Raw genomic sequence first — 69214 nt, 5'->3', positions numbered from 1 at the left:
CTTCCGTGGTGTTCGCATTATTTTATAAATAAATATGTTGAGCACGAAACCCGCTGCGCATTGGTCCCTTTCTCTCTACGACGACAAGCGTGACAGAACTACCCACCACAACAGGACCAAGCAGCGGAGGAAATCTGGCGAGGACCGGGGAACACGGCTGGTAAAGGAGCCCGAGAGGCAGCCCCAATAATTTTTTTGGGGGGGCACAAGGGCAGTTTGGCGGGGCGAGGATGGAGCCCCAGGCCAGCTCCCCGTACCCTTATTAGGCAGAGACGAACTGGACAGGTCCCGTGCTTTGGGGTGATGGGTACGGTGGCGAGGCCGAGCATTTTCAGGCCAGTACGCGCAGTACCAGCGCCTCGCATGTGCCAGGGGAAAGTGGGCATCCAGCCAGTAGGGGTGATGCCAGTCCTGCGCTCAAGACCGCCAGCGCGCCTCTACGGTCCAGTGTTTCCCGCTACACGCACGAGCCTTGAGGTGCGTGTCTCCAGGCTGGCACGTCCAGTACCAGCCCCACGCATCAGGCTTCTAGTGCGTCAGCCCAGCCTCGCCAGTCAGGAGCCGCCAGAGCCGCCCGCCAGTCAGGAGCCGCCAGAGCGGCCCGCCGTGCCGGATCTGCCATCGCCGCCCGCCAGCCGGGCGCAGCCATCGCCGCTCGCCAGCCGGGCGCAGCCATCGCCGCCCGCCAGCCGGGCGCAGCAAGGGTCGCCCGCCAGCCGGGCGCAGCCAGAGACACCCGCCAGCCGGTCACGGTAAGAATCGCCCGCCAGTCGGGCGAGGTCAGGGGCGCCACTTAAGTGGACTACGTCAGGGATGGAGCGGAGTCCACGTCCTGCACCTGAGCCGCCTCCCATATAGGTGGGTTGGGGAGGGGGGGTGTAGCACTGTGCCGTCGTTGACGGCAGCCACCCTCCCTTCCCTCCCTTTCCTCCCTTTTTGTTTAGGGGATTTTTCTGGTTGTTTTGGGGGTTTTCTGTGTTTTGTGTAGGTGCATTCCGGGGTCTGCACCCTTGGGGGGGGGGGGGGGGGGGGGGGGTACTGTCACGTCCTGACCAGTATAGAGTATATTTGGTTATTGTAGTTTGGTCAGGACGTGGCAGAGGGTAGATATGAATAATATGTTGAGCATGAAACCCGCTGCGCATTGGTCCCTTTCTCTCTACGACGACAAGCGTGACAATCTGTGGTATGACTTAAAGATTGCTGTACACAAGCGGAACCCATCCAACTTGAAGGAGCAGTTTTGCCTTGAAGAATGGGCAAAAATCCCAATGGCTAGATGTGCTAAACTTATAGAGACTTGCAGCTGTAATTGCTGCAAAAGGTGGCTCTGCAAAAGTATTGACTTTGGGGGGGTGAATAATTATGGAATAACTAATAAAAAATGTTTTGCATCTTCAAAGTGGTAGGCATGTTGTGTGAATCAAATGATACACACCCCCCAAAAATAAATTTTAATTTCAGGTTGTAAGGCAACAAAATAGGAAAAATGCCAAATGCAAGCCACTGTACTTGAAAATCTATGGCAAGACCTGAAAATGGTTGTCTAGCAATGATCAACAACCAATTGTGCTGGCTGTAACACCCTCTGGGCCATGTTCACTAACTACTGCAACACCCTCTGGGCCATGTTCACTAACTACTGCAACACCCTCTGGGCCATGTTCACTAACTACTGTAACACCCTCTGGGCCATGTTCACTAACTACTGTAACACCCTCTGGGCCATGTTCACTAACTACTGCAACACCCTCTGGGCCATGTTCACTAACTACTGCAACACCCTCTGGGCCATGTTCACTAACTACTGCAACACCCTCTGGGCCATGTTCACTAACTACTGTAACACCCTCTGGGCCATGTTCACTAACTACTGTAACACCCTCTGGGCCATGTTCACTAACTACTGTAACATCCTCTGGGCCATGTTCACTAACTACTGTAACATCCTCTGGGTAGCAGGGAGGTAACTTACTAGACTAGATCATAGTTGTCTCATATTCCTGCAGGACAGAAAGATGATTGACTGTAATGTGTGGGTGGTGTCAAATGTACAGTGTCGACCGCACTGAAGTCTTCAATAATTTAAAACACATAGGCTTGACCACATTGAAGCTGTCACAACATGTACAGTACCAGTCAAAAGTTTGGCCACACCTACTCATTCAAGGGTTTTTCTTTTTTTACTATTTTCTACATTGTAGAATAATAGTGAAGACATCAACTATGAAATAACACATATGGAATCATGTACAATAATCATGCAGCGGAAGGAGTGGTAGTAGGCTGTGTAACGTGAGTTTCTGAAACCAAGAGTGTGCAAAGCTGTCATCAAGGCAAAAGGTGGCTACTTTGAAGAATCTCAAATATAAAATATATTTGGATTTGTTAAATACTTTGGTTACTACATGATTCCACCCCCGTCTATCGGTCATCCCGCCTTCCGCTAGCACAGCAGGCTGGAGGCTAGGGCGACACTGGGTACTGGCTAGCTTAATAGTTAATGGCATTGTGTGCTTGCTAATTAGCTAGCTATCCCCTGGCGTCGCCTCCCATCTGCTGTGTAACGGAGTCTTTCGGACTAGCTGGCTCCCTGACAAAAAAAGGTTGTAGTCTTGAAACTGCAGTAAAAGTGCAATAACTGCAATCGACTGGGGTATTTTGGACGCAGTAATTGCAGAATAACTGCAATGTACTGCAGCTATACTGCACTGTAACTGCAGTTACACTGCATAATTACTGCAGTACAAAAAAAGGTCTTATTTTGGATGCAGTATTTGCAGCATTCTGCAGTTAACCTCTATGGGCTAGGTGTAACTCAACAGCCAGTGTAATCCCGTGGCGCGATATTCAAATACCTTAGAAATGCTATTACTTCAATTTCTCAAACATATGACTATTTTACACCATTTTAAAGACAAGACTCTCGTTAATCTAACCACACTGTCCAATTTCAAAAAGGCTTTACAAACGAAAGCAAAACATTAGATTATGTCAGCAGAGTACCCAGCCAGAAATAATCAGACACCCATTTTTCAAGCTGGCATATAATGTCACAAAAACCAAAACCACAGCTAAATGCAGCACTAACCTTTGATGATCTTCATCAGATGACACTCCTAGGACATTATGTTATACTATACATGCATGTTTTGTTCAATCAAGTTCATATTTATATCAAAAAACAGCTTTTTACATTAGCATGTGACTAGCATTCCCACCGAACACTTCCGGTGAATTTACTAAATTACTCACGATAAACGTTCACAAAAAACATAACAATTATTTTAAGAATTATAGATACAGAACTCCTTTATGCACTCGCTATGTCCGATTTTAAAATAGCTTTTCGGTGAAAGCACATTTTGCTATATTCTGAGTAGATAGCCCGGCCATCACAGGCTAGCTATTTTGACACCCACCAAGTGTGGTACTCACCAAACTAAGAATTACTATTAGAAAAATTGGATTACCTTTGCTGTTCTTCGTCAGAATGCACTCCCAGGACTTCTACTTTAATAACAAATGTTGGTTTGGTTCCAAATAATCCATAGTTATATCCAAATAGCGGCGTTTTGTTCGTGCGTTCAAGACACTATCCGAAGGGTAAAGAAGGGTGACGCGCCCGACGCGTTTGTGACAAAAAAAATCAAAATATTCCATTACTGTACTTCGAAGCATGTCAAATGCTGTTTAAAATCAATTTTTATGCGATTTTTCTCGTAAAAAAGCGATAATATTCCGACCGGGAGTCGTTGTTTTCGTTCAAAGAGAGAGAAAGTAAACATGGTGTCGGCTCGTGCACGCGCCTCCAGTCTCATTGTCCTCAGATCGACCACTATCCAAATGCGCTACTGTTTTTCAGCCATGGCCTGCAAAGTCACCATTCATCGTTCTGGCGCCTTCTGAGAGCCTATGGGAGCGTTAGAAAATGTCACGTTATGCCAGAGATCCCCTGTTTTGGTTAGAGATGATCAAGAAGGCCAAGAAATAGTCAGAGAGAGCGCTTCCTGTTTGGAATCTTCTCAGGTTTTTGCCTGCCAAATGAGTTCTGTTATACTCACAGACACCATTCAAACAGTTTTAGAAACTTTAGGGTGTTTTCTATCCAAATCAAACTAAATTATATGCATATTCTAGTTACTGGGCAGGAGTAGTAACCAGATTAAATCGGGTACGTTTTTTATCCGGCCATGCAAATACTGCCCCCTATCCCCAACAGGATTTATACTGCACTATGACTGCAATCTTTTTAAGGGCAAAGTTAGCACACAGTGTCCTTCGCTCCCGCCTGCCGAACACCTGCCTTCACCGTTAACAGAACTGCGGGAAAACAGTGCTTGGCAGGCGGGTGCGAAGGACACTGTCTACCGGTGTACAGCTAGCTAGCTACCATTGTTGCCCCCGCCCCTTCTTCTGTGGGGTTTATAGGCTGTTGGCATCCAACATTATTTTGCATTAACAGCACCTTCTGTACTGGAGCACCCCCGCCTCCCGCCTGTCCTAACTTAAAAATTGACCAATAGACGTATAAAGAGGGGTTCCTGCAGATGCCGGAATGCCCACATGCGGGCTGCAATTTCACCCTTCTCACTTGTTGTGGGATAGGAGGAGGATGCAGCGGAAAGGAGTGATGGTAGGCTTTGTAATGTTTCTGAAACATGGAGTCGTTCTTTGCCTATGTGAAGAATAAACTGAATGACAGAAAGTACAGTGAGGAAACTGACGGGCAAATCGTATATATGAGTCTCCCCTGTGAGCAGAATTACCAAAACATTTGACATCCATCGGTGTCAGGTGGTGCTCACAGGGTCATTTATACACATTGGATACTGAGGGGAAAAAGGTTGGTGCTGCTTTTGGCTCGTATTTTCAAGACCTGAGCTATTAATGACTTGAGTCAAGTGTGATTTTTGTCAGCATAAAGCTGAGTGACTCACTCATACACTAGTTTTGTGGCTTTCGTCCAAAATAAATACGCTATACAATAATGTAGAGTTACTGACACATTCTTTGTGATCATCTTTAATAAATAAAATTGTTGACCAATTTTAAACTGCCCGTGTGTGTGTGAGAGAGGTAGATTGATAGCCAATCTAGGCTACAGAAAATATTGTATCCTAATGTTGAAAGGCTGCCAATGTATTGACTGTAAGTCATGGTGGATAGGTATAAGAAATGTCAGGACAACTTCTCTCTTCAATTACGAATCTTTATTAAGTAACTCTCCAAACGGTAGGCTACATTTTCTCTAGTATTCAGACCTGACATCAGACCGAGCACTGTGCGCAGTGGCATGGATTACTTTTATCAAACCAATCCAAACCAATTTCAGGCTGTGTAGACTAATACTGTAAAGTATATCTACATTTTACTTTAGAACAAAAATATAGGCTATTATAATGACTTATACCTGAGTTAAGCCTATAGAAATAACATACCAAAATCTATTTATATCCGCCTATAACACTCATTGCTGGCCATTGCTGACTGTATTTAGCGTCCTAAAATCACCACATAAAAGTTCTCCAATCTCAAAGATTTTATCAACAGAAGCACAATTAGGCAGATAATATTTTGACGTTTTCAGAGATCTGTTAACTATAGTGTTGTCATAGCAGCAGTGGTGTAAAGTACTTAAGTCAATATACTTTAATGTACTACTTAAGTAGTTTTTTTTGGTATCTGTACTTTACTTTAATATTTATATTTTTGACAACTTTAACTATTACTTCACTACATTCCTAAAGAAAATATTTTACTCCATACATTTTCCCTGACAACCAAAAGTAATCTACATTTTTAATGCTAAGCAGGACAGGAAAATTGTCAAATTCATAAGTTTAACAAGAGAACACATGGTCATCCCTACTGCCTCTGGTCTGGCTGACACACTAAACACAAATGCATCTTTTGTAAATAATGTCAGTGTTGGAGTGTGCCCCTGGAAATTAAAAATTAAATTAAAAGGAAATTGTGCCATCTGCTTTGCATAATTGTTAATTTTCTCCATTGTTTCCTAAATGTGACAGCATGGATAGGCATGAACTTATGCAGTTGTGGGAAAAGTACCCAATTGTCACAGTTGAGTAAAAGTATAGATACCTTAATAATAACTTTTGGTTGTCAGGGAAAATGTATGGAGTAAAATATTTTCTTTAGGAATGAAGTGAAGTAAAAGTTAGTTATAAGGAATTTAATTGATATAAAATGTTACTTTTGATACTTAAGTATATTTCAGCAATTACATTTCCTTTTGATACTTGAGTATATCTAAAACCAAATACTTTTACTCCAGTAGTATTTTACTGGCTGACTTTCACTTGAGTAACTTAATATTAAGGTATCTATAATTTTACTCAAGTGTGACAATTGGGTACTTTTTCCACAACTGCATAGCGGGAATATTAATGTAGACCTACAAATCCTAATTGTTGGAAATGACACAAATGATGGGAGACTCATGATCCGAATACCAGGCAGGCAACCATTGCGAGTGTAGTTTACCAGTCAGATTGCCAGGGTTAGATGTTCCAAATTCGTTCAATATGTTATATTTCTATAGTACATCCACCAGAGTGGCAGTAGCTTAGCTTTGGTCAGTCACACACGCATACATTGCTAACACCAAAGAAGAGATTTACATTTCCGGCTATGTAGCTTTGTCACCAAATAAGTTACGGTGTTACTTTCCCCACTTGTTCAACCTGGTGAATTTTATTTTTCTTTAAGAGTTTTATCATATTTGATTTACACAGCTAGCTAGTCTATTTGGATGAACTATCACTAGCTAGCTAGTTATCCCAACATTGATCACACTTGTGCGCGTATGTACGAAAAAGTGAACTTGTGTTTTAATATGCACGTATTTTGCTAATCGAATTATGGTAGCTAGTTAACGTTACATAGCTGGTAGTTCAAGTTCATGCCTATCCATGCTGTCACATTTTAGGAAACAATGGAAAGACATTAATATTGTCTTTCTGTTACAGATAGAGAAAACAGGTTATTCTGTAGCCACCATGCTGGGGACTTCAACATCCACCAAACGGGGCAAATGAGAATCCCATAGTGCTTGAGATATGTCGAATATCCCCTCTTAGATTTGAAGACACTCCTGAATTAATCTCATCAGTGGCACCTGATACAGTCGAGAAATCCATAAAAGCCAAGAAGAAAAAGACTAAAGCACTATCTGAACAGGGACCAGAAGAACCGGCAATTGTGCATAATCAAAAGGATGGTCACCAGTTGACAGTCGAGAAAAGAGGTCAAGAACCTGAACATAAAGCGCGAACAGTGACTGAGCTGGAAGTGGTGGAGGAAGAGAGGAAGAAACTTAAAAAAGGAAATGAAGAGAAGCAGCAAAATGTTATTCAAGATGAAATGAAGGTACCAGATCCTGAGGCACAAACTGGAGGGAAAACAAAGAAAAAGTCAAAGATTCTTCAAACGCATCAGGGGCGAGCGGATTTAGTGATTGCTGATGAGAATAATATGAATAGCCGGAAGAAAAAGAGAGAACATAATGACATTGAGCCAGAATGTGTGATAGACAGTGTCCTCTCAAAGGCTGCAGTCGATGTTTCAGCTGTAACTGCGCCAGATGAGGCCAGAAAGAGTAAGAAGAACCACAAGAACAGACAAACAGAACTTGAGGAGGGAGCGGAAAGCTGTCGGACAGTTACAAGAACAGCAGATGATCCAGAAAACATAGAACTGCACCCTGAAATGGTCAAGAGGTACAAATCTGGAGAAGGTAAAAAAAAAAAGGAAACGAAAGAAGAAAAAACACAGAGTGAACTGAACGATTGTCCAGATAAAGCAGACCTTCCAGGTATAGAAGAACAAACTGAAAGAAAATTGAAGTCAAAGAGACCAAAAACGGATGGAGAGTCTGCAGCAGTGGAGGGCAGTGGGAGAAAGAAAAACCACAGCAGAGAGTCAGACAAGGGAATGGACAGTGTCCACTCTGCAGCAGATGTTTTGGATTTAACTGTTCCAAATGACAACAGGACTCGTGATGCTGGAACAAACGGTGAGACAGAGGGTGCCCATTCAACCATGGTTGAGACAGGGACCCAACACAACAAACCCTGCCTAAATGAAGAAACTCTGAGGTGAGTAGGAGACCTGGTTCACTTGTATTGAAGTGTGAATCTAGCATGTTTTGAAAGAGATTTCCCAAATGAACACAACCATTGACAGTAGGGCTAATCCACAATAATTATTATGTATGCCCAACAAAAACCAATGGTTGCAAAGTTAAACAATCCATACAACTCTAGGCACAACAATGACTTTTAACCATTTCCACTGAATATTTTATAAACACACATTTAAGCTACTTGTAGAACAGTGCAGATGCAAATATTGGTTACAGAATGAGTGCACCAGCTGCACAAACCCTCATTCTGTTACCAAACTTTGAATCGGCACTGTTTTTCAAGTAAATGTATGTTTGTAACATTTTCTGTGGAACTTGTTAACTTGTTTGACATGCATTTTAAAGTGAAAATTGAGTCCCCACATCACTCTGTTACTGTGGAGTCGCCCAGTAGCATTTGCTGGTGAAAACCAGACATTTTGTGAATGCTGTGTACCAGAATTTCATCTGGAACCTCTTCCTGTGGAGAGAGGAAGGCATGTCTCTCCTGCTCTGTCGACTCAGCGGTGTGTTTAGACATCACGTTAAGGATTTTCTCCCCTCACTATGCTACAGTGTGGACGACTGGCAGGCTCTGAAGGATCTCAGAGTTCATTCCCAATGTTGAGTCAAAGTCGGTTGACCAGATCCATAAGATGATAAAGTATGATCTTGATCGATTCAAGGAATTCCGAAGACAAGGTAAGCTTATTCTTCAGTCACTCATGGTTCAATATTTTTGAGTTTATCGCAGCATTATGTAACATTGTAGCAATGATATGTAAGCTGTTACTGTGTTTAGAGATGTGACTGATTGTATTATCATATATTTTATCATTTAGACCCAATCAGTTAAGCCCATGTGGAATCTTCTGTTGTTCCCAGGACTTTCCCTTAGAAGTGGAAGATTCAATGCGCAGGAGAACGAACGACTCATGAGTAACGTCAACGACTTCCTGGCTGTCACTGGGATTCAGAGTGCCTTTAAGCTCTTCCAAGAAGTTGAAGTGTCAGCACAGATTCCATGAAAGAATAGGTGTGTCATCTTGTAGCCAGGTTCCTTCGATTAGAAAACTTTATGACACAAGTTTTATCCCCATAACATCCCTGTTCTTCAGCATTGTCTACAGTGGCCAAAAAAGTATGCTATGGAATTTCTCAGAAAACTGATCTCACGTCTTCCTAACCTGTTCCAGCTGAAGGAATACCCAGGTCTTGGCATCAAATCTATATACGTGGGAGGAAAATGTTTGATGGCAGCAACTACAAGGGCAGGTAAGACGGGGCTAGTTACTATAAGGAAATGACCCTCACGGTCATAAACAGCTATGACGGCTTACGTTATGTTGCCTCTAAATACAGTGTACGAAAGTATAGTAATATTGAATTTACATTTTCTTCAATTAGTGTTCACAACTGTGCTGTTCTGATATGAACCACTTTATGGTTTGCTAATATTTGCAGACATTGAGGCACTTTGAATGCTTATTTCCTTGATTTCCTTACCGAAGGTTCACCGAAGAAGAACTTCACACTTTGAAAAAACTGCAGACGTTGCACGGCAACAAGTGGGCGACGATCTCAGCGTTGACTGGCCGAAGCGAATCGGCCCTAGAGAAACGTTTTGCTCAAATGTGTAAGTCATTGGGAACTTGAATCCGCATAAGGTGACTGACTCATCGCCACTGTTCGCCCCCAGCGCCTTAGTTATTGTTTTTGTCTTGTTGATGAAACGGAAGAGAGGAATGTCCAGCATCATGGTAAAAAATATAATCACAGTACATATTCTGCAGTTCTACCACGCGTGCAATGATGGCCGAAGGAAAATAACTGATGTTTGAGGTAACAACTTTGTTGTAATATCCCAAACAAATGTGGCAGTTTCACCAAGTACAGATTACAGCTTTAATATATTGACTCTGACATCCTTGCTGGACATCCTGCTCCACTCATCTTTTGGGGAAATGGTTGTTTGTGTTTGATGTGGGGCAATGTTCCCGCTTTGTTTGGTGTGTATTTCTCAGCCACAAACAAAGGTGCGTGGACCGAGGAAGAACTGAGAAGACTAATGGAAGCTGTGCGGAAGCACCTGGTGGGACAGGCAGAGCCTGGCAGTGGACCGGCCACCATCAGGAAAGACAAACTGTACAACAACATTCCCTGGACAGATGTGTGCCAGACGGTTGAAAAGCGCCACTGGTCCCAGTGTCGAATAAAATGGTGGGCAAGGAGTTTCAGGGGTAGCTGTTACAAAATGAAACCGTTCTCATTGAACCGTTCTCATTGATTCAGAACTTTTGTCTTTTAAGGCTGTATCTTTGATACAACTTTTCCAGGTTGGGTGTTTTGAAGCACAAAATGGCATATGGACAACCAGTATTCAGTGGAGGCACGAAATCATTACAGGGCAAAGTGGATTTGATCAAAGTGTAAGTGTGTTGATTTCCATTCAGTCTGTGTGATGGTGAATCTGTTTTTTTGATTCTTTGTTTAAGATGTATTAGCACGGTCTAGTGATGTTACCCTGGACCTTTCTGCACTGTCCTGATACACAGGACAAAAGGTAGACTTTGGTCCTGATATCTGCATGTGAAACTGTTGCATGGTAAATGTAGGTAGACTTTTGGTCCTGATATCTGCATGTGAAACTGTTGCATGGTAAATGTAGGTAGACTTTTGGTCCTGATATCTGCATGTGAAACTGTTGCATGGTGAATCTTGATTCATGTCATTTTTGACCTTTTCAGCTTGAATGCAATGCAGGTGGAAGATTTTGCAGATATCGACTGGGAAGAAATTGCTCACACAATTGGGTAAGAGGTTGTTGTTATTAAACATGATTTTTTTAGACAATGTGTCATGGACTGAGGGAGGTTTGCATTGTGTCAGTATTAACTTTTTGCATTTTCAAGTCTCTCAATACAACGCTGAGATGTCATTGAATTAGATCAATGCATGACAAAGCCTTTACAAATGTGTTCCATCTTCTAGGAGTGTGGAATGCAACCGTGCATGTCAGTGTGATGTAATGCTAACATTTGTGTAATTTTTAAGGGATGTTACGCCGCGCTATGTACAGGCACACTACTACAGGCTAAAGGTAGCCAACGTTCCGTTGTGGCAGAGCATGTCCTGCTGTGGTAGGTGTAAGCTACTCTCATACAAACACTATCCTCTTACTTTAACCTCTTATGGCTAGGGGGCAGTATTTTCACGGCTGGATAAAAAACGTACCCGATTTAATCTGATTATTAGTCCTGCTCAGAAACTAGAATATGCATATAATTATTAGCTTTGGATAGAAAACACTCCAAAGTTTCTAAAACTGTTTGAATGGTGTCTGTGAGTATAACAGAACTCATTTGGCAGGCCAAAACGTGAGAAGATTCTGTACAGGAAGTACCCTGTCTGGCCATTTCTTCCCCTTCTTTGTCATCTCTATCTATTACAAAGGATCTCTGCTGTTACGTGACACTTCCTACGGCTCCAATGGGCTCTCAGAGCCCGGGAAAAACCTGAATGACGTAATTCAAAGACCTGGCTGAAACACACGAGCGCTTTTGCTAAGTGGTGTATCAGAGGACAAAGGGCTTAGGCGTGGGCACTGGTCGGCCCCGCCTTTCTGTTTTTCCCTCTGTTTACAGACACGCAGATTCCCGGTCGGAATATTAACGCTTTTCTACGAGATAAATTGCATAAAAATTGATTTTAAACAGCGGTTGACATGCTTCGAAGTACGGTAATGGAATATTTAGACATTTTTTGTCACGTTCTGCGCCATGCGCACGACCGTGATTTACCATTCTGATAGTGTCTAGAACTCACGAACAAAACGTCGCTGATGGAACATAATGATGGATTATTTGGGACCAAACCTACATTTGTTATTGAAGTAGAATTCCTGGGAGTGCATTCTGACGAAGAACAGGAAAGGTAAGACCATTTTTCTTATAGTAAATCTGATTTTGGTGAAGGCTAAACTTGCCGGGTGTCTAAATAGCTAGCCCGTGATGGCTGGGCTATGTACTTAGAATATTGCAAAATGTGCTTCATCCGAAAAGCTATTTTAAAATCGGACATATCGAGTGCATAGAGGAGTTCTGTATCTATAATTCTTAAAATAATTGTTATGCTTTTTGTGAACATTTATCGTGAGTAATTTAGCAAATTGTTAGTAAATTCCCCGGAAGTTTGCGGGGGGTATGCTAGTTCTGAACGTCACATGCTAATGTAAAAAGCTGTTTTTTGATATAAATATGAACTTGATTGAACAGACATGCATGTATTGTATAACATAATGTCCTAGGTGTGTCATCTGATGAAGATCATCAAAGGTTAGTGCTGCATTTAGCTGTCTTCTGAGTTTTTGTGACATTATATGCTAGCTTGAAAAATGGGTGTCTGATTATTTCTGGCTGGGTACTCTGTTGACATAATCTAATGTTTTTCTTTCGCTGTAAAGCCTTTTTGAAATCGGACAGTGTGGTTAGATTAACGAGAGTCTTGTCTTTAAATAGCTGTAAAATAGTCATATGTTTGAAAAATGTTTTCGGATTTTAGAGGAATTTGTATTTCGCGCCACGCCCATCATTGGATATTGGAGCAGACGTTCCGCTAGCGGAACATCTAGATGTAAGAGGTTAACGAGTTGGGCAGTCCCACTCCTTTTGTATTTCTTGTTTATTGGATAGAAATAGAGAGAGCGCTAGAGGACTGGGTCAGATTCAAACCCATGCTCACAGCGGTAGTACACAGTGCCTGTGAGCCTGAGGCAGCGGCTTAGACCACTGTACAACCCCAGGCGACTACCCAATATTGTCAGTCGCTAGGTTTTTAGCATTTCATTAGAATAGTTGTGAATCAATAGGATCAGTGACGACATAAAGGGAGAAGAAATGTCACTAGGTCCCCCTTGACCGTACTATTTAAATAGAACGGTGCTTTGGGGAAGAGAGCTTTGATCTAGTCCCAAATCACACCTATTCCCTATAAAGTGCACTCCTTTTGACCATGGGCCCCGGTCAAAAATAGCACACTATATAGGGACTAGGGAACCGTTTACAGATTTTATTTCTATGCATTTTCTTTTCAGAGATTATTGACTTCCTCAACAGTAGAGTTCTCCCCAATTTTGAAGAGCGCCTCAAAGTTCTGATCAAATCAGGAGAGGTGGTGTCCAGAAATGATCCTCAAGAGCTCTTCCTGCTCTTTGATAATGAGGACGGTGACTACTACAGCGAGGTTCAGAACAGCTGATGAAAACAAAGCACGTGGACCTGGCTTAAGGCCCCACTGGGGGTAGCTGTGTGCCCCTCTGTCTCACAATTAAGGTTTCAGCTCGTTCATGGAGGTGGTTAATGATCAACTTATTTGAAGTTAAATGTTCATTTAGTTTTCTGTAAGACGTTAGTGTCATCACCCCTATAATGATTTAATGCATCTGGTGAATACTCAGATGAGTTGTATTATGTTTGTAAAATCTGACAGGTGACATTTTTATAGAATCCCATTTTATTTTTGAGAATAAATGTCTCCTGACTTCAAGTTGCTCGGCCTTGATTGGCCGGTCTTCATCCATTGCGAGCATGTTTTCATGAAAATCACTAAACCAAAGCCTCTTAGCTATTGACTACAATTAACAGAGCTGATAACTGTGTCGGGCATCATACATTGTATTTAGTTATGTGAATGTATTTGACTGCTTCCAGTTGTGCTTTGTTGAAGCTTTTCCGTCCACCGTCAGCATGTTTGATAGACATGGAAACCCAGTCTGCACAAGATTCTCAAACAGGAATATCTGAACTCTGCATGGTACAGAAGCAAGAAAACTTGTCCCATTTATTGCAAATGTAGTAATATACTGCTAAAAAACATGGGCTAACAGTGTTAGTGTAAGAAAAGGAAATTACATGAAGATTCTCACTTGAAGAAAACCGTAAGATCAAATCAGCAATAGTGTAGAGAGTATATTATCCATTACAAATTGGTATCCAGGGGCAGTCTAACAGTTGAAAGGGGATACCTAGTTAGTTGCACAAATGAGTCAAGTAGAGGCTTTGGGTGAAGTTGCCCCTAGGGAAAACCTCACCCTGGAGTGGTTCAGACACGGAGCCCAACCATGGCCCGTTCCATGGGATTACTGCTCCAGTACTCATGATCCCAGCCCAAGAACCAGCCAGTGAACGTGGGAGGCTCATGACCTTGCTGTAACTTCACTATGGGCGTACTGCTGTCCCGCTTGGTAGGGTCTGTCTCTATGTAACGAATGGCTGACCACAGAACAGGAAATAGGCAGGAGCAGTGAGGAAAGAAAGAACAATTAATTTAATGAAACGGCACATTTAAGTTCCCATCAGCACTTTTATCAGGTAATTATGTGATCTTGTTTTGAAACCACCATTGCTTACCTGAGGCTATACCCTCTGCCTTCTCCTCCGCATGAGCTTCACCTCCGATCCAAACAAATATCTGAAGGGTACATGGAAAGTGTTAAGCGAATCAATAGGTGTGCATTATTAGCAAAAAACCTGAGGCACGTTCAGCAGGGTGGAACGTTCAGATCGAAATATGCTATGTAGAACATACATGCCCCTCTGACATGTGGAATAAGGAATTGCGTTTTTTCTATTCATGGCATTTCTACAACGTTCGGCTGCTGAACTTGGCCCTGGTTGCACCTTGACAATCCCTCTACTAGTCACCTGTTCCCAGGTGTCCAAGAGCATGACATCATCTGGGGCCAGGTCTTCTTGTGTCATCTCCCCAGGCACCTCTTCAATCTGTGGAAATAGTATTGTGGCATTTTGACAACGGGCCAGGTCAGTGCACATTCAGGAGGACATGGAAATGGTTTCCCACACTTATGTATAAAATGTGGATCAAAGGCTATTTCATTAGCAGAAGAAACTGAATTTGTCCAAATGGATATTCAAATCATGTCAAACATGTAAACAGGAATGCAGCAAAGTAAGTTGGAAAGTGCTATACTACAGTTATAACAGGGCAGACTCACAACGAACTGGCCAGTTTTGTTGGAGCAGGCAAACAGGCGTGGTGGATGAACGTCCATTTTGTTTTTCAGTCTGGCTGAGGTACGGTAGTCCGCTTTACCTCCCAGAGCATCCCAAAAGTCATCTTGACACACAAACACATACATACAATTGTGGATCTGGAAGAAGGCGGAGCGGTTGGAAAAGCTTTGTCTTGTATCCTCATAAGTAACATTCTGTGGCTATTGGCTAAACATTTCCTAGTGAATTTGACTGCTGACAGGAAAACGCACCTGCTTCTTCACCCTCGGCCAGCTCTGAGGCCGAGACCCCTAGAAGGTCACTTAGCTTTTGAGCTCCATGCTTCTCACTGTCACTTGTCCCCTTTCCCACCCATATGAAGGAGGATGCCGGGGTCACCAGCACAAAGACATCGTTGGAGTTCAGATTTGAGGCAGCAACATCAACCTTGAGTGGAAAGAGGAAGAAAGGAGGCAGTTAAAATACTGTCCACTGGAAGTACTAACTACAGTTCTGCAGTAGCAAATGGACTGTAGTCAGCGTCACCAACAAACCAACCATACATCACAATGGCTGGCTACTCCACTATCTACTGGGGTGTATTAGTGTACACTATAGCAAAGACAATTTGTGATGCCTTTCTTATTGGACATGTTCAGATAACCCTTCCCCATTTCGGCTTGTTTGTGTCCGTTTGGATTGTAGTGAATACACCCAAAAAATAACCAAATAGATATACATACAAAACATCCTTTATTGAGCTTTTCCCACCTCACCTTCCATCTCCTGTTACTCACCTCTACGGCACGTGTGCAGCCAGCAGGGTTGGACCTCACCTGGAACAGCTGTGTGTCTGCAGCCTGGGCCTGGCCACCCTCTCTGGAGGTACCACCCTGGTGCACTACCATTGGCTGCCCCCCGAAAAGACTCATGAGGTGGGCGGGCTCCTTACCCTGAATCACCCGCACCTTCATTACGGTATAAACAGACAAATCAGAGTGAGTCAGATACCTGGCTTTAAACCTAACCTTCCCTCATTTCCATTTCATTTTACAGACCAATACTCTGACCCTGTTGATATCCATGACCATGGAAACGTATTCATATAGATCCAGCGTCTACTGACTAATATTGTTCAATTCTGTAATCCAGTGCATCTTGATTAAAAATGACCTGGACTGTATTATCCGGGGCAGACTGTGATAAATCAAAACGATCCAGTCACCTGTACTGCCCCTCCTCCCAACTCGTCATCCAGCTGAGCAGCCAAGATGGCCGAGGCGCCTATTTCATCCTGGCTAGAATCCACTCCTTGCCTGTGAAAAAGGAGTACTTTTCAAGTGCTATTAACATACATTTATGCTTAGGTTATATCATACAGTATATAGTTGTTTTAGATGTGTCTAATACAGTATGTAACAAAAGCCCTGGTGCTCATAAATGATGAAGCCTACTGTAACGATAGAAGGACGCTAGCAGTTTTTGCTGTAAGACTATGTAATAACACACAAAGCTTCCTGCTGTCGCTTCCAGAAGGATATTCTCCATTGTCTTTACCACATGTAGATGACCTGTCCGTTACGCCCTCCATGCTGGTAGTTGTAGAGGATGATGTAGCTGTCTCCCCCATAGAATCGTCCATAAGTGGAGGGCTCCACAGGCACCTTGTCAGCTCCCTCAATACGCCAGATCTACGGAGGTTAACAGGTAAACGCAGCTCTTACTAGTAGTTGTCCATGAATGGGAAAAAAGCTAACACCCCTTGCAGCTCTTTTCTCAAAAGCTTATTTGTGAGATTGTGACACCTTTTTGGTGGGTGTGCAGGCCCACAGTCGTAACCCTTAGGGGCTGTATCCCTTTACTAAGGACACATGACTACCCTAAACCTTGAAACACAACATTTAAGGGTAACTACCATCATACTATATGGTGTTTACTGAGAAAACCCCAGAATCCCTGCCAAAAAACCTGCTTCTCTCCATTCCCCTCGTCCACCATCCCATGCTGAGCCGCCATGGCGCCCGAGTGATGGAGAGTGGAGGCATCGAAGGGAACCTTCTTGATCTTGGCGATTTTGTTGGACACGTAGGCGGTTCCCAACCCCACTGTATGGTCCGCGTCACGCCAGATTTTGAAGAACTGCTTGAACAGAGGGGTCTCCCCATTCTCAGGTAGGATCTGGACCTGGGTGTGTTTCGGGTAGCCCATCTTTGTGATAAACTGTTCGGCAGCACTCATCACCGCACTTCTCTCCTCTTTGTTAGCATCCTTTCCTGTTTTTATTCCAAATAAACTCATGATTAAACTGCAAAGGCAGAAGAACTAAGTGACTTCCAGGCATAACAGTATTCAAAAATAGTGTCTAATCTAAGGGAAGATTAAAGCTTGGGGTTTTACAGTCAAAAGAAGTCAGAGACCAGCTGCTGAGAAGAAACCAATACCTTTCCAGACAAAGATCATGCCATTGGGGCCATTGTCCAAGATAAAGCAGTCACTTGACTCCAGGGCATTCTGTGAAAACGGGTTCTCCGATGCTACCATATCAATGCCCATATCCCCACTGGCATTAGACACCTTTTGGAAAAACATTTCAATTTAATATTAGTATTTGAAGGTATGCTCAAAAACTGCTTATTACATATTTAACGATTCAATTGTTTAATTCGAAAATGGATCTGACCTTGTATAATTTTGCCAGCTTCCTATTGGACACATCTGTATTTGTGTCATCTGCATTTGCCTCAGGCAACTCGGGTTTGGGTCCAAGAATCTGGAACGAGACCACGAGTCAGGCATCTCACAGCAAATGATCACCATTATGTTAAAAGGTAACTAACTATAGATGCTTATTGGGAGCATATAAACAATTGCATGATTTGAAGTGTATAGGAATGAACTATTTTTTCCGTCCCTTTCTCCTCATTGAAAGACTCACCTCCAGCATCTTCTTACATTCTGCCCCCTCGTCACATACGTACAACTCAGCCCGCCCACATCGTTCATTGTCACGGATATCCTTTGACACCTGAGTGGCCTTCAGCTTCTCAAAGTTATTGGCCTTGGAACCACACCATTGATAAATCTCCTGTAATACAGATGAGTGAAGATTATCAGTACAGTGGACCAAGTGTACTACTGTGGCTCTAACTCCTCTGCCTGTTGACGATGTTAAAGCATACAAATTACCAAGTATACAAATGATCTTTTACATTATTCATGACCAAAACAGTATTGGTTTCAAAGATTACTTACAGTAACAGCTTACTAACATGAGCAATGACTATACAGTTTTAGCCTGCATTGTACAAAGACAATTCCACTAAAATTTGCAAATAATTTCACTAAATTAAATCAGTATATGTTTCCTTGATTTGTACATACTGTAGATAGGTTGCTGTAGAAACTCTTATAGATTTCAGTGAACTCACGTTGCCCAGGTCGAGGATAAAAATGTCTCCCTGGTTGAAGCTGTCCCAACTGACTGCTACCTCTGTGGCTCGAACCACACGCCGACCCCTGACCTGGAGCACACGCTGCACCTTAACCTCATTGGACACCACGTGCTTGAACCCTGAAGCCACACCCCCTTTCTAAGGTAAAGATTGGGAAGATAATCAATAAGATAAGTGGAGGAGTTCTTGAGATAAGCAAATACATTTAACAAACTTATTGAATGTCTTTCAACATCACCCCAAAATGATGGTGGAGGTGCTGATTAACGGAATAGTAAACTGTGTAAAAATAAATACATTATCGCATACTCTATACATACAGTATGCTCCCAACAATTTAACAGGTAAACCAACGTTTTGGTCCACAGTACCTTCTACCCAGTACACAGTTCCTTTTTGCGTAGAAGGTACTGTGAACACTGAAGAGACTGTGTGCCAAAAATGTTGATTTACCCATTAAATTGTTGGGAGCAGACTGTGTGACTTCCTTTGTTTCTTTTAACTTGTTTTTAAACATTACCATGTACTTCAGTCCCGTTTTGAAGTAGCCTGAAAATGTTCTTGACTCGTAACCCTGCACCTCACGGTACTGAATAGGTTTGCCACCCAGGTAGTCATCCATTTGGATGGTAAAAATGGCTGCTGCTCCACTCTCATCTTGTGTACAGTCATCTCCTGCAGGACCAGAGAAATAATGATGGGTCACATTTCAAACATTATTTTCACAAATAATGGAATGAATTTCAATTTTAAAAGTGCATAAGCACATATCAGTGGGCTGAAATGTACAAACACTGTACAGCATTTCAAGAAATACAGTCTATTCGACCAGATCAGGTTTTACCTTGCCAGAAGTGAAGGTCATACTGTAGATGCCCAGAACGTTGCTTGATGGTATTAAGAACAAGGTATGCGTCCCCTGAGTAGAACCCGCCGTGCAGACTCTCTGGCACGGCCACCAGGTCCAGACTCTCAACTCTCCACACCTGGAGGCCAGACTTCTTCCCGGCCCTCTTAAACTCAGGGTGGTACGCCATGCTATAAAGATATGGGGCAGGAAAAACTTGCCAATAAACTTTGATACCTGTCCCTAGGATAGACTGGAATCCAGACGTGTTTTGTGCTAACATTCCACTCCGGACTGATAGAGTTAGGGATCATGAGTCAGTTAATAGTTCAAATAAGGTCTGTGGAAAGACACAGCAGTTAAACCAGAGATGTTCTCTAATGTTGATACCGGTTTTGATTTCACCACTCGCTCACAAATGTTAATATTATTTATTTAACCTTTATTTGCAAATAACTTGTCTGAGCAGAGAAAGAGATGAGGGAGTGCTCTCATATCTCCAGCCAATCAGTAGCATTAGCCTCATCTTGCCCAAGGGCTTTCTCCATTATCCTCCCCCACACGATACACTCGGCTAGTCCCCTCCCAAAAACAAAGAGGGGTGAGTGAGTTCGTTTTGCATGGCCCGGTGCCCCAGGTGGGTGGAGTTTAAACATTTTAGACCATTCCATTGGTCCTTAAGTGAAATCTCCACCCAACCGGGGCACCCTGCCATGCAAAACACTGGCCCATTGTTTCAGCTGGCAAACATTTTTTTCTTGCCTGGCTACCAATCTGCCTCGCTCCAGCCAAATGCCTCACCCACTAACATTTCTTCTCCATGATGACCAATAGAGCAGTCAAATTAAATTCAGTATGAGTCATCAGGCAATATTTTCCCCCTCCTACAATAAAACAACCTTCTGCATGGATGATGTTGTCATGTCAGCTGATAAAACATTATTTTGCCCTGGTTTAATTAACAGATACTAGTTATAGCCTTTGTGGGTTAACCTACTTTACTTTTACACTTTTCAAAAAACTAATGGACACAGATTAAGCCTAGTCCTGGACTGAAAAACACTTTAAAATGGAGAATCTCCATTGAAGACCCTTCTTAGTCCAGGACTAAACTTCATCTTTGTCCAGGAAACTGGCCCTATATCATGACTAAGGCTTATCTTGCAGTTTATAAACTGCCCAAGAAACCTCTCATGATTATTGTGCAAGGGAGTCATTAATCATGAGAGAAGGTAATACCTGAGGGAGTGACTACCCAACATCGCATAAATTAACATTTGAGAAGGAATTCAATTAAGAAATATTTTCTAATGTAGAGAACAACTGTATACAATTTAAATTAACATTTATTCAACATCCTATTAGAACATCTTAATTTTGTTTTAACAAAAACAAAAATCCACAACGACATATCATTGTTGTTTTTGACTTTCAATGAGGAAGGCAATCAAGAGAATTGGAGAACATAAGCGATTCTAAAGTTGTAAACGTTTAATGTCAACGCAAATCTTAATTAAAAACAAAGTAGCCTACCTGGTGTGCAATAATAAATAAACGATTATGCTTGTCGTTAGCCGCTGGTATCAAGAGGTTGCTCTGCGATAAAGTGACACCGCGCTTCCGTAGATGTGCTGGATAAAATGACTGTATGGGCGACTCCCTTCTACACCAGGTACAGGTAACTGCCAAAATAAAGGAAACGCCAACATAAATCGTCTTAATAGGTCATTGGGCCACCATGGCTGCGTTTAGACAGCCCAGTTCTGATATTTTCCCCACTAATCGGTATTTAAAACCAATCACAAAATATGTTTTTCAGAGTTGATCTGATTGGTCAAAATTTGTGAATAAAGATCAGATTTGTGCTTCAGGTGTAAATGCAGCCGATGACCCGATAGCTTCAATGCACTTGGCATACATTCTACAAGTGTCTGGACCTCTATTGGAGGGATGTTACACCATTCTTCCACAATTTGGTGTTTTGTTGATGGTGGAGGAAAACGCTGCTCCAGAATCTCCCATAAGTGTTTAATTGGGTTGAGATCTGGTGACTGAGACCGCTATCCCTAGTAAAAAATAAAATAATCCTATAGTATTCCAATAAAACAATTATATTAGAATCCAAAAGAAAGATCTATCAGATCAGATTGTATCTTATTGGAGTCCAATAGGACTGGTTCCAAAATCTGATAGGATTTCAATTTAAAAAATCCTGAATCCAAAAGTAAATCCTATAGTGGAGCACCCCGTATTATCGGCTATTCAGCAGCGTTTCAGAAATATATTACCTTCAACAGTGTTATCTTGTGATCAAGCCATCAATGTTTTGAGATTATTGGGGTCGTAAAAATGTTTGCTAACGGGTTAGCAATTAGCATGTTTGACATTTCAGTGGAAATACTACTAGGCCTACAATCAACTTTTTGATAAACCGTTTAGCAAAACAATAGGTCCCGTATTATCGGCATACGGAAGCCAGTTATTTTCCACCTTACTATTTTGTTAAATTACAATATATCAGTTTAATTTTGATCTAAAAAAATAGACACCAACCTCGTATCCGATGTGTGTACTAGATAGTTGGCTAGCCTTCCAGTAAAAAAAAATCTTAATTGTAGGTCAACGTTTCATTGCGTAGGCAGGTGTTGTGCAGAAAATCTCCCCCCTGCCAGCAATCTGCAACCCTTCGCGTGAACGCGCACACACTAAATTCTTCATTGCTGAGACTTGCTTGCTAGTTGAGATTTCACTAGTAATTTCTGCAGTTTTCGGTTTGGCTATTTGTTTCAAGTGTATTAGTCTATAAATAAATCTCTGCCAAAATTCGCAATCTCTCCCATGTCTTATTCGACTAGTAGTTGTTCTGAAATGTTTACTGCTTGCCTACATGTACAGAAGTCAGAAGTTTACATACACTTAGGTTGGAGTCATTAAACATCGTTTTTCAACCACTCCACAAATTACTTGATAACAAACTATAGCTTTGGCAAGTCGGTTAGGACATCTACTTTGTGCATGACACAAGTCATTTTTCCAACAATTGTTTACAGACAGATTATTTCACTTATAATTCACTGTATCACAATTCCAGTGGGTCAGAAGTTTACATACACTAAATTGACTGTGCATTTAAACAGCTTGGACAATTCCAGATAATGATGTCATGGCTTTAGAAGCTTCTGATAGGCTAATTGAAATAATTGTAGTCAATTGGAGGTGTACCTACATTTACGTTTACGTCATTTAGCAGACGCTCTTATGGATGTATTTCAAGGCCTACCTTCCAACCCAGTGCCTCTTTGCTTAACATCATGGGACAATCATAAGAAATCAGCCAAGAGGGAGGCTTGCAAGCCGAAGAACACCATCCCAACCGTGAAGCACAGGGGTGGCAGAATCATGTTGTGGGGTTGCTTTGCTGCAGGAGGGACTGGTGTACTTCACAAAATAGATGGCTTCATGAGGTAGGAAAACTATGTGGATATATTGAAGCAACATCTCAAGACATCAGTCAGGAAGTTAAAGCCCCTGTGGCAACAATTTTGGACCCCCTTGTGGCCCCCTTAAATGTGGAGTATGAAATCATTTTTACATAACTATTTTTTGCTATCGTTTTATTTTTTACATCCATTATTAGACAGTAGCAACGCGGAACACTAATGATTATGAACATGGTCTTTTGCCTGCAATTGCCTGCAATGCAGTGAAGAAAACGATATGACAACAATAACGTCTAATGTAACTGGCCCCTCTAACAGTACAACTGGCCCCAGCTTGGCCCCCCCCCAGTTGAAATGGTCTAAAACTGCCACTGATCCTAACTGACCTAAGACAGGGAATTTTTACTAAGATTAAATATCAGGAATTGTGAAAAACAAATGTATTTGGCTAAGGTGTATGTAAACTTCCGACTTCAACTGTATGTTTAGTATAACACATACATTAATTATTAATTTCGGTTGCCTATCCTGACGTGAATTTTGTTCTATAGAAAGTATTTGGCTCTAGTGACAAAATTAAGGAAATTAGAAGAATTTCAGTAGAAATCCTCCCCACTTCTATCTTGGGACTGCAAGGCCTTGCACTTTTCAGAATCATTTGGTGACCTATCATGTCCTCTGATGTGTGCCACGGGAAGTATAAGACTCTAGTCACAAAAGGAAGTGGTTATTTCAGCAATAATAGTTTTCAGAGCCCTGTACTGTTCTCTCTACCCATCCCTCAATCCTCCATCCCATCATGCTTTTCCTTCTTATGGCTTTTCCTACATTTTTTTTAAACACCTTTTCTGTTTTAGTTTTGAAGAATGTAGGTACAGTAGTAATAATAATAATAATAATAATAAATAAAAAAGTTGTACTCCGGGCAAAAAAGAAAGTTCAAATATAAACTCAGCAAAAAAAGAAACGTCCCTTTTTCAGGACCCTGTCTTTCAAAGATAATTCGTAAAAATCCAAATAACTTCACAGATCTTGATTGTAAAGGCTTTAAACTCTGTTTCCAATACTTGTTCAGTGAACCATAAACAATTAATGAACATGCACCTGTGGAACGGTCGTTAAGACACTAACAGCTTACAGACGGTAGGCAATTAAGGTCACAGTTATGAAAACTTAGGACACTAAAGAGGCCTTTCTACTGACTCTGAAAAACACCAAAAGAAAGATGCCCAGGGTCCCTGCTCATCTGCGTGAACGTGCCTTAGGCATGCTGCAAGGAGGCATGAGGACTGCAGATGTGGGCAAGGCAATAAATTGCAATGTCCGTACTGTGAGACGCCTAAGACAGCGCTACAGGGAGACAGGACGGACAGCTGATCGTCCTCGCAGTGGCAGACCACGTGTAACAACACCTGCACAGGATCGGAACATCACACCTGCGGGACAGGTACAGGATGGCAACAACAACTGCCCGTGTTACACCAGGAATGCACAATCCCTCCATCAGTGCTCAGACTGTCCGAAGACATCCTCCTCCCTCATGTGGTACCCTTCCTGCAGGCTCATCCTGACATGACCCTCCAGCATGACAATGCCACCAGCCATACTGCTCGTTCTGTGCAGGATTTCCTGTAAGACAGAAATGTCAGTGTTCTGCCATGGCCAGTGAAGAGCCCGGATCTCAATCCCATTCATCACGTCTGGGACCTGTTGAATCGGACGGCGAGGGCTAGGACCATTCCCCTCAGAAATGTCCGGGAACTTGCAGGTGCCTTGGTGGAAGAGTGGGGTAACATCTCACAGCAAGAACTGGTAAATCTGGTGCAGTCCATGAGGAGGAGATGCACTGCAGTACTTAATGCAGCTGGTGGCCACACCAGATACTGACTGTTACTTTTGATTTTGACCCCCCTTTGTTCAGGGACACATTATTCCATTTCTGTTAGTCACATGTCTGTGGAACTTGTTCAGTTTATGTCTCAGTTGTTGAATCTCATGTTCATACAAATATTTACACATGTTAAGTTTGCTGAAAATAAATGCAGTTTTTTTTTGCTGAGTTTATGTCAACATGAGTACATATCCATAATCAGTTAACTGTTATTTTTTTCTCTATTATAAGAAAAAAATGTAATAATATGATAAACAAAACTATGACTGAATGTGCCTCCATGAAGAATCCCCTCCCCAATAGGTCCCTTCGCCCTCAATAGGACAGCCCCAGCACCTCCACCATCTCCATCAACCTCCCCCCACCCCTCAACCACAAAACACAATAATGATAATAATAGAAATTAAAATATATACCAAGATATACACACATGTACATATACATAAACTTATTCACAGGACACTCAACTTATCTATTTTCCTACATCATATATGGAGGTGACATTTCCACCTGGATGACAGCACATAATCAGCAAGACAGCGATGCTCTTCATCCGAGGGAATGCCTGCCCATTCTCAGATGTTAGATCATCCGAGATGATCACGTCATTTACATTCCAGCCCTAACCTGTACGTTCGGCTTCTTCCGCTACACCATCCAGCGATGCCCCCAAGATGCTAAGTCAGAGCCTTGTCAGCTCCAGATTTGACTACTTCAACTCACACCCTGCTGGACTGCCTTCTTTCTCAGATTCCCCTCCACTGATTTGCACCCAGGTCGGGCTCCCTATTGCAGCTCACATTATGTTCAGGATTCTAATTCTAGTCTACAAGGCCAGAAAATGACCAGCTCCTTAATACCTCTCGGCCTGGATAGTGCTGTACTGTTGTTCTTTCTCTGTGATCTACAATTGCGGCATTCTTGAAGTTGTCTTCTCTTTAAGGGTTGAGTGGACAATCACCAAGACTTCGCTGTGTACTGTTACCTAATTGGTTGAATGAGTTGAGCTGCAGGCATCATAACTGCAAAGTCCCTTGCTGTTTGTAAATGCTGATTCAATAGCCACTTATTCAAAAAGCCCTTTGATACTGATTTACTTTTGTACTAGGAATACACTTCTTCTACCTGTTGCTCTGTTTATAATAAAAACATATGTTTGTTGTGCTTTGACTCTAGCAGTGAACAGGTTAGGTAGCAGTTTTCTACTTGTCATATGGCATATAATATACTGTATATGTTACATTTTAGAATATGGTAGATTCCATCATGAAATACAACATTTACCATAACATTATTTTATGGTTTCAGCACATATTGTACAAATTGATAACTTAAAAATAAATTTGATTTGCTAAAGTTACATTGATTCTCCCCTGATCCTATTTATTCTCCCCTGTCCTTATTTCTAAATGTAGTTAACCTCAAATGATACAACAGGTTTGGTTTGTCTTTTTAAACATAAGATATGGTATTGTCTTGCCTCACAGATATCATGATATACAATAAAGACAGAATGAACTGATGTATTTTCCATCACTTTGGCTTGTCCAAAATCCAACGCATACCACATACACTTATTCTTCTTCTGACTATAAGGTGATATGGCTACACTGCTATGAAAAACATGCTGTATATTATCAGCATCACAGTTGTGGATTATAAAGATTGTATTTACATGTTTTTGTGTGCTAATATTTGCGTATTATCTTTATTTTCTTAAACATTACAAAATGCTTCTAAAATAAATGTTTATTTATACTTGAATTTGGTTTTCTGTGGCACACACTACCGGTCAACATGAGCTACCAAAATGATTATGAAGTGTGCCAGGCCTTGCAGTCCCAAGACAGAAAGGGGGAGGGGAATTTTGGGCGAAATCCCCCCCCCCTTCTAATTTCCTTAATTTTGTCACGACAGTCAAATACTTTCTGTGGCACACATCAGTCACATACTTTCTATAGAACAAGCTTCACGTCAGGATAGGCAACCAAAATGAATAATTAATGTATGTGTGTTATACTAAACAGAGGGAGTAAAATGTAGGCAAGCAATAAACATTTCAGAACAACTACTAGTCGAATAAGACATGGGAGAGATGACTAATTTTGGCAAAGAGATTTATTTATAGACTAATACACTTGAAACAAATAGTCAAACCGAAAACTGCAGACATTACTAGTGAAATCTCAACTAGCAAGGAAGTCTCAGCAATGAAGAATTGTACAATCTGGCCCAGTTGATATTATGATTTTAATTTGGTAACATCACACAGTGTGACATGTAATAATCGTAATAGACTGAATCCGACGTACAGTGTGGGAAGGCCTTTAACCGGAGCACAATCTCCATATCTTTACCTACGCACACCTCTCAACCTATTCAACACACCACCACAATATGGGAGGGATTCAAGGATGCAAGTTCATTTGCAGTATGACCAATAGAAAAATCCTCTCAGATTTTGGAACTAGTCCTATTGGACTCCTATGGGATTATATCCTATAGGATTTCATCTACAAGAAACCAACAGAACAATCCTATCAGATTTTGGTACCAGTCCTATTGGACTCTTTACCATTCTATCCTATAGGATTTTATCCTATACGATTCCAATACAAGATACCAATATACAAATCCTGTCAGATTTTGGAACCAGTCTTATTGGACTCCTATAGGATTTGATCATTTTATCATCCATCACATAAATGGTCACATAAACTCAATCACATCGGATCATTGTTTTTGCCACCACTGTTAGAAGCAGGTGTGCAAGCCGGCTGTGTAACGTGAGCCTCTGCTGGCTGGACTAAAACATTTTCATCCTGAAGTTGTCTGACCACCCACTGCCCGCCCGCAGCATGAACCATTCCGACCGTATTGATCTATTTGATACCATTCCACTAATTCCGCTTCAGCCACCACCACGATCCTGTCCTCCCCTATTAAGGTGACACCAAACTCCTGTGACACACACACACACACACACACAATTCTACACAAGCATAGACACACACACACAAATCAAAATCAAATCAAATTTATTTATATAGCCCTTCGTACATCAGCTGAAATCTCAAAGTGCTGTACAGAAACCCAGCCTAAAACCCCAAACAGCAAGCAATGCATGTGAAAGAAGCACGGTGGCTGGGAAAAACTCCCTAGGAAAAACTTCTGAGAAAGGCCAAAAACCTAGGAAGAAACCTAGAGAGGAACCAGGCTATGAGGGGTGGCCAGTCCTCTTCTGGCTGTGCCGGGTGGATATTATAACAGAACATGGTCAAGATGTTAAAATGTTCGTAAATGACCAGCATGGTCAAATAATAATAATCATAGTAATTGTCGAGGGTGCAACAAGCACGTCCGGTGAACAGGTCAGGGTTCCGTAGCCGCAGGCAGAACAGTTGAAACTGGAGCAGCAGCATGGCCAGGTGGACTGGGGACAGGAAGGAGTCATCATGCCAGGTAGTCCTGAGGCATGGTCCTAGGGCTCAGGTCCTCCGAGAGAAAGAAAGAAAGAGAGAAAGAGAGAATTAGAGAGAGCATATTTACATTCACACAGGACACCGGATAAGACAAGAGAATACTCCAGATGTAGCCCCCCGACACATAAACTACTGCAGCATAAATACTGGAGGCTGAGACAGGAGGGATCAGAAGACACTGTGGCCCCATCCGATGATACCCCCGGACAGGGCCAAACAGGCAGGATATAACCCCACCCACTTTGCCAAAGCACAGCCCCCACACCACTAGAGGGATATCTACAACCACCAACTTACCGTCCGAAGACAAGGCCGAGTATAGCCCACAAAGATCTCCGCCACGGCACAACCCAAGGGGGGGGCGCCAACCCAGACAGGAAGACCACGTCAGTGGCTCAACCTACTCAAGTGACGCACCCCTCCCATGGACGGCAAGGAAGAACACCAGTAAGTCAGTGACTCAGCCCCTGTAAAAGGGTTAGAGGCAGAGAATCCCAGTGGGAAGAGGGGAACCGACAAGGCAGAGACAGCAAGGGCGGTTCGTTGCTCCAGCCTTTCCGTTCACCTTCACACTCCTGGGCCAGACTATACTTAATCATAGGACCTACTGAAGAGATAAGTCTTCAGTAAAGACTTAAAGGTTGAGACTGAGTCTGCATCTCTCACATGGGTAGGCAGACCATTCCATAAAAATGGAGCTCTATAGGAGAAAGCCCTACCTCCAGCCGTTTGCTTAGAAATTCTAGGGACAATTAGGAGGCCTGCGTCTTGTGACCGTAGCGTACGTGTAGGTATGTACGGCAGGACCAAATCGGAAAGATAGGTAGGAGCAAGCCCATGTAATGCTTTGTAGGTTAGCAGTAAAACCTTGAAATCAGCCCTTGCCTTAACAGGAAGCCAGTGTAGGGAGGCTAGCACTGGAGTAATATGATCAAATTTTTTGGTTCTAGTCAGGATTCTAGCAGCCGTATTTAGCACTAACTGAAGTTTGTTTAGTGCTTTATCCGGGTAGCCGGAAAGTAGAGCATTGCAGTAGTCGAGCCTAGAAGTAACAAAAGCATGGATTAATTTTTCTGCGTAATTTTTGGACAGAAAGTTTCTGATTTTTGCAATGTTACGTAGATGGAAAAAAGCTGTCCTTGAAGCAGTCTTGATATGTTCTTCAAAAGAGAGATCAGGGTCCAGAGTAACGCCGAGGTCCTTCACAGTTTTATTTGAGACGACTGTACAACCATCCAGATTAATTGTCAGATTCAACAGAAGATCTCTTTGTTTCTTGGGACCTAGGACAAGCATCTCTGTTTTGTCCGAGTTTAAAAGTAGAACATTTGCAGCCATCCACTTCCTTATGTCTGAAACACAGGCTTCTAGCGAGGGCAATTTTGGGGCTTCACCATGTTTCATTGAAATGTACAGCTGTGTGTCGTCCGCATAGCAGTGAAATTTAACATTATGTTTTCGAATGACATCCCCAAGAGGTAAAATATATAGTGAAAACAATAGTGGTCCTAGAACGGAACCTTGAGGAACACCGAAATTTACAATTGATTTGTCAGAGGACGAACCATTCACAGAGACAAACTGATATCTTTCCGACAGATAAGATCTAAACCAGGCCAGAACTTGTCCATGTAGACCAATTTGGGTTTCCAATCTCTCCAAAAGAATGTGGTGATCGATGGTATCAAAAGCGGCACTAAGATCTAGGAGCATGAGGACAGATGCAGAGCCTCGGTCTGACGTCATTAAAAGGTCATTTACCACCTTCACAAGTGCAGTCTCAGTGCTATGATGGGGTCTAAAACCAGACTGAAGCGTTTCGTATACATTGTTTGTCTTCAGGAAGGCAGTGAGTTGCTGCGCAACAACTTTTTCTAAAATTTTTGAGAGGAATGGAAGATTCGATATAGGCCGATAGTTTTTTATAATTTCTGGGTCAAGATTCGGCTTTTTCAAGAGAGGCTTTATTACTGCCACTTTTAGTGAGCTTGGTACACATCCGGTGGATAGAGAGCCGTTTATTATGTTCAACATAGGAGGGCCAAGCACAGGAAGCAGCTCTTTCAGTAGTTTAGTTGGAATAGGGTCCAGTATGCAGCTTGAGGGTTTGGAGGCCATGATTATTTTCATCATTATGTCAAGAGATATAGTACTAAAACACTTTAGTATCTCCCTTGATCCTAGGTCCTGGCAGAGTTGTGCAGACTCAGGACAATGGAGCCCTGGAGGAATACCCAGATTTAAAGAGGAGTCCGTAATTTGCTTTCTAATGATCATGATCTTTTCCTCAAAGAAGTTCATAAATTTATTACTGCTGAAGTGAAAGCCATCCTCCATTTGCGAATGCTGCTTTTTAGTTAACTTTGCGACAGTGTCAAAAAGAAATTTCGGATTGTTCTTATTTTCCTCAATTAAGTTGGAAAAATAGGATGATCGTGCAGCAGTGAGGGCTCTTCGATACTGCACGGTACTGTCTTTCCAAGCTAGTCGGAAGACTTCCAGTTTAGTGTGGCGCCATTTCCGTTCCAATTTTCTGGAAGCTTGCTTCAGAGCTCGTGTATTTTCTGTATACCAGGGAGTTAGTTTCTTATGACAGATGTTTTTAATTTTTAGGGGTGCAACTGCATCTAGGGTATTGCGCAAGGTTAAATTGAGTTCCTCGGTTAGGTGGTTAACTGATTCTTGTCCTCTGACGTCCTTGGGTAGGCAGAGGGAGTCTGGAAGGGCATCAAGGAATCTTTGGGTTGTCTGAGAATTTATAGCACGACTTTTAATCTTCCTTGGTTGGGGTCTGAGCAGATTATTTGTTGCAATTGTAAACGCAATAAAATGGTGGTCCGATAATCCAGGATTATGAGGAAAAACATTAAGATCCACAACATTTATTCCATGGGACAAAACTAGGTCCAGAGCATGACTGTGGCAGTGAGTAGGTCCAGAGACATGTTGGACAAAACCCACTGAGTCGATGATGGCTCCGAAAGCCTTTTGGAGTGGGTCTGTGGACTTTTCCAAGTGAATGTTAAAGTCACCAAAAATTAGAATATTATCTGCTATGACTACAAGATCCGATAGGAATTCAGGGAACTCAGTAAGGAACACTGCATATGGCCCAGGAGGCCTGTAAACAGTAGCTATAAAAAGTGATTGAGTAGGCTGCATAGATTTCATGACTAGAAGCTCAAAAGACGAAAAGGTCATAGTTTTTTTTTTTGTAAATTGAAATTTGCTATCGTAAATGTTAGCAACACCTCCGCCTTTGCCGGATGCACGGGGGGTATGGTCACTAGTGTAACCAGGGGGTGAGGCCTCATTTAACACAGTAAATTCATCAGGCTTAAGCCATGTTTCAGTCAGGCCAATCACATCAAGATTATGATCAGTGATTAGTTCATTGACTATAACTGCCTTGGAAGTGAGGGATCTAACATTAAGTAACCCAATTTTGAGATATGAAGTATCACAATCTCTTTCAATAATGGCAGGAATGGAGGTCTTTATACTAGTAAGATTACTGAAGCGAACACCGCCATTTTTAATTTTGCCCAACCTAGATCGAGGCACAGACACGGTCTCAATGGGGAAGGCTGAGCTGACTACGCTAACTGGGCTAGTGGCAGACTCCACTAAGCTGGCAGGCTGGCTAACAGCCTGTTGCCTGGCCTGCACCCTATTTCATTGTGGAGCTAGAGGAGTTAGAGCCCTGTCTATGTTCGTAGATAAGATGAGAGCACCCCTCCAGCTAGGATGGAGTCCGTCACTCCTCAGCAGGCCAGGCTTGGTCCTGTTTGTGGGTGAATCCCAGAAAGAGGGCCAGTTATCTACAAATTCTATCTTTTGGGAGGGACAGAAAACAGTTTTCATCCAGCGATTGAGTTGTGAGACTCTGCTGTAGAGCTCATCACTCCCCCTAACTGGGAGTGACACACACACACACACACACACACACACACACACACACACACACACACACACACACACACACACACACACACACACACACACACATACATACATACATACATAAACATACAGACCTTTGAACTTATGACCCCAACTCTACATTACATGGTAAGGTCCAAACTGGCTTAGTCCTACTTCACAGCATCCGTAACATGTTGCTCAATTAATGCTTTCACTCACATCGTTTACTTGTGCTTACAATGGTTGATTACATCACCCATTTGACTAGAAATACTATAAGTATTTCCTTCTGAGATAAAAGATCAATGATGTTGCACACCAGGATGAAGAGCTTAACCATCTTACAAAACATTTAAACAATATTTAGATGCAACCCTACAGAAAACTAAAAAGGTTCGATTCATTTGACAACATGAAGTCAAATAATTTAGTTTCTGTACAAAATAGGGGCCATTTCACACCATGTAAACATGCAACAATTATATTTAAATTTATATGGAAAAAAGAAAAACAGCTGATTGGTATCAAAAGTGGTAAAAGAATAAACACTCAAACAGTTCAGTGGTCACCATGAGAGCAGTCTTCTCTCGATCATTCTCTTCTCTCTAATGCCTCCTGGCGGAATAAGACACTGTCTCTCCAGCTCTGTTCTCCTCCCTGTCCCTGGCCTGTCTGTCTGACCAGCGGTGTGCATCTCTGTGTGTGCAAAGGGGATCCGATCTCTCTGTTCAAAGCGGTTACTGTCCATTACTCCAGCATGTACAGCACGTACAGGCACCAGCCTGCCCTATGCAGCACTTGGATCCTGTCTATAGAACGAAAGCCCGGTTCTGAAGCAGGACTGGGTTTGAGTTCTGAGATCAGGTTTTTGATGTCACTCTGTGGCCCAAACTCTGTGGGGTCTGGAAGGCAGACCAGGGCCTGGGAGAAGAAGACAGTCGGTTCTGTCTGTTGTTGTAGTTCTGGTACTCCACTAGTTATGGTTTCAGTTCTGGCTGTGTATTGCGGGACATGTTGGACGGGGCTGACAGGGATCTGTTTACGGAGGGGTGTGTGTGGTGCCCCTGTACCAGGACAGGTGGGAGTGGAGGGGTGCGGCTGTGTTGGGTCTGGTCCCACTGCTTAGTCTCCTAGTGGAGAGGTGGGAGAGGGGTCTGGACCTGAAGACCCAAGTGGTCAGAGGTCTCCTGGATTCTGTGTTTAAAATCCTAAAAGGACAAAGGTCAACTCCGTTAGGTCCAATGACCTGTAACTTTCTCTTAGATCCTATGAAAATGCAAGAAGAAAATGTTAGCATTTTAAATTGTGTAGGAGCTAAAGAAGGCTTACTGTTGTAAGTCCCTGGTCAGTGTGTGATCAGACCCCAGGAAGCAGATGTACAGGTCCAGAGCTCTCTGCAGCAGTTCAACAGCCTCTCTACTCTCTGTCTTACCGGAGCCATGAAATATCTGCCTGGCTGCCATGACACACACAAGCTAAACATAATATTAAACTCTGTGTAGTTGCTAACAGTCTAGAAAAAAAGTGTAAGAATGATTGAGAGTTGTGGTGCTTCTGTTTGAAAAAATGAAATAATTACCAAGTTTGACCAAGGTGCGTGCGAGGCTGCATGCCTTCGCCTGAAGACGTGGCGATGTGGGGGAACAACGCTTCATGTCCTGGTGTTTGACGTGCACCGTGTGTCGATACAGCTCCACTGCTAGCCTCTGCCTGAACCTGAGCATGTCACTCTTCACCACACTGTAACATGCATATACTGTCACTGACTGAGTTAACTACTGAGGAGGGGATGGGAGGAGGAAGAGAGAGAAGAGGGAGAACAATGACAGAGAAGAAACTACTGAGGAGACGACAGAGGACACAATTAATGACGAAGAAGAGGAGAAGAGGAACCAGAAGAACACTAGAAGAGATGTAGTCTCACCCTGCTGTGTCAGCGCAGGTGTCGGCCAAGATGTCTGCCAGGCACTCCTCCACCACTAGAGGGTGCTCTCTACCATACCAGCGCCTCCTGGTCTTCCAAGGCAACCTGGAGGTGCTTCTCAGCACCACATGGGTCTTGCAGGCTGAGTCTGTCACATACACATTTTTTTTTTTAAATCATCACATTAATATTAGCTTGCCTAAATTGAGACATACAGTATCAAAAGTCATTCACGTGGGTTTAGGTCTAACAAACAGCAAAAGACATAGAAACACCTGTAGCTGAACCTATGAAGTATAGAAACGTCACACATGAGACTATACCTATTTATGCTATTTAATACACACCTGTGTATCCCACAGAGCAGTCATACAGTGGCGTCAGCACACAGGTGGAGTTTGTGGTGTCCCATATTGATGATGTCACTGAGTATCTGAGAGGCCTCGATGGTTCGGACATCTGCAAACAGCAGCTGGCAGAGTACACAAAGCAACTGACCTGATAGGGGCGAAACATGAAATACATATCCTTTCAGCACACTAAAAGCATTTACTTACATTGTGAATGAAAAAAATACATAATCAGGTTGCTTATTTAAACACCTGAGACCCATATTGCCCCAACTCTCTTGACAGATACCCTTTCCAACAGTGATTCTCTCATGTCTCTCAAGGCAGGTAATGGTGAGAGTCTGGGCGGTCTCCAGAGCTGATCTACAGTATGTCTCTGCCTCTCTGTGCTGGTCCGTCTCCATAGAGCTCAGCCAAAGTCTGCCGCACTGTCAGCAGTAACATCACACTCTCCCCGTTTCTGTCCTGCTCACTAGCCTGAAATGACAGGAAATTGGGAAGCAGAGCGATCATTTCAGCAGGCTGTATGAAAGCCTTTTATAATTGAGTGAAAGTCTATACACTAAGAACATGAAATGGCATTACTAGAGCAATTACAGTGTTAAAGTAAAGTCTTAGCATAGTGGCTAGGATTTAAAGGGAAAATCCACTCCAATTATGGTATTTTTTAAATTAGTCCACTGTTGATATAGTCCCGAAATATTTTGCATGTCAGCAGTTAAGTTTTACTTTGCATCATGGTGGGTGGTGGGTCTAACTAACCTGTGTGAGGCTGTTCTGAGCCTGCAGTGGGATCTGCTCTGCTTCCCCATTCCTGTTCAGACAGAGCAGCAACTCAGAGACCAACAACTCCACTCTCCCTTTCACACCTGGATCCCACTGACAACCCTCTTCTACAGGTGGGGAACAAACAACAGAAACAGTCATAATCACTGGTCACATAGGATCACTGATGATGACTGGTAACACATCACTAAGACATCGTCAATAATCAATTTGTTATCAGTGAAGAATAATTACCGTTGCCGACACTTTGGGCCTCAGTCATGAAGGCCCTGTTGCTGTGTACCTCTCTCTGCTCTGGATTGAATGGAGATAACAGCTACATTATTTACGGATGGTATCTCTACAGTTTTGTGACGTTCAACGCTGAATGCGTGTTGAAATGTGTAACCATGATGATTTTACCTGTATGTGTAGCAGGAAGGAATGCCCATCGCCCTGATTGGATAAGAGTACGAGGGTGGCTTCCCTTTCCCAGCAGGCTCTGGTACGAGGTGTAGGGGTCATAACCTCTGAGGATCAGGAGAGTCCAGTACCTGACAACATCCATTCTCAGCTGAGGAGACTGTCTCCAAGTTGTAGACAGGTGCTCTACAGTTCTCGGATCAGATAGTAAGTGGATACCGTTATGTAAACAAATGATGGATAAACATGCGAATCTGTAATCCGATAAAAAAAGGCTCACCCAGTTTAAGTGTTAGGTTAAATATATGATGACAGTTAATCTGCGGCTAAACTATTTTCCCCAACAGTAACTGTGTGCCCCTAGCGTCCTTATGTGTGAAGTGTATGTCCATGCGCTTACTGTGGCTCTATGAAGAAGGTGTGTAGCTCCCTCCTGGCCTCACTCTGCTCCAGGTGCCAGGGGAGCTCCTCCAGGACCTTAGGCCAGCTACAGAGATCCCTGCCCTGCCTTTCGAAGAACTGGGCCAGGCTGAGACGGTAGTCCTGTCTGGTCCTCCTCAACCCCCCTGAACCTTTACCGGGACGGACCCCCACAGATCAAAAAATAGAAGACTAAGGAGAAGTGGAAATGAAATGATTGGTCAGTTGGACTCCTTAGTGCAGAATCAAACAGTTCCACTTACATGCAGATACTCCACTTTCATTGTTAGACAAAGATGATCAACCAAGTAAAAAGCACTACCATGTTGGAAAGACCAACAAATGAAGGCCATTGTAGAATGTCCATTCTATGCTTTCTATTTCTAGGCTTGTAACTTCCACTCCCGTCTGCCACTCACTCACTCAGCAGGAGGAGGTCCATGGCTTGGCCCAGTGATTGGTGGGTGAGGATCAGTGTTCCATTGGGTCTCTCCTGTACCCAGGGCTCAGCAGCAATGCGGAACCGGGCCCACTCGAGGTAGAACCCGTAAGTACCCAGGGTAACCAAGAACCTCCAGCAGGACCAGGACCTGCTTCCCAGTCAGCCCAGCATGGGAGAGGTGAACGAGGCAGAGAGCATCCCATACCCGGCCTCTGAGATCTGGAGAGAAGGAGGCAGTAAAGGTTAGATACAACAATTCATCATAGAGTGCCATAACTAACAACGTTAATTCTTCACCTTTATTGAGAAAACATTACAGTGGTTATTCTTGCTGTATGGCACTTTTTTATTATCACAACTGAATAACTAGAGAGGGTAAAGATGATCCCACCTATGTTGGACACCTGAGAGGTAGGTCCTCCTGTTCCTTTGGCTGGACTGGCCGTACCCTCACTGACCCCGCCATAGTCATTGATCCAGCACTGGCTGGACTGGCCGTACCCTCACTGACCCCGCCATAGTCATTGATCCAGCACTGGCTGGAATGGCCGTACCCTCACTGACCCCGCCATAGTCATTGATCCAGTGCTGGCTGGACTGGCCGTACCCTCACTGACTCCGCCATAGTCATTGATCCAGCGCTGGCTGAAATGGCCGTACCCTCACTGACCCCGCCATAGTCATTGATCCAGCGCTGGCTGGACTGGCCGTACCCTCACTGACCCCGCCATAGTCATTGATCCAGCAGTGGCTGGACTGGCCGTACCCTCACTGACCCCGCCATAGTCATTGATCCAGCGCTGAATCAATCTGGCCCACAGCTCCGCCATAGAATCCACTTCCACATACTCCTCTATCAACTGCTCCTCCTCCTTTCCCTTCAGGATGCCGCACATCCGCCAGGAACAGCGGCAGGCGGTCCATTCCCAGCCTGGTAGTGGTTCCCAATATGAATTGTAGCAGGGTCCTGTGCGGCTCCTGGCAGGGCAGGGTAAGGTGTTGGAGGGTCAGGGAGCCAGCGTAGGTCCTTCACCTGACAATGAATGAATAAACGTTAGGAATTCATGTTCACTATATCAAATAATATGCTTTGTTTTTCATCTTGATTTATTTGAATGCTATCAATGTAAAATACACTGTACAAGAACCCCCACTGGTAGTGGTCTGGGCAAAGTAAGGAATTACCACCCTCATTGAGAGCCCGAGGGTCCCGGTCAGTCTGTCCAGAACCAGAACACAGGGTCCCAGAGCAGCCGCAGCAGAGAAGGCCTGAACCAAAACATGACCTGGGCTTTACATGGTGCTGCAACCCCTCACTCCACTCAGCCTGGGGCCCTAGTACAGAGACACAATAACAACCCCTCACTCCACTCAGCCTGGGGGCCTAGTACAGAGACACAATAACAACCCCTCACTCCACTCAGCCTGGGGCCCTAGTACAGAGACACAATAACAACCCCTCACTCCACTCAGCCTGGGGCCCTAGTACAGACACACAATAACAACCCCTCACTCCACTCAGCCTGGGGCCCTAGTACAGAGACACAATAACAACCCCTCACTCCACTCAGCCTGGGGGCCTAGTACAGAGACACAAGAACAATCCCTCACTCCACTCAGCCTGGGGCCCTAGTACAGAGACAAAATAACAACCCCTCACTCCACTCAGCCTGGGGCCCTAGTACAGAGACACAATAACAACCCCTCACTCCACTCAGCCTGGTGGCCTAGTACAGAGACACAATAACAGTAAATGTGAAGCCTTAACAACGACTTAAAGGGAAATACCACTCAAAAACAATATTTGGATTTTTGTTTCATTAGCCCACTGTTGATACAGTCCCAAAATGTTTTGCATGTCAGCAATCAAGTTTTCAAGATATAGAACTTTCAAAATATAGAAAGTGTCACAGTATGATGCGTGCACTAATGAAACAAATACCAAAATATTGTTTTTTTGTGGACTTTTCATTTAAAAGGTTTCCTCTTGGGCTACACTAAAAATAAATACTAAAAGCACTATTAGCCTCTTTTGCTGTTTTATTGTATTATCATGTTGATTTGTTTATTGTTTGTTCTCAGGGCACCATTGAGAATGAGACCCTGGTTTCAATTAGGTTACCCTGAATAAATCAAATGTATATATAAAAAAAAATGAAATACCACACTAGTTACTTAGAAGAGTGAGATGAGAGGGAACCATCGGTCTGTCTCACCAGTCTAGACCAGACGAGTGGTATGACAATGTTGACCTTGTTTCTTTCTTAAGAACAAGGTCAGTGTTGGGTTTCTCACAAAGTAAATACATATATATTTTTTAAAGTCAGTAAAGAAATACATCTTATCTCGCACTAAAGGTTATATTCACAGGAAAAGTAATTGAGTGTAAACAAATTTCGGAATGAATGTCAAATTGGGAATGTAAGTATACAGTGCAATAACAGGTTACATTTGGAATTGATGGGTTAGATTACTGAAGTGTCCTATGTTGATGTCATTGTAGTCATTTCTAACCCTCACAGACATAGGCAATAACACTCCGGAGGGTTTACCATAATGGTCCAGGCGTAGCTCAGTGGTGATGTCTCTCAGTACAGATCTGATATCCACACTGGAGCTGCTGATTCCACAGAAGTGAGGGATGGCCAGGATTCTAGGATTCTTCTTCCGGACCTCCTGAAGCCACCAGGCGGCTAGTGAGGACTTCCCACAACCCCTCTCACAGAGTAGTAAAATAGACCCCTCGGAATCACGTTGGTCGTGGTCACTGAAGGCAAAAGGAAATAGGAAGGACAGTCAAAATATGTTTTTCATTGCTAAAAAAAATATCTGAACGCTATGAATGCATAATTCCATCTATCTGCATCTACTTTTAAGTATGGAAAATCTCACAGTAATTCATCACTGATTCCAGCTTAGTGTGGTCACCAAAGTTCTTACCCTGTTAACTTGGTTGATTGAATTCCTTGAGGTTGCTAGACTCTGAGACGTGTCAGAATGAGTGAGAGAGGCAGTAAATGTGTTGAGTTCTTCCATGACAGCAGCGGTCTGGGTGGAGGGGGCAAACCAGCGACGCAGAGCCTGGACAGCACCTTCATGATAACATCTATCAAGGGAGTCCAGGAGGCCTAAAGAGCAAGCACTGCTTTAAGGCTTGGAAGATAAGGCAGACCACTGAAAAACACAATAAATATGAACCCGGACTGAGCTACGTTAGTCATCTTCGCTGTCTTTTCAAAGCTGGTTGAATGAAATTGAATTCAACAAAGTAGATGTAAACAGAACTACAGTGAGGGAAAAAAGTATTTGATCCCCTGCTGATTTTGATTTTGAACAGTGAGAGACAGAATAACAACAACAAAAATCCAGAAAAACACATGTCAAAAATGTTATACATTGATTTGCATTTTAATGAGGGAAATAAGTATTTGACCCCTCTGCAAAACATGACTTAGTACTTGGTGGCAAAACCCTTGTTGGCAATCACAGAGGTCAGACGTTTCTTGTAGTTGGCCACCAGGTTTGCACACATCTCAGGAGGGATTTTGTCCCACTCCTCTTTGCAGATCTTCTCCAAGTAAGGTTGAGGCTGACGTTTGGCAACTCGAACCTTCAGCTCCCTCCACAGATTTTCTATGGGATTAAGGTCTGGAGACCGGCTAGGCCACTCCAGGACCTTAATGTGCTTCTTCTCGAGCCACTCCTTTGTTGCCTTGGCCGTGTGTTTTGGGTCATTGTCATGCTGGAATACCCATCCACGACCCATTTTCAATGCCCTGGCTGAGGGAAGGAGGTTCTCACCCAAGATTTGACTGTACATGGCCCCGTCCATCGTCCCTTTGATGCGGTGAAGTTGTCCTGTCCCCTTAGCAGAAAAACACCCCCAAAGCATAATGTTTCCACCTCCATGTTTGACGGTGGGGATGGTGTTCTTGGGGTCATAGGCAGCATTCCTCCTCCTCCAAACACAGCGAGTTGAGTTGATGCCAAAGAGCTCCATTTTGGTCTCATCTGACCACAACACTTTCACCCAGTTGTCCTCTGAATCATTCAGATGTTCATTGGCAAACTTCAGATGGGCATGTATATGTGCTTTCTTGAGCAGGGGGACCGTGCAGGCGCTGCAGGATTTCAGTCCTTCACGGCATAGTGTGTTACCAATTGTTTTCTTGGTGACTATGGTCCCAGCTGCCTTGAGATCATTGACAAGATCCTCCCATGTAGTTCTGGGCTGATTCCTCACCGTTCTCATGATCATTGCAACTCCATGAGGTGAGATCTTGCATGGAGCCCCAGGCCGAGGGAGATTGACAGTTCTTTTGTGTTTCTTCCATTTGTGAATAATCGCACCAACTGTTGTCACCTTCTCACCAAGCTGCTTGGCGATGGTCTTGTAGCCCATTCCAGCCTTGTGTAGGTCTACAATCTTGTCCCTGACATCCTTGGAGAGCTCTTTGGTCTTGTCCATGGTGGAGAGTTTGGAATCTGATTGACTGATTGCTTCTGTGGACAGGTGTCTTTTATACAGGTAATAAACTGAGATTAGGAGCACTCCCTTTAAGAGTGCGCTCCTAATCTCAGCTCATTACCTGTATAAAAGACACCTGGGAGACAGAAATCTTTCTCACAGGGTTCCTCCCTGTGAGGACCCAGGGGTAGCCTCCCTCCACTGCAACATGCAGCTCTCCACCCCAGAGAGGGCTTCTCGTTCTGGACCGGCAGCACGGAGAGGTGAGGGGTCCTGCTCTGACCTGAAGGGGCCATATCGGTGGCCCAGGAGGCAGAGGAAGGAGGAGGAGCGGGTTATAAGGTCTAGGCTGATCAACTGCTAGGAGGAGAGGGAGGTATTATTGTCAGGGAGGTCAGAGGGACGTTGGCTCCCCCGGTCAATTCACTGGGTGTCCAATGGTCTGAAGCAGGTGCCTCTGGCCTGGCAGAGGGCATCCAGGTGGGGGAACACCTGTGTTCTCAGGTAGTACGGAACACAGCACGGGCTGGAGAGGAGCAGTGATAGGAGGGGTGGTGGACCAGCCTCCCTCTTGTGGGTCCATCTCAGGCCGTTATAGCTGTGACCTGCTCTGCCTGTCTTAACAAAATAATGAAAAACAAGCATATCAGGAATAATCAGCAACTAGATATCTAGCTACAGTGTTTTGCAAGTACATGGTATTATTGGTGTAAATATGAATTGCAAATTCATGACATGCAGGGAACAGTGCATATTTCCCCACATAAAACTGCTCAGTGACTGGATATCTACAGAATTAGAGGGGAACATTTAATAACAAATAAGATAAACATCTACATTAAGATGAACTCACACCTAATAAAACCCAATATGTGAAAACATCTAGCTTGATGTAGGCCTAACCTGTAACAGAATTTAACAATTGAGTGTGTCAGATGTGTTACATGTTTGGTGGACTGTTGACAGGACCCATTTGAAGCTGCATCGCGGTGTCTTCTGACTGGCCATTCTTCTGGCAGAAGTTACCGGAAGCGAAGGCATAGAGAAATGGATTCAGGCAACTGTTGGCATAGGTCAGTAATACAACAAAAGACAACTTGGTAGAGAAGTTTTTCAGGTTTTCTGACTTGGCCAAATATCCTGACATGTTTAGGATGATAACAACTTGGAATGGCATTGAACCAATGACAAAAGTCACGATGATGCTGGTCACAAGTCTAGTCATCCTGGACTTTCAAAAGAAAGCTGAATGTTTCACTGTCTTATGGAGGTGGATGTAGGATGTTAGCAGGAGGGAGACAGGTAATACTCATCCAAGTACCGCCATCACCAACCCCCCCATGTTGACTGACAGGAACGGTGAAGATATTACAACCCCAACACCCCACAGTATGGGAAACAACCACCTCTCCACTGCCCCACGCCACCTGGCCCAGCACTGGGGTGCAGAACTTAGTAGTAGCGCTGGACACTCATCAACAGGATGGTCAGCAGGCTGGAGAATGTACAGGAGGAGGCAACAACGACAAAGAGCTTGCAGAGACTGTTGCCCAGCTGAAGAGTATTGCAAAGACCAATAGCGGCACACATATTAGCAGGCTCAGAATATCTGACACGACAGGCTCAAGAACAGTTTCATACTCAAGTTGTATCTGTACAGATGCCAACAGCTGATCACAGCTTTCACTGCTATCTTATGCCCAGAAGATAGCAGAGAGCCAGGACCACTCCACTGATCATGGTGCCAGTCGTGGAATCAGGGATTCCAGAGGTGCAGTTGAAGTTGGAAGAGTTACAGGTGGAGGAGTTGAAACTGTCAATCATTGTGAGACTGACGATGAGGGAGAAGGAGTTGAATTGAATGTAGACCAGCAGCTAAATGTTGTTAGCAGTTGAGAGGTGGGTTGGTAGTGTCTGCAACTGAGTCACCGGCATGGATTCAATGTGAGGAATGGGAAAAAACTCTGATCACATGAAAAAGAAAGGGGAGGGTCTATTCCACACCAAATATGTTGTGTTGAGGTCTACAACCTGTGACAATTGCACAAGCAAGTGAATGCTGGCATTTTAAATAGATGATTACAGTAGCTATTCCAAATAGACTAATTTCATAAATCAAAGCAGAGATGCACACGCAAGCACCTGGAGACACACACAGTATGCCACAACGTGCGAATGGACAATAGTGACAAACAAAATGCCATACATTTTCGATACCTGTACTAGTGGCCATGAGTTTGTCCCAGAGATGGTTGCCATATCCAGATTAAAATGGCTCACGTTACAAATAAAATCTGAATGGCTCTGTAGAGTTGACTTTTTTCCTTGCAAAATATATGCATTTGGCAAACTTTAAGCATATTTGTAGGTAGTCTGGGGGGAAAGATCGTTTTAGTACAGTCTCGACGTCAACGCATGCCTGTTACTTCGCGGAGAAGTTGTGAATGACAAGCCATAGCAACAGTGGCAGCCAAGGTGACCGTATGGGCTTCCGGATCAGCCTATCATACATTGTTACACTGTAAATGTACAAAACAATGTTTCAACAGTGCTGACGAATGTATCTATTTTCAATGACGTGTTGCAATGTATCAGACATGAGTATATCTCTTTTTATGATAACAAAATCATTGTTTAACGTGTATTTCGGCCAATGGAAAACTAGCCACGCTTTGAACATGTACAATCGGACATGTAATACTACGATTGGAAGATTGAAGCGGCGAAAGCTTCCGCCATTGGTTATTGTTGTGCGTGGGGAGCAGGTATAGGTCCACTTCGTCAATCCACCGCCTCCAAAGGGGATCAGATAAAGGAGTCAACAACCACGGACGCACACCGTTTCAAACCTATGCCGGGGTGTAGGAATAAAGTACAATATAGTAAAATACGGGACTCCTTTGAGTGAAATTTGTTTCTATTAAAATGAACCGAATGTGGACAATAGGCCTCTTTTGTGCTCTTCTAGCTTTCAGTAAGTATGAGTTATAAATTGCATAATATAATTTCAATTTCTTTGCTGTTACTTGACATTTCATGACGTTTTCTTATGATTGCAGTATAAGCAGCAGTAAATGTGCTAAAATGCCATCTTTTGATTGCAGTGCATTGTTTTGTTGAACGATGAGTGTGTCAAATGGGGTAACATTGTAGAAGACGGGACTGATTTGCAGCTTCTGGTACTTTCTCTTCATCTGAATCCTGAGGAGCCACACTGTAACATTGATATGTCTAATGCTTCTCTTTTTTCATTCATATCTGGACGTTATGGTTGTTTTGCTTTATGAGCACGTTATTCGGATTTTTACTTTACATTTTTGTCCATCTTGACACTAATGTCATACCGAACACCTGCTTCCACAACCACACCAACCAAACAGAAGCAGGATTCTAAACACCGTAATCCCACACAGTTATACTGCAATTGTACCAGTTATCAACAACTAACTACCAGTGGTGGAAAAAGTACAAAATTGTCAACTTGAGTAAAAGTAAAGATGCCTTAATAGAGTAAAATCCTACTTGAGGAAAAGTTTAAGTATTTGGTTTTAAATAAACTTAAGTATCAAAAGTGGCAATCGTTTCAAATTCCTTATATTAAGCAAAGCAGACAGCACCATTTTCTTGTTTTTTTAATTTACTGATATCCAGGTGAACAATCCAACCCATAATTTACAAACGAAGCATGTGTTTAGTGAGTCCGCCAGATCAGAGGCAGTAGGGATGATCAGGGATGTTTTTCAAGTGTGTGAATTAGACCATTTTCCTCTCCTGCTAAGCATTGAAAATGTAACTAGTACTTTTGGGTGAAGAGGAAAAATGTATGGAGGAAAAAGTACAATTTCTTTAGGAAAGCAGTGAAGTAAAAGTATAAAGTTACCCCAAAAACTACTTAAGTAGTATTTTTACTTAAGTACTTTACATCACTGCCAACTACCCATACAATAGTCTGTTTGCTTTGGACAGTGCAATCAGTTTGCTATGTGGGTATAGAGATGGAAACAGCAAAGGTATCAAATCTTTATCAGCAGTGAAGGTGAACTTTTCCCGGGAGCTTATCAGTTTTAGTACAGTATCGGTCCGTTCTGAGACGGAAAAGTGTCATGACCTCTATGGAAGGAGTCAATGAGATGTAGTATTGTGACTGTTATGCTTACAGATAGAGGGGAAGACTAGCTACCAGATGAACTTAGACCCTCCGTAGTGAATTTATGGCCCAGTAGTTTCTGTCACATGACATGGGTCAATTTAAGTTAATACAAAAGAGTTGGATTTTTACTGGGTACAAGTTTTTGATTAAACCCTCAGATCTATGTTTAATTTTATCTACAGGTTCTGTCAGAGCGGAGGATGAGGTTGACGTTGATGGGACAGTGGAGGAGGACTTGGGCAAAAGTAGAGACGGCTCCCGGACAGATGACGAGGTAGTCCAGAGGTAAGTGTGTTTAAAAATTTCAGTAAAGAAGAGTGTTCTGTCATGCAGTAAGTCTTGAGACTAACTGGTGACAAGAGCACCCCATTATAGACTTCTACTTCCTCCCTCTTTTCCAAAACATAACCCTTTATACTGACCTTACATGAACCATGGAAACCACTTACCTCCTCTCCTTTCGGCTTGCTCTTTTCAGTCAAAGATAAAACCCCTATTGAGATTTGTTGATATACTATTTTATTTTTGGCTTGACACCCGTTCGCATTAAGCCTGTAGAAGTACACCTGATCATTCTTCAGTTCGTTAGAGAGCAACACACAACATTTTAAGGGTTTTCCCTATTACCAGTCACACAGATGAGGCCTCTATAAATATTCCCTTTGGGGAAATCTTGAGTCTATCTACCTTGTTTGTGCTGATCTCTGATTACTCTTCTGTTTTCCAGGGAAGAGGAGGCTATCCAGCTTGATGGCCTGAACGCAGCGCAGGTAAAGGAAATCCGGGAGAAATCAGAAAAGCATGTCTTCAAGGCCGAGGTGAACAGGATGATGAAGCTCATCATCAACTCCCTGTACAAGAACAAAGAGGTTAGTGTCTGCTCTGGTGATCTGTGTAGACAATGGAGCTTTGAATGTTTACACTTACAGAAATAATAGGGTAATACAATAAATGTTTTTTTACACTCATTAAGCAATATTTAGTCATTTGTTTAATTAGAAATGAGTTCTTCTGGCTATCTATCATTACATAAACCTGAGAGGTTCAGTGAGGTAACTTTAGGTAATTGAATAAAGCTCGAGACAGTTAGGAATGTAATTTGGGGGCGGGGCTTCGCCCTGCCTGCGTCTCGGTAGGTGGGGACGAGCACACCAACTGACTAGAGCACCCACTGATGGGAGCGGCCATTCGTATTGTCTTTGTATTGTTGTTTTAATAAAAATAAATACAATTTTATCATTTGGTGATGTTTCTTTTTCTGTGTCCAGATCTTCCTGAGGGAACTGATCTCCAACGCTTCCGATGCCCTGGATAAGATCCGGCTGCTGTCCCTGACCAATGATGAGGCACTCACTGGTAACGAGGAGCTGACAGTGAAAATCAAGGTACGTTAAGTTACCTTTAAAAAGCGTTAGCTTTCTGTGACCCACCCTTTCATGTCCTCTGACTGTAGGCTAATTAGCAACCCTTCACTGAGCTATCTAGAGTGAAACCTGAGACCGAGAGAGTTGTTAGGATAACATCTCTAAATTTACATCTCAGTCTTTGCATTGCAAAAAGGGACATGAAGACTTTCAACACCTGCGGCAGGACATTGTGCACTTTCCCTTTGAGTACATGGAAATTATTAATAAATACTGTACACACTTGGTTTGCTTTTCTTTTATTCTAAATGTGCATAGATAGTTTTATTACTATTAAAGTTTCAAACTAAGTCTGTCAAGTACAATGCAAAGTAATCCAAAACCCAATATAACATTTCACTGTTTTGTTTCTCCTCACCTCCAGGCTGACAAGGAGAAGAACATGCTTCACATTACCGACACCGGCATCGGCATGACCAAAGAAGACCTGGTCAGGAACCTCGGCACCATCGCCAAGTCCGGCACCAGCGAGTTCCTCAACAAGATGACAGAGATGCAGACCGAGGGCCAGTCAACCTCTGAGCTGATTGGTCAGTTTGGCGTGGGCTTCTACTCTGCGTTCTTGGTGGCTGACAAGGTGATCGTAACCACGAAGCACAACAACGGCACGCAGCACATATGGGAGTCTGACTCCAACGAGTTCTCCGTCATCGAGGACCCCCGCGGGGACACCCTCGGCAGGGGCACCACCATCACGTGAGTCAGCAAGGCAACTGTCAGCAAGTAGCAACCATTCAGAGTCAATCTAGCATTATCATTACTGTAGGTGGATGATTTGTACTTACTATGGCAATTTTAGGCTGGATTATGGACTGCTCTGTTAGTCTATGATGAAGTAGAATGTGGTTAGTTGTTTGGCAATGTAAACCCTCGTAACAATAATACATGTTATGATGTAGTTATTGCCTCATTTGTTCAGACTTTTTTGGCATTACTGGCTGTGGAAAATGTAGTCAAGACTGTCTAAATTAAGCAGAGACACAAATGTCAAACCAAAGCTGAACTAATAAGTGCTCCAAATTGAATTTCACTAATTAAAATTTGTTTCATTACTGTGCCTTTTTTTAAGGCCAAGAAGCCCGTAGTCTCGCTCAGGCGGCGCAGCCTGAGGAATCTAGTTACGTTTGAAAGGTTCACAACTGTAATGACTAACATTAAGCCCTGACTGGCTCTTCACTGCAGTGGATTCTTTTCTCCCCTAGTTTGGTGATGAAGGAGGAGGCAACAGACTACTTGGAGCTGGAGACCATCAAGAACCTTGTGAGGAAATACTCCCAGTTCATCAACTTCCCCATCTATGTATGGAGTAGCAAGACTGAGACTGTAGACGAGCCTATTGATGAGACAGAAGCAGATAAGGATGAAGACCACGATGAGGTGGAGGAGGAGGACAAGCCAAAGATGAAGAAGGTAAAACGTTGTTTCAAAGACTAACTACTGTCTGTAGCAGCAACGGATCCCATCGAAGCGAATCTCAATGGAAATGCATCTTTCAGTTTTAAAGACTGTCCTTTCTCCTTTCATTTCCCCCACCTCAGGTGGAGAAGACGGTGTGGGACTGGGAGCTGATGAATGACATCAAGCCCATCTGGCAGAGGCCTGCCAAGGAGGTGGAGGAGGACGAGTACAAGGCCTTCTACAAGACCTTCTCCAGGGTGGGTGTCTGTCTACAGTTTATTCAGACACTAATCCATTTAGTGGTTACAGTCTATATGTCCACTTAGATTTAGCAGACAACGTTTCTCAAAGGGTGATCTTGGGTCAGATATGACTCATCTGACTGGAAATGAACTGAAGTTGTCTTGTCAGGCAAAGCTTCAGTTGCCAGGCAACTGGTTTAATGACAGATGGAGGTTGTCTATGTAAATAACTTCCCATTCTGTTCTTGCAGGACACAGACGAGCCCATCTCCCACATCCACTTCACAGCAGAGGGGGAAGTCACCTTCAAGTCCATCCTCTTTGTGCCTGCCGCAGCTCCCCGGGGACTCTTCGACGAGTACGGTTCTAAGAAGAACGACTTCATTAAGGTACACAGCAATGATTGGTTACAAAGCAACTATGGATTGGCATACAAGCGGTTCTCAGTGCAGTATTGATGTGTCGTAATTGTTACTGACAGAAAACTATCTTCCATCTCTCTCAGCTCTTTGTGCGTAGAGTTTACATCACTGATGACTTCCATGACATGATGCCTAAGTACTTGAACTTTGTGAAAGGAATGGTAAGTATTATTCCTTAGGGTTAAGTCTGGATACCAGTATGTTTAGCCATCATTCCACTCCTTGCCACTCCTGTCATGCTAAACATTGGCATATGACTGGGGGTACAAGGAGTAAAATGTTAGCTAATCAGACTGGTACCCAGGCTATTTAAGTGCACCCACTGAGGATTGATTAAATGTTAAAGCTGCAATTTGTACAAATTCACATAGAAAAGTGAGTTATAGAGCTCTAATTCTCATTGAAAGCAAGTCTAAGAAGCGGTAGATATGGTTTGTGTGCTATTTCTATGCTTCCCGTTAAGTTTTGTATTTACTACTTTCGGTTTTGAATACCAGCTTCAAACAGCTGAAAATACAATATTTTTGGTTATGGAAAATATATTTCTCAGAAGTTTACATGGTACAGTAATTCTCTACACAATATTAGAATTTTAGCACTCAGGAAATGGCAAGCGATTTTTGCATATTGCATCTTTAAATTTCTTGTCTGTTCCATCAGGTCGACTCTGATGACCTTCCTCTGAACGTCTCAAGAGAAACTCTCCAGCAACACAAACTTCTCAAGGTGAGGTTTGCTTTCAATTCACTCTAACAAGGAAACCCACCTTGGTCAACACTCTTCACTCAACCACTCTGCTAACAGCACACTTAAACATGCCTCTTCTTCGGCCAGGTCATTCGCAAGAAGCTGGTGCGCAAGACCCTGGACATGATCAAGAAGATCGCAGAGGAGCAGTACAACGAGAAGTTCTGGAAGGAGTTTGGCACCAACATCAAGCTGGGTGTGATCGAGGACCACTCCAACCGGACCCGTCTGGCCAAGCTGCTGCGTTTCCAGACCTCCAACAGCGACACGGTGCTGGCCAGCCTGGAACAGTACGTAGAGAGGATGAAGGAGAAGCAGGACAAGATCTACTTCATGGCTGGGACCAGCAGAAAAGAGGTGAGGGTCTGGATGAGAGCACTGTTTTGTGATCAAAAATGGTGACCTTTGAGTAGGATATGTATGTTTGTAAATGTAGACCTTAATAGCAGAGTTTTTATTTTTAATTTAACCTTTTTTATTTTACTAGGCAAGTCAGTTAAGAACATTCTTATTTACAATGATGGCCTACCGGGGAACAATGGGGTTTAACTGCCTTGTTCAGGGGCAGAACGACAGATTTTTACCTTGTCAGCTCGGGGATTCGATCCAGCAACATTTCTGTTACTAGTCCAACGCTCTAACCACTAGGCTACCTGCCGCCCCAAAAGTTATAAACCTTGTAATGAAGAGTCAGGATCTGTAAAATATTATAGTAGCATCCTTCCTACATCAAATGTTTGCTGTATCGTGCCCTGAGCTTAATTTCCCCTCCATCTTTTCCGTCAGGCCGAGTCGTCTCCCTTCGTGGAGAAGCTGTTGAAAAGGGCTTACGAGGTCATCTACCTGACAGAGCCTGTGGATGAGTACTGTATCCAGGCCCTACCGGAGTTTGATGGCAAGCGCTTCCAGAACGTGGCCAAGGAGGGCGTCAAGTTTGACGAGAGCGACAAGACCAAGGAGAAGAGGGAGGGCCTGGAGAAGGAGTACGAACCTCTCACCACCTGGATGAAGGACAGCGCCCTGAAGGACAAGGTTAGGGGTCTTCTCAATAGGCTCAATGGGAATGTGCATTGTTATTGGATGGACACTAGTCAGATGGCATCTCCTCTGTTTGAAAATGTTTGCTCAGGTGTTGAAAAAGCTTTGAAAAGCTGAATCTTTGATCTGTCTGCAGATCGAGAAAGCTGTGCTATCCCAGAGGCTGACCAACTCTCCCTGTGCTCTGGTAGCCAGCCAGTACGGCTGGTCCGGTAACATGGAGAGGATCATGAAGGCACAGGCCTACCAGACAGGAAAAGACATATCAACAAAGTAAGCCATGTGAAACCATTTTGACCTAATGTACAGTATATGTTCTGTGGGATAAGACATCACTCACAAGAACTCGTAGTGGCTCAAGTCCTAGAGGGTGTTGACATAGTTTCTGCTTATTACCATGTTTTGACACTTTTTATTTCTGTTGTCCAGTTATTATGCAAGCCAGAAGAAAACACTAGAGATAAACCCCAAACACCCTTTGATTAAAGAAATGTTGAAGAGAATAAACGTGAGTACCATTTCGAATTTAACACAAATTACTTTACCGGGCATACGCCCTTCCATTTCAAATGTACGCAAATGAATCATAGGTTCCTAACCGTATCAAATTCTCCGCCTGACCTCAGGATAATGCAGAGGACCAGACGGCTGCAGACCTGGCTGTGGTGCTGTTTGAGACGGCCACACTACGGTCAGGCTACCAGCTGGCTGACACCAAGGCCTATGGAGATAGGATAGAACGCATGCTCCGACTCAGCATGAACGTGGACCTCAATGAAGAGGTACGCTCAATATAACTAATATTACCCATGTGTAAACAGGATCTGATACTTACTGCTACTTTACCAATATAATAACCACTGACAATGCAAAGTGTGTTATAATGCAGTACATCATGGCTGGATTCTGTATACAAAGAGCAGATTTTGGGATGAGGGGAATGTGCACAAAGAGATGCTAAGGTATATCCTCGCCTTCCTTTTTACGGTATATCTTCGCTTATCTTAACTTCCTTACCTGTCACAGCCTGAGGAGGAGCCTGAGGAGGAGCCTGAGGAGGAGCCTGAGGAGGAGCCTGAGGAGGAGCCTGAGGAGGAGCTTAAAGCAGATGATGAAGATTCGGTAAGATTGGAGGGGAGTCTAGCACAGAACTGGGGAAAATAGTGTTAGTAATGTTAGTAAGACATGTAATGGATAGTGATGGTCCTTTTTGCTTCATGTACAGATGTGTTTTTTCACTTTGCTCTTTCCAGGGAGCCACAGGAAGGGATGAGCTGTGAGACGGACTGAGCGAGGGGCTGTGGGAGGGAAGGGTGAGGGAGTGAACTGGGGGGCAGAGCTTTGACTGGAACTAGGTCCATCTTCTCTGCTGAAAAGGAGTGGGTGGGTGGGTGTTTGGATTTTAGGAGCTTCTGTTTATTATAGTTTTGTTTTCTACATTCCTACATGACTGTTAATTTGTTAATATTTAACCGAGCCGATTATGGAGTGCTGACTTCCTGTCACGAGAACCATTAAATGTTTCCGGAAAGGTAATCTCTCACCTGTGGTGTCTTTTTACCTGTCATTTCTGTTCTTTATTAGCCCGTAGTCAGCCAATTGACTTTCCACAGTAAAATCTCCAGCGTTTTATTCAGGAAAAAGCTTTAAAGAGATCACATTGCTTGCTGAGTTTCAAAACAATCAATACAATTATGCTCACTCATCTCACAACCTTGACATACATTTTTGATACAGCTTGATTCTGTACATGTCTGGCGTGGAGTTCTTGAAGACGTTTTGATAGGAACCTTCAAAGAAATACCATCGCAAAAGATGTTAAAAGAGCAATAGGAGTTATCAGAAAGAAGCCTCCACAATATTTACTGTTCACAGCCTCCATTCACAGTCTGAAATGCCAGACATCCCCCTACACAACCATCTGTTAAACACCCCTCAGATTTTGCCCTCGGGCCGTACCAACGAGAATTTCCCGGTGGGATCTGGGATGAACCACTTCTCCCACAGGTCCAGGTGGACACAGGGGTAGTCCCAGGGCTTGAAGCGGCCGTTCCAGTGCAGCAGGTGTGCCCCCTGGAGGAAGGTCTCAGAGTAGCGGGCGTCTGGGCTCCAGCCTATAGGAAAAGAAAACAGAATACACAGTAAATCAGCCTCTAGAAGTGGCTCTATCCTACATTATAACACCTAGGCCTGTGTACCAGAGCCATAAGTCTCTATACATGGTTCTGCTGTGCTATGTACGAGGTGTGGTGATGTCATCAAGGTGAGGCGATCTCACCCAGGTGTCGAACGTGCCACAGAGGATCGATGATTGTGTATTTGTCATGGAACACGATCAGCATAGGAGGAGTTGCCACACCCCCTGCCATGGCACTGCTGTATATGTTTTTCCTAGTGGAAGAGAGGAGAGCATCACAAAGTAGACTTTTTATTTAATTTCTCTAATCATGATATTCAAATGAAATAGAAGTAATAGTAAGCTTTCATAGGAATATCTATTTATTATTATAATAGACAGCAGGGTTAATTTCTTATGGGTTCAGGTCAGTTTAGGGGTTATGTGGAAAGATCTGATCACAGGTCAAACATACTTCTCTACTCACTTTAAGTTCTCCTGCATCCAGTTCTCCAGCTGTTTGGTGATCTTCTGTTTCTTCCACTCTCCAATGTCGGCCACAAACACCCCAGGGTTGAAGGAGCAGTCGCTGGGGTTGATCCCCAGGTCTCTCACTTCCTGTTTCCTGTAGTCCAGGAAGCCCATGTACGTTGTCTGGGAGACAGGGTCAATAGGGAAGGAATTTGATTTGAGAATCGGAGACAAACTGATAGATCAATGCTGAGTAAACAATGAGACCGCTTGTCAAGTTATTTCAAAAGGGAATTAGAGATTATCTTCTTGGCTGGGTATAGGATAAACTTAAGTAAAACATATTGTCCTTTACCGGGATTGATTGTAACAGAGGTGCCTCTGAACTTATTTTGGCAAACAATAACCTCTCGTGGCAAAAAAATGACACTGACCTGCATGCCCACGCTGCGCACCATCTCGTGGGTGGAGGGCAGGTCACAGTCTGTGGCGAAGGCAGCAGCATGGCCTTTCTCCAACTTGGTATGGTACAGGTCCTTGATGTCACCTGTCATTAGTGAATGTAAATACTGAAAATACAGGCACCCATTTTATCTCAACTACAGCTCAAAACTGGACTGAATGGCAAAGGACACATTTCTGTACCTTGCACAATTACATCGTCGTCTAAGTAGATCACCCTCTTGTGGCTGATATCAAGGAGCGGCAAGTAAAAGCGTACAAAGTTCAGCTGCAAAACAATCAAAGCGGGGACTTTAGGGACAGTGACTGTGGTTAGGTTATAATTAGTTCCTATGTGGGTGCTTGTGTGAGTGTGTGTGTGTGTGTGTGTGTGTGTGTGTGTGTGTGTGTGTGTGTGTACTCACTGGATGCAGCAGGTCTGGTCGGGAGGAGTCTGGTTTCACCTTCCCTTTCAGAACCATGGGGTTGAACTCTAGAATCTTATACTTGATTCCCTTCAGCTTGGTCTTCACTATGTACTGTCTATGAAGACACACATGAAGACAAAGGAATATAATGACCGTTAAACTCACTCCATTCAAAAGTCATTTCTCAGTTATCCTTTTCTAGGCCTTTATTGAAACAATTCAGATAACCAGTTAATTAAAACATCCTGGGTTGGAACTAGGAACTGAAATTGCTACATAGCAAGCAGTGGAAGGGGAGCGATTAGTGTGAAACACCTTGTCAGCTTGATGGCATCACGAAGAGTGACAATATAGAAGAACACGCTGGCATCTGTGTTGCTATAGATGCTGTTGATGGTTGCCATGGCTCCGCCCATTCGTTCCTCCGCAGCACAGATGACCACTGGGATGTCATCCTCTCCCTCCGCAGCCTTCTCCACAGGAACTTTGGGTGCACGCTCTGGGTCCTTCCTGGTTTCTGTGAGGGGAAGTTCAACCAGTTTGGGCTTGGTCAAGTTTGACCTAGATAGTTTGTGTATGCATTGATAAGTAGGCTACGTGTGCCTTTTTAAAAATGTATGTAGTTCTGTCCTTGAGCTGTTCTTGTATAATGATGTTCTGTATTGTGGTTCATGTTTTGTGTGGACCCCAGGAAGATTAGCTGCTGCTTTGTAACAGCTAATGGGGATCCTAATAAAATACCAAAAGTAATCACATCTATTTTTAAAGTCTATTACAACTATTTCAATTGCAAAGTAATTTGCCCCCTAAAAGCTATACCATAAGCGGAAAAGGAAATTCTTATTTTTAAATCAACAGGCATTCATATAGCCTCGTGCCAACTGCTGTTCTTGTCCTGCCAAGTCCTAGTTTCCTTCTCTTGCTGTGGAATGCACCTGGCTCTCAGGTCAGCGTGTCTTTGGAGTGGGACCTTTTCTCACCTGTTAGAAAGAAGCTGGGGGGAATTACCTGTGCGTTTGAGTTTGGGCCGAGACGGGCCTCTGAACAGCTTACTGTGCAGGAGTAGACACACTATGAGAACCAGCATCATGAGCAGGATATGGTTTACTGTGACACAGCAGAGAGAGAAAGGGACCATTCTATAAAGTCAGATGCAAGCGAACTGAAGCAGAAGTCCTTCCAAACTGGATCAGTTCAACTTAAGCACAGTTTCCACTATAATGCTGTCACCTCGTATCCAATCATGGCAGATCACATAGTACTGAGATACTCAAACATGACTCTCATCTGTACCCTATCAAAACCTCTCATTTTTTTACCACTCATCCTCCAGGTGCCACGACTAATTCTAACTAATAAAATAGTTACACCGGTCCTTCTCTTCCTATCCACACACCTCAACCATGTGTCAACCTGAGTGCTGATACATTCACCCCTGGATGACCTAAACTGTCTGCCTCAACAATAACTAAACAGTCATTAAAATATTGCTTCTCTTCTGGAAAATGTAAAGAACCAGGCTGCCAGCTGTAGTCTGTGCCAGAAATCAACTGTTTGTGTGGTTTGAGTAAAGGCATCTGTTAACTTTCTAAGTAAAGTATAGGCTGTAGAAAATAAGGGTGTAGAACAAGGCACAACTGTTGTGGACACTAATTAAAAATCCTTTAATGGTTGCATCATGTATTGAATGTGAACAACAGAGGACTGAGATGATGAAATGGGACTCTTTTACGGGCTCACTTTCCTGGTTACCTCATCAGTGTTGAGGAACATTTTGGGAATGGCAACACACAGAGAGAGAGAGAGAGAGAGAGTCTCAAACATAATTTATGGAGGTGTTGGAAGCGTTCCAACTCAGCTGAGGCAAAGTATACTCCAGAGGAATCTGGGGGGGGGTTGTGCTTTACCATGGCTACACTGATCCCTGCTACAGCCACCACGTTTACAAGAGTGGAGCAAAACCCATTATTTACATGCAACCACGTTTTATTACTCATTGAATATATATGAAAAAGTAATGATGTAAAAACTTGTATAGGCAAGGGCTATTACAACATCCTGTGGTCACTCACTTTTCCTCAAAAGAGCCATTGTTCATGTTTCTTCCAGCCACATCTGAAAAGACAGCGAGAAGCAGAAAGCAGTGAGATTCAAAGGCAGACAGACACCAAGACAAATAGACTAAGAGTAAGCGAGGGAGGGACTGCCATATTCTTTGGCATTGGTGCACAGTTGAGGATCCAGAAGGGTGTCTTCACAGACATAAATCCTTCCCAGAGGTGCTCCCGAACAAGATCTGGCAGTCCTCTCAGATAGACACAGTCCTCACCACAGCTGTTAAATACAGGAAAACCCCTCTGACAAACATACCTCCAAACCAACACTAATAGTTTAATATTGGGATTCACATGAGCCTGAGTTGTTTACCATTACCCCTCAGGGTACCTCACCTATCCACAGGAGGCACTTAGGAAGAGTCATAAGAACATAAGCCTAATGATTGTTTGCAGATGAGGGGGCAAAAGACGGAGTACTTCGGGCAGAGTGAAAAGTGTTCGGGGGTACAGTTAAGAAAAATAAATGTTGAGACCAACAGGTTTTTAATATAAAATGTCCTATTTCATGTCCCCTGAGCCACCCTTGAGGAGTGGGGTCACAGCCAGGGTCACCATTGTCCAGCACCCCTGGAGCAATTAGGGTTAAGTGCCTTGCTCAACGGCACATGGACCAATTTTTCACCTTGTCAGCTCAGAGATTTGAACTAGCAACCTTTCGTTTACTGGCTCTGGCTCAATGCTCTAATCGCTAGGCTACCTGCACCCTAGTCTGTTTCCAGTGAAACATTTGCTGATGGAAATAAAGATCCTGCAACGTTATCATGTTTACGTCATGATGATCACATACGCTACACGGTATGATAGTCCACACACTGCAACTGCAGAACAGTACAGACATGACAATTGTATGTCATGACTTTTGTTACTGGTCACTCTCTATATTACTTTATCAGTATGGTAAATGTATACTATACTGTAGCCCAAGGTGTTGGCTAATACAGTTATATCTAATGTAGTATACAGTACATACTGTACTGTTTCTCTCTGTGACATACATGGCTCAGCACGCATGTGGATCTGGTTTTGAAAAGACTCTTGGTGCTTCCTTCCTAGTGGCATTTTTCAGTAAGCTTTTGTCTGTCTCTCCCTGGAGGCTATCTTTCTATCCCTCTATTTCTTTTGCTTAAATTCTAACTCTCTCGACACTGATGTCTCTCCATCTCTCTCACCCTCTGTCTCTTTTGGATGTAATGTGTAAGTAAACAGTAGAGAGTTGAGATGTAAACTACTCTATAAACAGTCAATAAAAGTGACATCACAAGCTGTGTTCTGTTTGGCGCTGGATAATCAAACAAAATCTAGTTCAGCTAGTTTTGTACTGTACTCTTCTGCCCATTTTCAGAGAAAATACTGCCACTCCATTGATGTCAGATGGCAATACTAGTATGTGTATTAGTTCAGACTTTTCACATATGCTGCAGACAGATTTTCTGGGCAAGTTCTCCTCCGTAGAAAGCATCACTATCCAAAACTGTGCCAGTATAAATTACTTGGTAATGTTTTTTAGTGTTTGTAAAATACCCATGAGGTGAAGTGTTTTGCGCCCTTGTCCAATTTCCGCTCTTATACAACAATAACATAAAAAAGGGTGACAGAGTTTGAATTGTGTTCATTTGTGGATTGAGTTCATCAAAACATATAGAAGAACTAGGGAATCCTCTTTAGACAAATATTTTACTGTCTGTTCTGGTAAATGAAATGCAAAGTTCTTCACAAAAGTGAACCGTCATTCAAGGTGTCAAAGAAGTCAGTGCCAACTGTTATTTTACACTCAGCCTCTGCTACCGCCACATAAAGAAAACCATACAACAATAGTCTGGCTTCATAACCACACAGGCTGCCTCAACTATGATAATGGACCATCAAGTAGGCTCCTAAGTAGTCTAGTTGCTGCAATGTTGCACACCTTTTACATGGAAAGCATATGTTGTTTTTTTTCATTATGGGCAACTACATTTGGGATATCCAACCTAGGAAATACAGTAGCATTACATTGGTTTATGTAACAATTGCACAAATTAAATAAATAAAAATATCAGCTGAACCTATAGCAATCTACTCAATGCGTCACACATAGATTATGATAATGATTTAAAAAATGTATGAATATTACGTTCTTAAAAAGGTGTGTCTCCTATTCTAGCTTTAGAGCAATGCAAGCTATGCACAACAACGCACACTATCAAAGCAAAACTCTTCATTCAACAATGTGTCATAAAATAAATGAACTTACCGGGAAAAAGTGCCACAATTATTCTCACCGGTAAAGTATCCACCGGTCTCTGCGCATGGTCTTGAATAAATGCTACAAAGAGAAGCTCCTTCACCCACTCAATTTGACAAAAAATAAAAAAAATTCAGGAAGTTCTTTCCAGATGTGCCTCATCTTGTTCACCCATGGAAAGCTCCGCGGGGGCCACATGCCTTCTTGTAGATAATTACCGAGATTGCATTACACTCCACAATAAAAACTGTGCTTCCTAAATTATTTCTCATTGGATGCATGTTTTTTAAAAATATTTTACCTTTACATGTTTTAGCCTATTGTAAAAAGAAAAGTAGATCTATAGGCCTACAACTGAATAACTTTACTATATAGGCCTATATAATTTGTGGCAACTACCATTGCAAGAAGAGGTTATTTACAAAGTCTAAATCAATCAAATGTAATAAACCCAACCTATGCATCATCATTCAAAATTTTGAGAGTAATGACTATCAAAAACTACAAGCCCCAGTGCACAATTCTGCAAACCCTACTGGACAATCAGAGTATTACCGATTTTTTTGCTGAACTTGCTACAAGCTGTTTTAGCCCATAGCCTATGGTAGAACAGTGTTGTGCATTTCTTTTACGTATTATTGTCAGGTATTAAGTTCACATTTTCTATCTTTTTCGTTTTTAAGGTAAAAAGTACAGTAGAACTCAATTGAAATGTGTAGGCTTTTGGTTGACCAACAATTTAACCTACTTGTCACCATGCAACCCCTAGCTTCTGATCAGATACAGCATCAAGCTATTTTAGCAGTTTAAACTGTGTCAAATAGTGAACTTTATTACATGTATATGTTCAATGGATGATGAGAAGACATTGACATATTTAATCAAGCTTACCCAGAATGGTGAATTGTGCACGCTTAAAAAAATTACTTGGCAACATTGCTGCACAATTTTTCAACAAAAAACATTTCGGGAAATCGGGTGATACATTGTTGCATTATGCCGCCCGACATTGTGCAAATTTTAGTCAAAGAGATTGGGATAGACATAGAGCTGTACAATACCGACTACAAAAGAGCTCTGCTTGAAGCTTCGTCCATGGGACAGGGGGAGTGTTTGAGCTATCTGCTCACTGAAGGAACCATAGTAGACTGCTTAAAAAAGGCTGATTGGTGAGACATACATTAACACGCATGTCATGTGCAAACATTTAGAAAACAATATCAAAGAAGTTTTAGATTTTGAAGTCTCTATTAGGATAGCATGTATTGAAAAACACATTTTTTCCGTAGTGATTTAACCCCCTTCGATAGCTCAGTTGGTAGAGCGGAGGACTGTAGAGGCTAAATGCTGAAATCCTTAGGTCGCTGGTTCAAATCCGGCTCGAAGGAATTTTTTTTCGACGGCCCATGTCATGTGCATGAATGCTTAATCGCAAACTCTCCTCAACAATGCAGTGCATTATCAATTAAGAATCAAATGCCATGTCTGAAAATAACAGCAAGTAGAAGAAGAACGTTATAAAACTCGTTGTGAGATGTACACAATAGAATAAACAAAGTGAGAAGTAACTTGGTATAGCAGCATAAGTATATATTAATAATAAATAGTAACAACAGTGGTGACTTTGTGTGTGTGTGTGTGTGTGTCATAAATAACAAATAAGTTGTTCTAAGATTCAATTAAAGTTCTGGTTTCAATTTATCATATTTATTAATTGAATGACCAGAGTCATATTCATTAGAGAGCAAATGGAAGCAATCGGCCCGAAACGGGGAAGGACCACCAGAATTTGTCAAATAAGAGAGGCTCATTTTTTTTCAATTGCTAAACGTTTTGCTACCATGTTTACGAACGAATACGGTCCTGCTTTTTCTCACAGCCTACATCTGCCTTCGATAGCTCAGTTGGTAGAGCGGAGGACTGTAGAGGCTAACTGCTGAGATCCTTAGGTCGCTGGTTCAAATCCGGCTCGAAGGAAATGTTTTAATAGTTCCATGTAATAACACCGTGCCTGCATTGTATACCATTATCAACACACTACTATGAACATAACTAATCATTAAATACTACACAAAATTAGTGTGGGAGGGTGAGTCCAAACAAATATATATGTATTGCACAATAAAAACAATTATGTGCAACTCTGATCCACCATTGTGACCTACCTCTACTTTCAGGATGATGATGGCCTGGGTATGAAACCTGGGTATGATCCAGGAACTACTGTCCCACGAGGCCGACCCCATGCTGAAGAACAAGGACGGCTGGAACTCCTTCCACATCTCCTGCAGGAAGGGAGACCCAGCGGTCATACAGCACCTCCTACTGGCCAACCTGGAAGTCTGGAGGACAGAGAGCAAGAAGCGGAGGACTCCTCTGCACACTGCAGGTAATCTCTGTGCTAACAAATCAGACATGTCACAGGTCTGAACATATTCCCAGGTATTTTGAACAATATGCATAAAATATCACTTTGTCTATTCTCTGTTCCTACAGCAATGCACGGCTGTGAAGAAGTGGTCAGCATCTTGGTACAGAGGTGTGTTTGTCTATGTTTGTGTGTGTGTGAGAGGAGGTATGAATTAGGATATGTCTCAGAGGATTTACATACTTGTGAGAAGGCATGTTAGAGTGTCAGTGTTGAGGCTCTGTGTGTTAATGTGATCATGTGTAAGTGTGTGTGGGTGTAGTGCTAACTGACCCTCACTTCTCTGTTTGCAGGTGTGGTTATGTTCCGGATGGCAGGGACAGCTGTGGGGTCACTCCCTTTATGGACACAGTGAGGAACGGACACATATCTGTGGCCAAACTACTGCTGGAGAAGCATCAGGTATACTGGAGACTCTGGGGGAAAATAACATTTCCATCTATCAAAACATATCTGAGATAACTGAAATTTGCACCAAAAAACCCCAGCTTGTCTGTACCTCACTTAATTCCACCATAGTCCCCTTGAGAAAATTAATCCACCTCAGCCACTCCAGTACCCCTGGACATTGAATAAGATACTGACCTGTATATACTTGTATTCTCGTGTGTCACACAGGCCTCTCCGACTGCAGCAGACATCCTGGGGGCCCAGCCGGTGCACCATGTTGTGGTCACAGCCCAGGAGGAGGCGCTAGAGTTCCTTGTGAGGGACCTCGGAGTGGACATGAACCAGACAGCCACTGACATGCAGCTCACCTCCCTACACTACGCTGCCAAGGTTAGCTCAATTCGGTAAACGTCTATTATCAGGCTTATCCTGTACATAAAGACAAATTGTGTGCATAATATTATATCATGCTTGATATTTTATATTTTCAGGAGGGCCACACAGGCACAATCAAAGCACTCCTCACATTAGGAACAGATCTTCACGTCAGGGACAAAAAGGGAAAAACAGGTACTGTAGAGAAGTGGTTCCCAAACTGTGGGGCGAGGGGTCGGCAAGGGGGGCATGTGGGTCCCCCCCCCCCGAAAAAAAAGTATATTATTAAAAAATGTTAAATTTTTTAAAGGAACTCAATCCGGCTTTAAACTGAAAGTTGTAATAGTAGAATGAACAAGATGTAATTTCAAAATTGGGTAGTGCATCATCAGTTCCTCTTGTCATGTTAGTCATTGCATATCTTAGAGAGCTATTTATAACTTGTCAGAAACGTTCAGATCAACTAGCCCATGTCAGCTAACGTTTCTTTATTTAGGTTTTTTAGCGCATATATATTTTTGTAATTTTTATCCACTGAAATATCACATGAATCCACATTAGACATGGGAGAATGTATAGAATTGCAAGAGAATTAGCTTTAAGACTGCTAAGTTTTCTTTGCACCCCATGACAACATGTGTAGAATTGCACAAAATAAGCTTTAAACCTGCATAATTCTCTCTACCAACAAGAGGGGTGTGAACAGTTTGTATCATAAACAGTGCTTGTGTCCACAGAAATAGACATGGCACGTGCACACAGGGGAGGTGCGGGATGTTTCCCAATGCTGGAAGAGTGAAAAAGTTAGGGAACCCCAGCTGTAGAGGCTAAATGCTTTATAATCATACATTATGATAATTGCACTTTGCTTGTAGCAATATACTTTAATCAAAACAACTGTTTGGAGGCCAAATCTGAATTTGTGCAACAAGAAAAACAGGAAATGTAAGTTGACATAATACAGGGAACAGGATGCATTCTAATTACATAACTTCTGTCTAGCGTATGCATGTAGTTCTGGCACTAGACCCAATTCTCAAACCACAAACCAATCAAAACACTCTGTAGTCACAGGTACAGTTGATCTTGAATGCAGGTCATTGAATCGTGTCCTCGGGCACCCTGTGTTAGGGGAAATCACAGGTCCAGAAAGTTGGACCCGTTCCAAAATGGATCTGGGGCTTTCCCACCCGATCTGATATGCATAAAGTAATTTTTAAAAAACCTGTTCAGATAAGAGAGAGAGAAAGAAACCTCAGACTGGGCGCTGCCAGCTCCATCAATAAAATAGTGATATTGGCAAAATGATCCACAGTTAGGCCCTACGTGTCCATAAAAACTGCCTATAACAAATTACCAAAAAACGATTTGTTGTGTTTCGATGGCTAGCATATTCAAAACTTAATAGCCTATTTTTTTGGGGGGGTTTTACTGTCCTCAAACATTAACTGTCCACCTCACCGTTTAGCTGTTGGAGATTTGAGCGCTAAATGCGTCAGGGCATTGCAGGCATACAGGCCTAGATGTCCACTGTATGATATTATGAAAATATATATAAAGGAAGAAAAGCTTAGGCCTAGCCCAAGAGAGAAAGATAGAGATATGCTGGCGCCATGTTCCCAACACTGACATGCATTTCTTTATACTTGTCAGATGGAACTTCATTTGGCAACAAAAAAAACTTGTCATATTTAAAGAACTGGTTTAAACCTTTACAAACGTTTTGAACAGACTAGGCCTATATTGTAGCAACTACCCATCAAATGATAGCAATAGGCTAAAGCTATTTATTTTACAACAGGCCAACTTTTAACCTATATTAAACTAAATACGGAGTACAAAGTTAAAAAAGACAGTAAACTTAATTTAGCCAACATAAATGTCTCAACATAATGAAACAAAACACTTTTTGCATATTTAAAGAACTGGTTTAGATTCTTTAACAGGCCTACAAAAATAATGATATACAATAATATGAATAATTCTAAAACAAATGATAATAAATACAAAAATAATTAAATACATTTTCAAAAATTGCATCAAACCTGAATAGCGAGTTGCAAGCCAACTTTCTTCTCATCTTTGTCAACTACAATATTAAAACTTGTCCCTGAGGACATTCCCGTTGTCGCCTTCTTTTCACTATACTATTTCTCCTCTAACTTTCATTTTACTTTAATGAAAAAGGCCTCCATCTTAGCAATCAACAGTAGCCTAGTCCAAGACTCCTTTCGCGCATGTGAGGGGAGCAGCCGTAATCAGTTTCAGCTGGACCTAAGCTACAAGCTCGTTCAGTTCTCATCACCTCACACACATTAAATTAACAGAGGACGGATCCAGTCAGAAAATCAATTTAAATTGCACATACCCGAGACGCGTGGCAATTATATCAGATCCGACCCAGATCTGAGACAAAAATGTGGGTCCTGACAGACCCAAAATTCCGAGATCCAACCCAGGACCCAAATTTTTGTCTCAGATCTTGGTTGGATCTCGGAATTTTGGGTCTGTTGGACCCGTGAAGACCTCTACCCTGTGTGTGCACTGTGCAGATCTCTGCGCCAGCAAGTATCTGACATTGATTCATGAATCTACTGCCTGTATCTCTCTGTGCGTCCCCAGCTCTTCATATGGCGTGTACAGGGCAGCATGCAGAAGCGGTCAGGACACTCCTACAGCTGGGGCTAGTAGATGTGGTGGATGCCTTGGGCACTACTGCTGAACAGCTTGCCAAAAAAACAGACGTGCTCAGAGTGTTTGAATGTGATTTGACATCAACTACTGTCTGAATGGAGAATCAATAAATTATAGACATTAATGGTATTCTGGATGGCAGAATAATAACTTCATATAATTTCTTTCTGTGTGGATTTTGTTGATGGGGATGAAACCAATACAGTGCCTTCAGAAAATATTCACACCCTTTTACTTTTTCCACATTTTGTAGTGTTAAAACGTGGGATTAAAATTGATTTAATTGTTGTTTTTTTGTCAATGATCTAAACAAAATACTCCAATGTCAAAAGTGGAAGAAATATTCAAACATTTGTAAAATAAAATAAATTAAAAAAATATAGGATATATCATGAATAGATGAGTAGATAAGCCATCAAATCCCTGAGTCAATACATGTTAGAATCACATTTGTCAGCGATTACAGCTGTGAGTCTTTCTGGGTACGTTTCTAAGAGCTTTGCACACCTAGATTGTACAATATTTGAAAATTCTTTAAGCTCTGTCAAGTTGATTGTTGATCATTGCTAGACAGCCATTTTCAAGTCTTGCCATAGATTTCCAAGCTGATTTCTGTCAGAACTGATACAAGGCCTCTCAGGTACATTAAATGTTGTCTTGGTAAGCAACTCGAGTGTATATTTGGCCTTGTGTTTTAGGTTATTGTCCTGCTGAAAGGTGAATTTGTCTCCTAGTGTCTGTTGGAAAGTAGACTGAACCAGGTTTTCCGCTAGGATTTTTCCTGTGCTTAGCTCTATTCCGTTTCTTTTAACATGATGCAACCACCACCATGCTTGAAAATATGAAGAGTGGTCGTAAGTGATATGTTGTTTTGGATTTGCCCCAAACATAACACTTTGTTATTCAGGACAAAAAGTGAATTGCTTTTGTTGTGGAAATTCTTTACAGGAACACTCAAAGTCATTCTTAAATGAATCATTCTTTATTATCAGAATGCTGGAGAGGTTCCAACCAACTCAATGCACCAAGTACACATGTCAATCAGGAGCTCTACCCGGGGCAGTCCGGTTAGTTCTCTTATATACATACAAGTTATATTTGCATGATTTAGCTTATTCATCATTCATAATTCATTCATCATTAACGTTTGCTTCATTCATATGACCGACCAATACTGGGTCATGCATGTGACAGACCAGTACCTCACAAGGCTTCTTTTGACAAAGCTGAGACCTTGAAACAGAGATATCCCTTTCTCAAAACAAGGTTCTGGGCGTACTGCCAAATTGCAGATACTAATGGTGAGGATTCGTTCAATCAGTCACTTGCATGAACACAGAAATTGGTTATTAGAAAACCACAAACATAAAATGTTCCATCACAAACGTTTACTTTAGTGCCTCCAGCCTACACCTCCAACACCACTTCTAGAGCATCTGGTCTCCCATCCAGGAACTGTCCAGGACTAAGCCTGGTTGACTTCAGAGGCAAGCCAGCAGTGGGATGCAGGGTGGTATGCTGCTGGCTCTTTGTAGTGGCTGAGTGCATTGATACACCATCCACAGTTTAATTAATAACTTCACCATGCTCAAAGGGAAATTCAATGTCTATTTTATTTTTCTCCTACCAATAGGTGTCCTTCTTTGCGAGACATTGGAACACATCCCTGGTCTTTGTGGTTGAATCTGTGTTTGAAATTCACTGCTTGACTGAGGAACAGAGATGAAGTAGTCATTCAAAAATCTTGTTAAACAATATTATTGCACACAGAGTGAGTCCTTGCAACTTATTATGTGACTTGTTAAGCACATTTTTACTCCTGAAATTATTTAGACTTGCCATAACAAAGGGGTTGAATACTTATTGACTCAAGACAATTAATTTTCATTTTTTATTAATTAGTAAAATGTTCAGTAGTGTGTAGGCCAGTGATAAAAAAAATCACAATTTAATCCACTTTAAATTTAGGCTGTAACACAACAAAATGTGGAAAAAGTTAATTGTTGTGAATATTTTCTGAAGGCACTGCATATGTTGTTATACATAATACCATGCGGCAGCTTGGAATATGAAGGATTAAAGAAAGGATTAGGGGAGTGTATATGTTATGATTGTGTGGGTTTGTCACCTGACCTACTGACTCACCAAAGCAAACTAAGGATGCAATGTGGACTGGATCCAGTCCATCCAGGAAAGTAATCTATGCATAACACATACACACACACGGGAGAGAACATACATACTCCGTATAATGTGGCTAAAGACAATGTCACAGCATAGGCAGGTGGTGGAGTACGGTAGCTACAGTAGACTTTTACAAATTACAAGATGAATAAGATCACGATTCTTATGAAAAATATATTAAAGGAAATGCCCATTGATAAATACATAATCGATTCATTATCAATACCCAGAAATTGGAGAAATGTTACCGTTACTGACAGAAGACTATAGGCTCCTCCCCTACAGTGAAGCGGAATTGCTTGACGTTGAACCGCAGCCCCTTTCATTTCCAGCTTTGCAGATCTCCACTTACTTCGGGCCAATATTCAGGAAAAGAGGAGAAAATACTTGGGAAAATGAATGAAGAATACGACGTTATCGTGCTGGGTACTGGACTGACGGTGAGAATAATTGTACCATGCCATTTCGTTCCTTGAATAATCTAAGCGATGCTCAGAGGGAATATGTTCCTTCAATTGCCACTTTGTGCGAGCTTTGCTAACCCGCTACGGCGCTAGCTAGCGTAGTTCAACTATCGGCTGGGCCTAATAAACTAGCTAGCTAGCTAACTACTGTCAGTGGTCACGTCTGTCAATGTTTGCATTCACAAGTATTTTTCTCAATGAATTTAACGTTCGGTAGCTAGCTCGGTAACAATTTATACGTTTAACGTCATTTTAAGGTGGTGCCTCACTCTCATCTTCATGCATGCTGTTTATCAATCAAATAGAAAAATCTAGCTGGCATTGGTAGCTAATTGGTTAGCTGGATAGCTACTGTAGCTAATGACAGCTTTGTTTAGGCTAACGTGTTCCAGTTTGTTAGTGTATTGTCCTTTTTTAGTTTGAGAAAGTGTGCCTATGCGCTCATGTTGAGTGTGATACAAAGCTAGTGTAATTTTCGAGTTGGATACCAATGTATGTAACGTTACCATCACCATGCGATGAAGCTTTATTCATGACTGCTTGGATTTGTCTTTAACAGGCGCTGGTTTTGGTTTGTTTTGGGGAAGAGATTCTCCCCGCGAGTATCATTTTAGCTAGCTAACTCGTAACAAGTTAGCTAATCTAACTGGTGTACCTATGATGGGTTAGTACACTGAACAGAAATATAAACGCAACATTTTCAAAGATTTTACTGAGTTAGTTCATATAGGAAATCAGTCAATTGAAATAAATAAATTAGGCCCTGATCTATTGATTTCACATGACCTTGAGTACAGATGCATCTGTTAGTCTGGTTTGACCCATGCAGAGTGACACATCTCCTTCACATAGAGTTGATCAGGCTGTTAATGTGGAAAGTTTTCCCACTCTTCAATGGCTGCACAAAGTTTTTAGATCTTGGCGGCAACTGGAACACGTCCTACACGTCGACCCAGAGCATCCCAAACATGCTCAATGGGTGAGATGTCTGGTGAGTATGCAGGCCATGGAAGAACTGGGACATTTTCAGCTTCCAGGAACAGATCCTTGCAAAATGCGGCTGTACATTGTGCTGAAACATGAGGTGATGGCGGTGGATGAAGGACACAAAATGCGCCTCAGGATCTCGTCACAGTGTCGTTGTGCACTCAAATTACCATCAATAAAATTAAATTGTGTTTATTGGCCGACGCTTATGCCTGCCTACCATAACCCCACCGCCATCATGGGGCACTCTGTTCACAACGTTGACATCAGCAAACCACGCGCCCACACGACTCCATACACGCTGTCTGACATCTGCCCGGTACAGTTGACACCGGGATTCATCCGTGAAGAGCACACTTCTCCAGCGTGCCAGTAGCCATCGAAGGTGAGCATTTGCCCGCCGAAGCCAAACTGCAGTCTGGTCAAGACAACGAGCACACAGATGAGCTTCCCTGAGATGGTTTGTACGGGTGTACGGGTGGCTTGTCTCAGACGACCCCGCAGGTGAAGAAGCCTGATGTGGAAGACCTGGGCTGGCGTGGTGGCCGGTTGGAAGTACTGCCAAACTCTCGGCATTGGAGGTGGCTTAGGGTAGAAAAATGATCTTGCAACAGTTCTGGTGGACATTCCTGCAGTCAGCATGCCAATAGTACACTCCCTCAAAACTTGAGACATCTGTGGCATTGTGTTATGTGACAACTGCACATTTTAGTGGCCTTTTATTGTCCCCAGCATAAGGTGCACCTGTGTAATGATCTTTTTAATCAGCTTCTTGATATGCCACACCTGTCAGGTGAATGGATTATCTTGGCAAAGGAGAAATGCTCACTGAAAGAGATGTGCACAAAATATAAGAAGCTTTTTATGCTATGCGTATGGGACATTTCTGGATTATTTTATTTCAGCTCATGAAACATGGGACTAACACTATCATGTTGCGTTTATATTTTTGTTCAGTATAAATAGCTAATTCAGTGTGTGTAAAATGAATGGGCAGTGAACAACAGCCACACCTGCAATTTATGAACCATCATCCACCAAACCCGAATGTAGCTAGCTAATGTTACTTAGCTCAGGGTTTCCCAAACTCTGGCCTGCCCTAGCACTACACAGCTGACTCAAGTAATCATAGCAAAAACCAAATGTGCACCCAGGGGGAGCCCAAGGACCGAGTCTGGGAAACCCTGATTTCGCCTGCTAGTTTCTCAAGTTGATTCAGCAGTACTTGCTAATTACTTTGTGTCCGCTAGCCAGCTAACTAGCCAACATTGAGAGAACCAAAATGAGCGATATGTTGTTGCCACTGCTTTACTCAGCTGTAAAACACTCGGTTGATGCATGGCAGGAAAGACTTGTGATAGAATTTTCTGTACGCTGAGGCCTCACTCAGATTATCTATTGACAGTTTCCTGTCTGTCTCGCATGTCTGACTCACGTGGGGGAGTGTTTTGTTAAAAATAACAGTTCAGCAATAGAACGCACACACAAGA

The 69214-nt window shown here is 42.7% G+C and overlaps 7 protein-coding genes, 1 long non-coding RNA gene and 2 other non-coding genes across 15 annotated transcripts in view; 6 read left to right on the top strand and 4 right to left on the bottom strand.

Annotated features, from left to right (window-relative positions):
• Positions 1 to 8605: 8605 nt before the first annotated feature.
• Positions 8606 to 13690, top strand: LOC115198887 (transcription termination factor 1-like). 2 transcript variants are annotated; one of them, XM_029761281.1, is made up of 9 exons: positions 8606 to 8848; positions 9032 to 9182; positions 9343 to 9421; positions 9658 to 9782; positions 10171 to 10366; positions 10483 to 10575; positions 10894 to 10959; positions 11201 to 11286; positions 13239 to 13690. In XM_029761281.1, the coding sequence occupies exons 3-9, from the start codon at positions 9393 to 9395 to the stop codon at positions 13400 to 13402; spliced, it is 759 nt and encodes a 252-aa protein (XP_029617141.1). In that variant the 5' UTR covers positions 8606 to 8848; positions 9032 to 9182; positions 9343 to 9392; the 3' UTR covers positions 13403 to 13690. The 2 variants fall into 2 exon arrangements, 1 of the variants encoding a protein (XP_029617141.1); XR_003879311.1 differs by lacking the exon at positions 8606 to 8848 and having other exon boundaries at positions 8883 to 9182; positions 10456 to 10575.
• LOC115198886 (gelsolin) lies at positions 13640 to 22085 on the bottom strand. 2 transcript variants are annotated; one of them, XM_029761279.1, is made up of 17 exons: positions 22009 to 22085; positions 20989 to 21137; positions 19453 to 19646; positions 19129 to 19283; positions 18585 to 18746; positions 18092 to 18241; positions 17837 to 17926; positions 17598 to 17730; positions 17125 to 17429; positions 16714 to 16847; positions 16382 to 16472; positions 15954 to 16124; positions 15429 to 15603; positions 15159 to 15280; positions 14848 to 14925; positions 14554 to 14614; positions 13640 to 14415 (listed from the first exon to the last, which is right to left on the bottom strand). In XM_029761279.1, exons 3-17 carry the CDS (start codon positions 19643 to 19645, stop codon positions 14246 to 14248), a joined length of 2190 nt encoding a protein of 729 aa, XP_029617139.1. In that variant the 5' UTR covers position 19646; positions 20989 to 21137; positions 22009 to 22085; the 3' UTR covers positions 13640 to 14245. The 2 variants fall into 2 exon arrangements, with proteins under 2 accessions (XP_029617139.1, XP_029617140.1); XM_029761280.1 differs by lacking the exon at positions 20989 to 21137 and having other exon boundaries at positions 22009 to 22082.
• Positions 22086 to 32657: 10572 nt separating this feature from the next.
• LOC115198885 (uncharacterized) lies at positions 32658 to 36673 on the bottom strand. The gene is made up of 11 exons (XM_029761278.1): positions 36498 to 36673; positions 36055 to 36226; positions 35655 to 35848; positions 35487 to 35546; positions 35229 to 35359; positions 34756 to 34943; positions 34464 to 34614; positions 34117 to 34264; positions 33772 to 33932; positions 33522 to 33648; positions 32658 to 33400 (listed from the first exon to the last, which is right to left on the bottom strand). The coding sequence occupies exons 1-6, from the start codon at positions 36514 to 36516 to the stop codon at positions 34830 to 34832; spliced, it is 690 nt and encodes a 229-aa protein (XP_029617138.1). The 5' UTR covers positions 36517 to 36673; the 3' UTR covers positions 32658 to 33400; positions 33522 to 33648; positions 33772 to 33932; positions 34117 to 34264; positions 34464 to 34614; positions 34756 to 34829.
• Positions 36674 to 37372: 699 nt separating this feature from the next.
• Positions 37373 to 45900, bottom strand: LOC115198884 (uncharacterized). Its single transcript, XR_003879310.1, has 4 exons — positions 45822 to 45900; positions 39457 to 39644; positions 39069 to 39283; positions 37373 to 37549 (listed from the first exon to the last, which is right to left on the bottom strand). It is a non-coding gene; the product is annotated as an uncharacterized LOC115198884 (long non-coding RNA).
• On the top strand, positions 43762 to 51938 carry LOC115198881 (endoplasmin). Of its 3 annotated transcripts, none has more exons than XM_029761273.1 (17): positions 43762 to 43958; positions 45317 to 45419; positions 45862 to 46003; positions 46403 to 46519; positions 46923 to 47254; positions 47761 to 47968; positions 48097 to 48213; positions 48450 to 48587; positions 48704 to 48781; positions 49281 to 49346; positions 49455 to 49724; positions 50154 to 50399; positions 50542 to 50678; positions 50835 to 50913; positions 51032 to 51187; positions 51456 to 51527; positions 51659 to 51938. In XM_029761273.1, the coding sequence occupies exons 1-17, from the start codon at positions 43910 to 43912 to the stop codon at positions 51683 to 51685; spliced, it is 2337 nt and encodes a 778-aa protein (XP_029617133.1). In that variant the 5' UTR covers positions 43762 to 43909; the 3' UTR covers positions 51686 to 51938. The 3 variants fall into 3 exon arrangements, with proteins under 3 accessions (XP_029617133.1, XP_029617132.1, XP_029617131.1); XM_029761272.1 differs by having other exon boundaries at positions 51444 to 51527; XM_029761271.1 differs by having other exon boundaries at positions 43763 to 43958; positions 51432 to 51527.
• An 82-nt stretch (positions 51939 to 52020) lies between these two features.
• Positions 52021 to 58322, bottom strand: glt8d2 (glycosyltransferase 8 domain containing 2). 2 transcript variants are annotated; one of them, XM_029761274.1, is made up of 10 exons: positions 58212 to 58322; positions 55934 to 55976; positions 54870 to 54968; positions 54177 to 54378; positions 53859 to 53976; positions 53638 to 53722; positions 53427 to 53539; positions 53009 to 53175; positions 52684 to 52796; positions 52021 to 52519 (listed from the first exon to the last, which is right to left on the bottom strand). In XM_029761274.1, exons 2-10 carry the CDS (start codon positions 55950 to 55952, stop codon positions 52341 to 52343), a joined length of 1095 nt encoding a protein of 364 aa, XP_029617134.1. In that variant the 5' UTR covers positions 55953 to 55976; positions 58212 to 58322; the 3' UTR covers positions 52021 to 52340. The 2 variants fall into 2 exon arrangements, with proteins under 2 accessions (XP_029617134.1, XP_029617136.1); XM_029761276.1 differs by lacking the exon at positions 54870 to 54968.
• Positions 58323 to 59502: 1180 nt separating this feature from the next.
• Positions 59503 to 59590, top strand: trnay-gua (transfer RNA tyrosine (anticodon GUA)). Its single transcript is given in 2 exon segments — positions 59503 to 59539; positions 59555 to 59590. It is a non-coding gene; the product is annotated as a tRNA-Tyr (tRNA).
• A 501-nt stretch (positions 59591 to 60091) lies between these two features.
• trnay-gua (transfer RNA tyrosine (anticodon GUA)) lies at positions 60092 to 60179 on the top strand. Its single transcript is given in 2 exon segments — positions 60092 to 60128; positions 60144 to 60179. It is a non-coding gene; the product is annotated as a tRNA-Tyr (tRNA).
• Positions 60180 to 60401: 222 nt separating this feature from the next.
• Positions 60402 to 64440, top strand: LOC115198883 (ankyrin repeat domain-containing protein 16-like; the record flags this gene model as incomplete). Its single annotated transcript, XM_029761277.1, has 6 exons — positions 60402 to 60591; positions 60699 to 60741; positions 60924 to 61032; positions 61249 to 61410; positions 61512 to 61590; positions 64018 to 64440. Coding segments are annotated over 6 exons (750 nt in total), but the record flags the coding sequence as incomplete, so codon positions are not given.
• Positions 64441 to 66568: 2128 nt separating this feature from the next.
• The window catches only part of LOC115198878 (rab GDP dissociation inhibitor beta-like), a 12036-nt gene continuing 9390 nt past the window's right edge, over positions 66569 to 69214 (top strand). The window contains exon 1 of the mRNA XM_029761268.1: positions 66569 to 66713. Coding sequence (XP_029617128.1) covers positions 66669 to 66713 — 45 coding nt within the window. The 5' untranslated portion in view covers positions 66569 to 66668. The remainder of the gene's footprint in view (positions 66714 to 69214) is intronic.

This window comes from Salmo trutta, chromosome 8, assembly GCF_901001165.1.
Source record: "Salmo trutta chromosome 8, fSalTru1.1, whole genome shotgun sequence".
In the NCBI taxonomy this organism is placed as follows: domain Eukaryota; kingdom Metazoa; phylum Chordata; class Actinopteri; order Salmoniformes; family Salmonidae; genus Salmo; species Salmo trutta.
This window is presented reverse-complemented; position numbering and strand designations above follow the sequence as displayed.

Bases quoted from the DNA above. Each gene is read 5' to 3' on its own strand.
- LOC115198887 (XM_029761281.1), top strand. From the start codon at position 9,393: ATGTTTGATGGCAGCAACTACAAGGGCAG. The intron at 9,783-10,170 runs GTAAGTCATTGG...TGTATTTCTCAG, and splicing joins GAAACGTTTTGCTCAAATGT to CCACAAACAAAGGTGCGTGG. The intron at 11,287-13,238 runs GTAGGTGTAAGC...TTTTCTTTTCAG, and splicing joins GCAGAGCATGTCCTGCTGTG to AGATTATTGACTTCCTCAAC.
- LOC115198886 (XM_029761279.1), bottom strand. From the start codon at position 19,645: ATGGCGTACCACCCTGAGTTTAAGAGGGCCGGGAAGAAGTCTGGCCTC. The intron at 19,284-19,452 runs GTAAAACCTGAT...CTGGTCCTGCAG, and splicing joins TGACCTTCACTTCTGGCAAG to GAGATGACTGTACACAAGAT. The intron at 16,473-16,713 runs GTAAAGACAATG...CCTTTTTCACAG, and splicing joins GGACAGGTCATCTACATGTG to GCAAGGAGTGGATTCTAGCC.
- LOC115198885 (XM_029761278.1), bottom strand. The intron at 35,360-35,486 runs GTAATTATTCTT...CCCCACCTGTAG, and splicing joins GGCCCAAAGTGTCGGCAACG to AAGAGGGTTGTCAGTGGGAT. The intron at 34,944-35,228 runs GTTAGTTAGACC...CTGTCATTTCAG, and splicing joins CTCAGAACAGCCTCACACAG to GCTAGTGAGCAGGACAGAAA.
- LOC115198881 (XM_029761271.1), top strand. From the start codon at position 43,910: ATGAACCGAATGTGGACAATAGGCCTCTTTTGTGCTCTTCTAGCTTTC. The intron at 47,255-47,760 runs GTGAGTCAGCAA...TTTCTCCCCTAG, and splicing joins GGCAGGGGCACCACCATCAC to TTTGGTGATGAAGGAGGAGG. The intron at 49,725-50,153 runs GTGAGGGTCTGG...CTTTTCCGTCAG, and splicing joins CTGGGACCAGCAGAAAAGAG to GCCGAGTCGTCTCCCTTCGT.
- glt8d2 (XM_029761274.1), bottom strand. The intron at 54,379-54,869 runs GTAATTCCCCCC...TTCCCCTCACAG, and splicing joins GCCCAAACTCAAACGCACAG to AAACCAGGAAGGACCCAGAG. The intron at 53,723-53,858 runs GTGAGTACACAC...ATTGTTTTGCAG, and splicing joins GACCAGACCTGCTGCATCCA to CTGAACTTTGTACGCTTTTA.